The 65,408-nt window shown below is 36.9% G+C and overlaps 13 protein-coding genes across 24 annotated transcripts in view; 9 read left to right on the top strand and 4 right to left on the bottom strand.

Moving 5' to 3' along the window:
* The window catches only part of LOC117636369 (cyclin-dependent kinase inhibitor 3-like), a 3,490-nt gene extending 3,001 nt beyond the window's left edge, over positions 1-489 (top strand). Inside the window, exon 3 of the mRNA XM_034370840.1 lies at positions 1-489. This exon is cut by the window's left edge and continues 128 nt beyond it. The gene's annotated coding sequence lies outside the window, so the exon portion shown is untranslated.
* Positions 490-1,149: 660 nt separating this feature from the next.
* LOC117637436 lies at positions 1,150-3,628 on the bottom strand. Its single transcript, XM_034372321.1, has 4 exons — positions 3,390-3,628; positions 3,060-3,163; positions 2,589-2,686; positions 1,150-1,634 (listed from the first exon to the last, which is right to left on the bottom strand). Exons 1-4 carry the CDS (start codon positions 3,574-3,576, stop codon positions 1,496-1,498), a joined length of 528 nt encoding a protein of 175 aa, XP_034228212.1. The 5' UTR covers positions 3,577-3,628; the 3' UTR covers positions 1,150-1,495.
* Positions 3,629-7,078: 3,450 nt separating this feature from the next.
* LOC117636393 (BTB/POZ domain-containing protein At5g48800) lies at positions 7,079-11,422 on the top strand. 2 transcript variants are annotated; one of them, XR_004587065.1, is made up of 7 exons: positions 7,079-7,336; positions 7,438-7,500; positions 7,771-7,837; positions 8,013-9,185; positions 9,460-9,990; positions 10,453-10,521; positions 10,649-11,422. XR_004587065.1 is itself a non-coding variant. In XM_034370869.1 (6 exons), exons 1-5 carry the CDS (start codon positions 7,278-7,280, stop codon positions 9,988-9,990), a joined length of 1,893 nt encoding a protein of 630 aa, XP_034226760.1. In that variant the 5' UTR covers positions 7,079-7,277; the 3' UTR covers positions 10,649-11,421. The 2 variants fall into 2 exon arrangements, 1 of the variants encoding a protein (XP_034226760.1); XM_034370869.1 differs by lacking the exon at positions 10,453-10,521 and having other exon boundaries at positions 10,649-11,421.
* Positions 11,423-12,627: 1,205 nt separating this feature from the next.
* LOC117638137 (cytochrome b5-like) lies at positions 12,628-14,469 on the bottom strand. 2 transcript variants are annotated; one of them, XR_004587273.1, is made up of 4 exons: positions 14,193-14,463; positions 13,409-13,475; positions 12,978-13,307; positions 12,628-12,879 (listed from the first exon to the last, which is right to left on the bottom strand). XR_004587273.1 is itself a non-coding variant. In XM_034373244.1 (3 exons), exons 1-3 carry the CDS (start codon positions 14,277-14,279, stop codon positions 13,051-13,053), a joined length of 411 nt encoding a protein of 136 aa, XP_034229135.1. In that variant the 5' UTR covers positions 14,280-14,469; the 3' UTR covers positions 12,735-13,050. The 2 variants fall into 2 exon arrangements, 1 of the variants encoding a protein (XP_034229135.1); XM_034373244.1 differs by having other exon boundaries at positions 12,735-13,307; positions 14,193-14,469.
* Positions 14,470-15,299: 830 nt separating this feature from the next.
* LOC117637233 (60S ribosomal protein L13a-1-like) lies at positions 15,300-16,757 on the top strand. Its single transcript, XM_034372073.1, has 4 exons — positions 15,300-15,735; positions 15,825-15,941; positions 16,039-16,126; positions 16,423-16,757. Exons 1-4 carry the CDS (start codon positions 15,464-15,466, stop codon positions 16,564-16,566), a joined length of 621 nt encoding a protein of 206 aa, XP_034227964.1. The 5' UTR covers positions 15,300-15,463; the 3' UTR covers positions 16,567-16,757.
* A 1,171-nt stretch (positions 16,758-17,928) lies between these two features.
* Positions 17,929-21,789, top strand: LOC117638058. The gene is made up of 4 exons (XM_034373142.1): positions 17,929-18,355; positions 20,126-20,227; positions 21,224-21,320; positions 21,441-21,789. Exons 1-4 carry the CDS (start codon positions 18,272-18,274, stop codon positions 21,548-21,550), a joined length of 393 nt encoding a protein of 130 aa, XP_034229033.1. The 5' UTR covers positions 17,929-18,271; the 3' UTR covers positions 21,551-21,789.
* Positions 21,790-22,408: 619 nt separating this feature from the next.
* LOC117637862 lies at positions 22,409-26,418 on the top strand. 2 transcript variants are annotated; one of them, XM_034372902.1, is made up of 4 exons: positions 22,409-22,855; positions 24,717-24,818; positions 25,882-25,969; positions 26,093-26,418. In XM_034372902.1, the coding sequence occupies exons 1-4, from the start codon at positions 22,778-22,780 to the stop codon at positions 26,212-26,214; spliced, it is 390 nt and encodes a 129-aa protein (XP_034228793.1). In that variant the 5' UTR covers positions 22,409-22,777; the 3' UTR covers positions 26,215-26,418. The 2 variants fall into 2 exon arrangements, with proteins under 2 accessions (XP_034228793.1, XP_034228792.1); XM_034372901.1 differs by having other exon boundaries at positions 22,409-22,861.
* A 3,039-nt stretch (positions 26,419-29,457) lies between these two features.
* Positions 29,458-33,260, top strand: LOC117638849 (BUD13 homolog). The gene is made up of 8 exons (XM_034374005.1): positions 29,458-29,667; positions 29,992-30,787; positions 31,616-31,683; positions 31,767-31,828; positions 32,025-32,128; positions 32,466-32,538; positions 32,626-32,806; positions 32,914-33,260. The coding sequence occupies exons 2-8, from the start codon at positions 30,030-30,032 to the stop codon at positions 32,997-32,999; spliced, it is 1,332 nt and encodes a 443-aa protein (XP_034229896.1). The 5' UTR covers positions 29,458-29,667; positions 29,992-30,029; the 3' UTR covers positions 33,000-33,260.
* Positions 33,261-34,256: 996 nt separating this feature from the next.
* LOC117638766 (probable LRR receptor-like serine/threonine-protein kinase At5g48740) lies at positions 34,257-39,781 on the top strand. Of its 3 annotated transcripts, XM_034373876.1 has the most exons (17): positions 34,258-34,657; positions 34,830-35,370; positions 35,452-35,903; positions 35,999-36,116; positions 36,201-36,269; positions 36,367-36,435; positions 36,514-36,582; positions 36,697-36,768; positions 36,888-36,956; positions 37,038-37,276; positions 37,360-37,565; positions 37,678-37,804; positions 37,892-37,960; positions 38,054-38,243; positions 38,334-38,466; positions 38,572-38,805; positions 39,152-39,781. In XM_034373876.1, exons 1-16 carry the CDS (start codon positions 34,582-34,584, stop codon positions 38,782-38,784), a joined length of 2,712 nt encoding a protein of 903 aa, XP_034229767.1. In that variant the 5' UTR covers positions 34,258-34,581; the 3' UTR covers positions 38,785-38,805; positions 39,152-39,781. The 3 variants fall into 3 exon arrangements, with proteins under 3 accessions (XP_034229768.1, XP_034229767.1, XP_034229766.1); XM_034373877.1 differs by lacking the exon at positions 39,152-39,781 and having other exon boundaries at positions 34,257-34,657; positions 37,366-37,565; positions 38,572-39,060; XM_034373875.1 differs by lacking the exon at positions 39,152-39,781 and having other exon boundaries at positions 38,572-39,060.
* LOC117638767 lies at positions 38,980-42,552 on the bottom strand. Of its 2 annotated transcripts, none has more exons than XM_034373878.1 (10): positions 42,281-42,552; positions 41,572-41,922; positions 41,180-41,252; positions 40,938-41,050; positions 40,645-40,729; positions 40,409-40,481; positions 39,919-39,974; positions 39,768-39,833; positions 39,302-39,367; positions 38,980-39,208 (listed from the first exon to the last, which is right to left on the bottom strand). In XM_034373878.1, exons 1-10 carry the CDS (start codon positions 42,457-42,459, stop codon positions 39,128-39,130), a joined length of 1,143 nt encoding a protein of 380 aa, XP_034229769.1. In that variant the 5' UTR covers positions 42,460-42,552; the 3' UTR covers positions 38,980-39,127. The 2 variants fall into 2 exon arrangements, with proteins under 2 accessions (XP_034229769.1, XP_034229770.1); XM_034373879.1 differs by having other exon boundaries at positions 39,179-39,208; positions 39,302-39,357.
* Positions 42,553-45,724: 3,172 nt separating this feature from the next.
* LOC117637161 lies at positions 45,725-49,370 on the top strand. Of its 2 annotated transcripts, none has more exons than XM_034371983.1 (3): positions 45,725-46,939; positions 47,171-48,473; positions 48,951-49,370. In XM_034371983.1, the coding sequence occupies exons 1-2, from the start codon at positions 46,285-46,287 to the stop codon at positions 48,385-48,387; spliced, it is 1,872 nt and encodes a 623-aa protein (XP_034227874.1). In that variant the 5' UTR covers positions 45,725-46,284; the 3' UTR covers positions 48,388-48,473; positions 48,951-49,370. The 2 variants fall into 2 exon arrangements, with proteins under 2 accessions (XP_034227874.1, XP_034227875.1); XM_034371984.1 differs by lacking the exon at positions 48,951-49,370 and having other exon boundaries at positions 47,171-48,174; positions 48,296-48,412.
* A 1,556-nt stretch (positions 49,371-50,926) lies between these two features.
* LOC117636505 (phosphatidylinositol/phosphatidylcholine transfer protein SFH9) lies at positions 50,927-56,153 on the top strand. The gene is made up of 16 exons (XM_034371041.1): positions 50,927-51,240; positions 51,479-51,535; positions 51,630-51,939; positions 52,441-52,540; positions 52,738-53,004; positions 53,112-53,189; positions 53,275-53,376; positions 53,460-53,509; positions 53,623-53,722; positions 53,845-53,940; positions 54,029-54,127; positions 54,397-54,487; positions 54,912-55,303; positions 55,402-55,476; positions 55,627-55,806; positions 55,917-56,153. Exons 2-15 carry the CDS (start codon positions 51,529-51,531, stop codon positions 55,681-55,683), a joined length of 1,824 nt encoding a protein of 607 aa, XP_034226932.1. The 5' UTR covers positions 50,927-51,240; positions 51,479-51,528; the 3' UTR covers positions 55,684-55,806; positions 55,917-56,153.
* Positions 56,154-56,212: 59 nt separating this feature from the next.
* LOC117636504 (endoribonuclease Dicer homolog 3a-like) lies at positions 56,213-64,886 on the bottom strand. 5 transcript variants are annotated; one of them, XM_034371040.1, is made up of 26 exons: positions 64,668-64,886; positions 64,385-64,568; positions 64,166-64,279; positions 63,714-63,848; positions 63,555-63,624; positions 63,175-63,239; positions 62,949-63,083; positions 62,657-62,815; positions 61,832-61,973; positions 61,630-61,735; positions 61,358-61,550; positions 61,106-61,266; positions 60,803-61,021; positions 60,449-60,714; positions 60,044-60,312; positions 59,404-59,936; positions 59,222-59,307; positions 58,887-59,107; positions 58,589-58,798; positions 57,960-58,433; positions 57,586-57,858; positions 57,141-57,476; positions 56,998-57,055; positions 56,788-56,868; positions 56,582-56,693; positions 56,213-56,448 (listed from the first exon to the last, which is right to left on the bottom strand). In XM_034371040.1, the coding sequence occupies exons 1-26, from the start codon at positions 64,763-64,765 to the stop codon at positions 56,241-56,243; spliced, it is 4,908 nt and encodes a 1,635-aa protein (XP_034226931.1). In that variant the 5' UTR covers positions 64,766-64,886; the 3' UTR covers positions 56,213-56,240. The 5 variants fall into 5 exon arrangements, with proteins under 5 accessions (XP_034226931.1, XP_034226928.1, XP_034226930.1 ...); XM_034371037.1 differs by having other exon boundaries at positions 56,788-57,055; positions 57,960-58,267; positions 58,358-58,433; XM_034371039.1 differs by having other exon boundaries at positions 56,788-57,055; positions 60,044-60,120; positions 60,235-60,312.
* Positions 64,887-65,408: the final 522 nt, after the last annotated feature.

Here is a 65,408-nt window from a genome sequence, read left to right as displayed (position 1 = left end):
CATTCGAAGGAAGCACTGGGAATGAACGGGTGCAGCATCCTAAATAACCTTTTAAGCCCATATCAAGGGAACTGATATGACCGTCATTTGATGATTAATAACAGAGCTATGAAAGTAGCCCGTAGAGTATAAAACCACATTCGTAGATCAAGAATGAAGGGATCGTTTGAGAACAGATTGGGGAAAAGAGTGGATGGTCTTTCGCATGAATGGTTTATGTGACTTCTGACTCTGTCGGTGTCATTTTTAATGTTGGGGGGGGGGTATATCAAATTGCTAGATTTTCACCTTTTCTTCTCTGAAATTAACCTTTGTCTATATTTAGGTAGGGATGACCCAATGAGCGCATGTGCTCTTTGGAAATAAATGTAACTCATTTCTTTCTGGCATTCTATTGATGACTAAATTAAATTGATCATAACCCTGCACTTTTGGTATGGCCCTTGATGTTGATGTTTCCATCCAAGTATGTGAATGAATCTTATGTGACATAGCTTTCTGATTTGGTTGTTTCCTTGTTAGATATGTAAGATTGCTTTCTGCTTTTGCTTATTTTAACTTCTTGTATGGAGTGATACATGGAGCCAATTGGATTGGTTGGTTAAATTCAAACTAAGAATTTTTAATTGGTTCTCTTCTTTCTCTAATCTACAGAAAACAAATCATACATCCCTTGGTATTCAGTTTGTTAAATCAACAATTTTTTCTCCCTTCTAAATTTGTGGTGCCAAAACTGACCCAGCTAAACAGTATGTCAATCAAGTGGGCATTCACTGAACTGAGCATGCATGAAACCATGAATGTGTATTACTATAGAGAGTTGTGGGGATTGAGTTTTATTGAATTTTATTTATTTCTTCTTAAGTTCACATGGGGACATGGTACGGTTCTGCAGTGAATTCATCACAAGTAGAAGATTTTGTGATTTTGTGATTTTGTGAGGTTTTTGGCTGTTGCTATCGAGTCCAAATGGATGTGTGGTTTTTCGATTTTGCACCACTTTTTTTCGTACTTGAAAGAATATATGCCTCGGAGAGCGAGAAGGTGTTGCCACTTGCCAGTGAATTTGGCTGTATAGTAAAAGCTTGAAATCCACTTGCAAGGGTGGCCAAGTAGTGAAAGAGAAAAAGGAGAACTCAAGAACAATAATGCGGAGTCCTTAATAGGCTCTGATGATTTTGCATGTAGTACATAAAACTATGTTGAGGATTAGTTCCTAAACTCAGCCATTGGATCACTTGTATGTGAATTATGTAACCCATTACTAATGGATGACTGAGATTAGAAATCTTTAACCAATCTCAACATAAAATCCTTACTGGAGAAGCTCTAATATGAAAGCCGTTAAGAAACTACTATTTCGTCTGCACAATTAAAAAAAGAAAAAGAAAATGAATGCATAAACGATTCTACATTTTTCCAATACGTTTCTGTTCAGTGGATCAGTCAGTCGACTAGCCAATACATTCCTACTCCTAAAAAGAAATGCATAAAGCTATGGAGTTGGAAGGGCTAAGCTTGCTCCCTGCTTTGCCTCTGACATTTCAACTTCATGTGCAATGGAATTTGTAGACTTCTCATTCTCCACTGCCATTTCTTTCGGCCTCGCTAGTTGTATGGCACGCAGCTCGTATCTGATAATCGAATCAGGAAACCACGTTTAATGAGTGTGCGCATATTAAAATGATAACCAAGTTGCTAACAACGATAATTAAAAGAAAAGAAAAAAGTCCATACCAAAGATAGTTGTATGAGTAAGCAACTTTCATTATTCCAAAGCAGTCTTCTTATCACGTTAATTCTTGAATGAATTTTTTGTTAAGGAACAAACTCAGTCATGAATGTTTGTTGGGATAACTCATTATCATGCTGGCCAATATGAAGATACTAAACATTATCTAAAGGAACTTGTTCAAAAGAAGAACGACACATGTTTGGAGAAATTTAGTCATGGACTCTTATGCATCTCCATTTCTAGCTTGCATCCGTAAATTGATGTTCTCTATCTTTCAAAAAGAAGACAGGAACATATTATGCTGCTTTTTAAATTACCCTTTACACACACATCATCCTGTTGTCAACAAAAAACTTCCAAGATAGTCAAGATCCATTATAAGCCTTACGATGTCAGACTAAATCATGAGCTTGGTGCTATCTGATTCCCAACAAAGCAAATTTTGATACGTCAACTCAGTTTGCTTTCCTTTAGAAGATTCAAATGGTGGAGGTGCACAGCCTATGTGATTGACTAAGCCAATGCCAACTGGATGTAGAGTTTTCAATAGTGTTGAGATTAGTGGATAACATATGCTTGATTAATTTTCTGGCCTTATGATAGGAAGAGGATAAGAGTCTAGAGCTCCATCAGGAGCAATCTGTAGGTGACCAAACACTCGTGTAAAAATCAGATAGAAATTCATCACCTAGCCTCCTGCCCTGTCACTCATACAGAATACTATCTGACAGTAAACCATTTAGAAGAATACTCCTAAATCCTCTCAACAACTAATCAATCATTCAGAACCATGCTTTTATTAAATAACGCTGATGCAAAATACTTGAAAATCCGAAACGTATAAAATACTTACTCAGCCACTTGTTTCTTTACAAGCAGAAAGTATATTCTCCAAAATTGATGCTCCTTCAAGTATCCCGGGCATAGTTTATATCTCAGATGGGAAAGTTCCTGAAAAACAAGAAAGATCCGCAATTATGCTCGTAAGGGTTGTATGATGCATCTCCAAGTTATATAACTTATAAGCAATCTAGCTGTGGTGCCTGGAAAATCCCATTTTTAGTGTCTAATTCAATTTCCTGAGCTCCTGAGACTAAAACCAGTCCTTTTCGTACTAAAAACTTAATAAAATCAAAGGCACCAACCAATTAGAAAGTAATTTCAAATTGCTAGTTGCTAGAGAAAATTCCTCTAAGGCCAGGGAGCAGGATTCTATAAGGGTAATTGTTGATATACAAAGTTACATGTTAAACCAACTTTAGAGCTATGAAATTGACATCAAATACAAGAATCTATAAAGACAAACAAGAAGCTAGAATTCAACCTTCACTTTTGAGAGCACAAGAGTGGCATGTTTTTCCTGCCATTCAGATAGATCTTTTTGAGTCTTGCTCGAAGTTGTCGGAGAATTTTCAGCTCCCTCATCATCTGCACAGTAATCAATTCAATGTACAACATTTAATTCCATCAACAAGAAAAGAAAGAACCCATTACAGTTCATATATGCACACTGATGAACAGATTAAAATGTATGCAGAGAAACCCAGCTTAAGATTTTTATTATTTACCCAAAACCAAATGAACCCAAAAAAACCCAATATCAAATTTAACCGAAACAAGCAAAAAATTCATAAAGCTCTTCCCCTTCACATACCTGGGAGAGCGAAATTCTTGAAAGTGTCTAAAGTGAAAGACTTGACATGGTCGATCAGTTCCTCTGTGACTCCCAGTTGCTCTTCTTCTTCACTTCGGGGCAGGAGAGTTTGCTCAGAGGGATCTGGATTTTTGGTTTTTTCACTCTTCCTTAAGAGGCTGCGTCGGAACCACGAAGACAAATCCATTGGCGACTGAGTGCATGGTGAAAACAGAGATATGAACAACTGAGCATTGTTGTTTCGGTTCGTCCGATCTGCTGCTTTCTGCCTTATCGTAACAAGTTACAACTTGCTGCGGGCTGGCCAATGGTCATATGGGCTTGAATTGATTGGGACTATTAACGGGCTCTTAAAATAGAGATAAACAAGGATGGGCTTCTTCTTTGCATTTTAGGCCCTTTTCAAAATAAACTCTATCGTGCATATTTTTTGGATCAACTACATAAAACCCTGGGTCGTTACAAATTCATACATGAATTTTGAAGATCCTACAATCTGATACTCAAACTTACGAAAACTCAACAAATGAGATCCTCCGTACACAAACCGTTAATAGGTATACTAAATTCTAACGTGGCAAACATGGGCCCTATTTTTTGCGTTGTGTGATAAACGCAAGTTACATTTCGTCAATTTTCTTTAATGGTTTCTAAATATAACCGTTCAACAAGTGCTCGAACTCTAACGGGTCGATAAAATTCTAACAATGTAAATAAATAAGCTTTAAAAGGTAAACAAAATTTGGCTACTTTTCATAATTTTCCTCTAAATTATGGTGATGATGAGTTATGATTGATTTCGGGGTTGAGTTTGGATGGATCTACTCAAACAATGAACAACAGTTGTGATTATTAGGTCAATCAAATTGAGATTTGAATCGAAAGGTTGGTATGAACTCCCAATCTAAACTTATCTTGATGTCGATTGAAAATTGTTGAGACTCAAGCTCAAGATGAACTCTATTTTATCAAAAGGTGTAGCCCCGTCCAAGTCTCAACCCGCCCAAGGTGCACGACTAGTTAAAAAACGTGGTCCCCAATAATTGAGAGATGGTGGGAAGCATCGAAAATTGATAGAGCTTGGGATGCAACATTTGAATTATTTTTTTATGATCAAACAAAAAATCAATAATTCAGAGAGGTTAGTGTCATGTCTCAGTGGTGTCCAATTCAGTGAAAGGTGCATGTCCTTTATAAGTATCTACACTGTTGTTTAAGAGAAGAGACTTTGCTAACTTTCGTTCACAATACTTATTTATGGTTATTTATACCAGCATTGCTTTTGATAAAAGAAAAAGAAAGACGTCTAAGGGGTCTAATTCAGTGGCGAATTCAGGATTGTTAACTTATAGGGTCACAGTGTAAAGGTTACAAACCTTTTTTAAAAATGAAAATAACACTGAAAAAAACAAAAATAGTATTTCATTCATAATTCATTGAAAAAAAAAAAAGGTTTGATAGCTATTCGATAAATTGTACATAGATAAGGTTCTCAAAGTTAAAAATTACTAAATAAATTAAATAAATAAAAAACTGAAAAGAAAAAGAAAAACAACCCACCCCACGCAAATCCACTCCTCCCCAACCATCCCCAGAACGCAGCCCCTCCCTTTTCCTCACGCAGCATAGATCCTCAATGATGGCCTCACAAAGAGGCTGAATTCTAAAAGATTTTGGTCCATTAGATCCCAACAAAAACCCTTATCTTTTTATGAACTTTCGTCGAGCAGTTGGTGGGCAACTCTAAGGGGTCGCACCACCAGCAAACGACGACTTTGAAGCCCATTTCCCATAGGGTAGTTTGACCCCATTGACCTCATGGTGACTCCGCCATTGGTCTAGCTTTGTGGAAAAAAGATATTGATTTGCAAATCAGTGATTTTAAGTTCAAACCCCCTTAACGCATTGATAGTGTGTATGTGAGAAACTCGTTCTTCTCCAATAGTAACTGTCATGCTCACGTGTATAGATAAAATGGGTGAGGATTTAAAGTATTATATAGTGAGATGATGCATTATGCATAGTCAGAACACGAAAATTGTAACTAGCTGATTAATATAGGAGGATGCCTTTATTATATGTTTATGTCGCATATCACTAATTACTTGGTAAAAAAGACTTCGCGTGCAAAAGTACTAATGATGCAACTGTCTTTTCCTCACCATCACAACAACAGATGCACGCCTTCAGTCCTCAATATTCTTCACCCTTTTAATCCATGGACTGTATCCCAGTATGGCACAAATTATTGAGGGAATACTTCTGCAAAACATAAGCATCTGCACACACACACATATATATATATATATATATGCATAATCAGAATCAAAGTATTTTAAACCGACTAAACTAAATCAAGTAAAACAGCTTAGCTCAATTTTAATACTAACAAAGCATAATCTTGAATCGAACTCGATATTTTCGGAGTTGATTAAGAAAATAAGAGTTGTCATTTGACACAACATAAGATTTTTGTTTCTATGTCAGAAAAGCATTCAAACCTTAGAATGCACTCATAAAAAATCGACCACGAATCCTTAACTTTAGGATCCTGCTCTCCATGGTCATGCAGCTTATTTATGCTTGTGACAAACAATGCATGTCACGCATGGTTTAACGACTTTGACTAAAACCAAAGTTTTTATTTTAATTTTTGTTCGCATCTACAACAAAGGGATGGTGGTGGTAGTGGAAGATATGATATCAAATCAAAGGATATATATCATACCAAATGTAATAATCTGTGGTCGGGAGCCACTTGCCATGCATTGAAAACCCCTAACATATTTGGCCCACCGCAGGTGGTGGGTAATTATCATAAATCATAGAATTATCAAAAGTGGCCACACCACACCACACCTCACTCTCCCCCTATCCAAATTTTGATCATTGTTTGTTCCTTTTCTCTTTTTGACCTTTTCTTTGTTTGCTCTTCCTCACGTGGACGGTGCAAAAATTTTCCAAAAGGTGAATGCCTCATTTTACTTTCCACCGTTAATTGGCTCGTTTTAGTCGTTTTAGTTTCTCTTTATTAACAGTTCAAGCCAAGTCATCAAATCAGACCTAAATGCTTTTAATCTAATTGTATTTGTCTAACAGAACGGAAAATTAAGCTTGTGTATGTATTTAGCCTTTCAAGGTAGTCTTTATTGATTCACACGGGGTTTCACGATCACAGAGTGAAATCAACTTTATGCATGAGTTTTTATTATTGAAGCGAGGATAATTTTCCATTTGATAAGAAAAGAACAATGCTGTATAGAAGAAAATATTCATAACATAGTGGTTAATTGTAACAAAATTATAAGTAGTAAAAGGGTATGCAAATATTCGTAAGTCACATGTATTTAGTAAATTTAAGTGTTTTTGCATGATTTAGAATTGAAATATATGATGTTTAAGTCCATAACTCATCTTTCTATAATTCACCATTTTACCACTACTGGCAGAGGAGGAGGAATCTTTCACTTTTTATTTTATTTATTTTTATAATCGTTTTTACAGACTTTTTCAGGGGACAAAAAGTAAAGTAAAATATGTCAAAGTTGTCAAACTAAACTGCTTTTTTTCTTTCCCGCTTTTTTGCCTGTTCGTGATGAGAGGTTTTGACTCTATTTGTGAACAAAGTTACAAACCCCTGCTTTCTGTGCTCCTCTCCCCTGCTACACTACAATATTTATACCAGAGGAAAACAGCATCACCTTTAATTTAAAAAACAAATTAAATCCAACAGAGATCAGCAAAAACAGGAAGAGATTATGCAAGATTTTGAGTGTGCTACTAAAACCCAAAAAAAAGCAGAAAAGCATGACCCACCAAAGAGGCCCATTGCTTTGGACAATTGCAATCTGTGTTTGAACACCACCTGTTTGACAAAAGAAAAAAAAAATGGCCAAAGAAGTTCACCAACAGCAACATCTCCAACTGGGTTCCTGTCTCTCTTCCCAGTTCTCTCCCTCAACCCCACTAATACCATTTTTTTTTCTTTGCCTTGACATTCCATTAATTTTCTCTCTTGGGTTGCCTTCTTTCTCTCCATGGACCGCAGTGACAAGCAGCAACAGCAGCTCTCCTTGGCTAAGAGGTCGCGGCAGCAGCGAAACAATGAATGGTTTGTTTGTTTCTTTTTGTTTTTGATGTGTTTTGATGTTGTAATTCACTTGAATACTTGTAATCTTGGTTCTTACTGTATTGCCTGAGTGATACTTTCAGTTTTGTGTTTGATATCTTTTTTGTGCTTTGTTGTGTTAATTATCGAAAAATAAAAGATGGAAGCTTTGGTGATTGTTTTGTTGATATGTATTCTATAAAGAGAATTTTTTTGTTTTCAAATAGCTGCAATGGTTTGTTGTATGAGTGTGTGGCTGTTTATATTTTGTAGGATTTTCCGGGATGTTCCCAGTGATATTACGATACAAATGAATGGAGGGGATTTCTCACTACACAAGGTAACTATTTGTGTTGTTCTATTTACATTTACTTTCGATTCTTCAAAAATGGCTCTTCCAACAGATCTCTCTGACTCTCTCTACAAATTTTTAATGCAGTGATCAAAGCATGCTATACATGACTTGTATTTTGACTGTCTTGATGGAGTTTTGACAATGTTGTTTTTTAATGCAGTTTCCTCTTGTTTCTCGAAGTGGACGAATCCGAAAGTTAGTCGCTGAACATAGGGACTCTGATATCTCAAGAGTGGAGCTTCTTAATCTACCAGGAGGTGCTGAGTCATTTGAGTTGGCAGCAAAGTTCTGTTATGGTATCAACTTTGAAATCACTTCTGGAAATGTTGCTCAGCTTTGCTGTGCTTCTGATTACCTAGAAATGACTGAAGAGTTCTCAAAAGACAATCTTGGTTCACGTGCTGAAGAATATCTTGAATGCATTGTCTGCAAGAACCTTGAAATGTGTGTTGAAGTTTTGCTCCAATGTGAGAGTTTACTCCCTCTGGCTGATGAGCTGAAGATAGTTAGCCGCTGCATCGATGCAATAGCCTCAAAGGCTTGTGTAGAGCAAATTGCTTCAAGCTTCTCGCGGTTGGAGTATAGCAGCTCAGGGAGGCTTCACATGAACAGGCAAGCCAAGTGTGATGGGGACTGGTGGATAGAAGATCTTTCTGTTCTTCGAGTCGACTTGTACCAAAGAGTCATAACAGCCATGAAGTGTCGTGGAGTTCGCCCTGAGAGTATCGGTGCATCTCTTGTGAACTATGCCCAGAAGGAGTTGACAAAGAAGTCCAGCTTATGGAACCCATCCGGCCAGACAAAAGTTGATGTAATTCCAGCTTCAACTGGACACGAAAAACTTGTGGTTGAGACAATTGTCGGCCTTCTGCCCGTTGAGAAACTTGTTGTTCCGATTACTTTCCTATTCGGGCTTTTGCGAAGTGCTGTAATGCTTGATTGCACAATTGCTTGCAGACTTGATCTGGAGAGGAGGATTGGCTCCCAGTTGGATATTGCCACTCTTGATGATCTTCTGATCCCTTCTTTCAAGCACGCAGGTGATACTTTATTTGATGTGGATACAGTGCATAGGATTTTAGTTAACTTTTCTCAGCAAGACGACAGTGAAGAAGATATGGAAGATGGCTCTGTCTTTGAATCAGACAGTCCTCATTCGCCGTCCCAAACCGCTTTGTTTAAAGTTTCAAAGTTGTTGGACAATTACCTTGCTGAAATAGCCCCAGATGCAAACCTCAAGCTTGCTAAATTCCTAGTCATTGCTGATGCTTTACCCGAGCATGCACGAACGGTTCATGATGGGTTATATCGAGCCATTGATATTTACTTAAAAGTATGTCTTTCTTATCTTTTCTGTTGGAATGGTGTGAATCTAATTTACTTGTTAATGAAGACATTTTCTGTTGCATAGAGTAGATAATTGTTGGTTCCCTTCGGGAAAAACAAAGCCTTGCTTGACCACTCTCTTGCTAGAATGAACATGAAAAGTAAAATCTGAACAATTTCCAAGAAAAAAACAATCTTGATTTTCTTGTTTTTCTAGTTTATAACTCAGTTCATTAAGAAGACAATTTTAGTTCCCTTGTCATAACATTGGCTTGTGACAGGCCCATCAAGGCTTATCAGATACAGACAAGAAGAAGCTGTGCAAAATGATTGATTTCCAAAAGCTCTCACAAGAAGCTGGTGCACACGCTGCACAGAATGAGCGCCTCCCTCTGCAGTCAATAGTACAAGTGCTTTATTTTGAGCAAATAAGGCTCAGAAATTCCTTGGGCTGCTCGGGTGAAGATGAACCCAAGCCAATGCACCAGTCATGGCGGATCAGCAGTGGTGCACTCAGTGCAGCAATGTCTCCGCGAGACAACTATGCATCATTGAGGAGAGAAAACCGTGAGCTAAAACTTGAGCTAGCTCGGTTACGGATGAGACTAAATGATCTTGAGAGAGAACATGTCTGTATGAAGAGGGACATGGAGAAGTCCAATTCTCGTAAATTTATGAGTTCTTTCTCTAAGAAACTTGGCAAGCTGAGCTTCTTTGGACATAGTTCTTCAAGGGCATCCACTTCTCCATCGAGGCAGTCGTATAGAACTGATTCTAAAGTGATTGAGAGAACGTGTGCAAGCACAGATTAGGTAATTCACATTACCAGGGAAACTAAACTTTTATGCTTTGTTGAGTAAGTGCAAGCCATGCTCAATTGTTATGACATTTTTTACTTCAATATGCCTCTTTTGGCCACCTTGTAAATAAGATTTGGTGCTTTGAGTTAGCAATAGTAGCAGGGAAAGCTTCTTGATTGTAATTTGGGTGAGTACAGTTTTGACATTTGTTTAAACTTTAAATCATTATATTGGTTTCTGATTGACATGAAGTTCATAGACTCTATACTGGATATTTAGAACAAACAAAAATCAAATTATAATTTATATATGTGATCTAGTAAGGTAACAAAACATTGGTGCACAGTCAACCTACAAAAACACAGTTTAAAGAATGCCTGTCAGAGTAATCAACTTGAGTAGTCTGGATATTGCATCCAAGAATGAGTGATCATGCTCTGTTGCTTGACTCGCTCCTTGTCCTTGTTTGGCAAGGTAAAAGCTACCTTAAGACGAAGAGACTTACGAGCACTATCGGGTTTTCTTAAACAGGATTTCAACAAGGTGACCTGTTTACTATCTGTAATCTCAAGACCAGCAAGTTTGGCAGTAATGTTATTCTTCTTGCTGTAGTCATATACTCTACCATGTCTAGTTTTAATTTTTGAATTTATCTGTGGCTTCTGTTTAGATTTTCCGTGAGTTTTCTTGTTTGTGGAAGACAACCCTGGCCAAGCTCCAACCTGGGAATCTGTTTGGAGCCCTTTGTCCGAGTCAACTTCTTCATCACTAGGGCTTACAGTAGCACAAGAAAAGAACTGATGCTTAAGCCTTCGTCTCTGCTCTTGATGCTTCAGTGTCACGCCAGCATATGCCTTTGGTGGGGAAGTTAGTTGTTCTGATGCTGGATGGAGACCATGATCTTTAGCAGATTGTCTCTGCTGTGAGGAAGAAGAAAAAGAAGATTGGCAACCGCGCTCTCGGGCTTTAAGCAGCTGATAAATCGTGCGGTTAGGAACTATAAAAAACAATTTTCCAGGAGTCAAAACTGCTTCAGCCTTAACCACAATCCATGGGAACTCAAAGATGTCTGGCCTAGTTATGGAGTGCCTGGGGTACTTTCTCATCACCTCTTGAGCTGTTATTGGTTCCTTGTGAACCTCCACACGCCTCCCCGGACGCACCAACTTGAGCACACCTTCCTCCCTTGTTATGCTTCCCATTGCCACTATTTGATTTCAATGCTCTCTTAGCAAACAGGGCTAAGAGAAAAACTCAAGCAAGAGAAGCTACCAGGCTGCTCAAGTTGTCTTCTTATAGGTCTCAACTCACTAAATGATAAAATTTGGTGGCAAAACTTATGAAGAATCTTCGGATGGCATGAAAGATTGGCTGGAGAATGTGAATTCCTTTGTCCAGATAGACTCTGTAATCACAATTTAGTAGATTTTTTGTTTGTTTTGTCACACTGTATTTTGCTTGGTGGTAGGCTCCTATCTAATAACAACACTACATGTTGGCACTCAATATACTCGTTGTTATGCAATATGACAATGTGGCCGTCTATATGGTGGTGCTCGAAAGAGTAGTTCTAGAGGCGTGACTTATTATACTAACTTTTTAGATCTCAACTGATGAGATAGTGTTTCATTTATTCATGCCCGAATTTATTTTAGATTTATCCACGTCAAATAAGAAATTGGCACAGTAGTTACAAAAATCGGGATAAATAGTTAGCGAATCTAACATTGTTGTGCTAAAAAAAATTAATCTAAGCATGAGTGGTGCTTAATAAGTAAAGCAGCCTCAATGGCATTGGATTGGACGAATTTGAGAGTGTGTGGCAACATTATCACCTGTGTTACATAAAACATAATTAATTAACAAAAATATTAGCTGTAATGAGCCAACGGAGGGCCTTGGGATTTCCGCCGGCCGTTGACACTGAGGAAAATGTGATTCACGCACATCGTAATCTCTATTATTTTAGTTTAAATATTTTTGTGAAGTTTATGAGCAATTCTCATCTCCCACAGTTCCATTTGATCAAAGTTGTCTGTCCTCTTTCTTCTTTTTCGTGCTGGCTTTTGCTGCTTATTTTATCAATGGATTATCCAAAATTGGCCCCTAAACCCAACAGAAATCAACCAAGTCCAAGAGTTTCTATATGCATCCAAAAGTTTGAGCATGACACTCAAGCACCAAAAATTTGCTCTATTTTCAATTTGATACTCACCCATTGTTCAAGAAAAAGAGAGAGATAGAGAGAGAAGTCATGGTTGGCTTCAAAGCTCACAATGGAAATGGAAGGCTAGTTGTTATCAAGATGGATGCCAACACTAGCCTCCGTTTTGGAGATGGAGCCATGGTCGACCTTGGGCTACCATGATTTCTTTTCTTTTTAAAATTTAATTTAATTTTTTTTTTGGTTCTGATAAAAGTAGAAATATGTGGCAAGAGGTTAGCTCAAGTAATGAAGAGCAGTTACTCTTGCACTGAGATTTTGTGTTCGAATCCCCCTCCCGATATCAACCCTATTTTTTTAAAAAACAAAAAAGTAGAAATATGCGAGAGCAAAACAAGTTTGGGTGTAGTGATAAAATCCTGTGTAAATAGCAGCTCTGAAACAAGCCATCCTCTCAGCCCAACGACATGTCGTATAAATGAGTGTCGTATAAATGAGTTTGGACCCAAGGCCACATTATTGTTGTTGTATTTATACCACCAACAAAATAGGCATACTGCAACTGCTCCAAGGTATGGAACCCGACGCAAGCTTCTCAGTGACAAATGAACATAAAAATGGTGAAAAAGAGTGGTGATCTTACAAGCTGAACCCTAAGCCAAGGGACCATACAATGTAAGGGCAAATCAGCTCATGAAGTCCAAGTTTGTGAAATCACCAAAGTATACGGATGCTAACTGCAAACCAGAAAGAAGCAGACATAAACTCAAAACCAGAAACAACTCAAATATCCTAACATCCCATTATCATGAACAGTTCCAAACACAAAAATTACCAAAGGGTCTTCCAATTTCAACGCTAACATAAATTTATTGGGAAGATTTCTCACTTCTCTTTCCGCTTCAACTTTACGCTGTTGAAGTTTTGGTATAGAAGCGGACACCAAAAGCCAAACCCAAAATTAGCAGGGGAACGAGGAACTGGAGGATTTTGATGATGAAATCGGTTGTCTTGTCCTGGTTGTAGTAAGGCTGCTTGGGAGGAGTGTACGCCCTCTTTGTGGGGATGGATGATGAATCAATGTCTCCGACATAAAATTCATCCATCATTGCTCTAGCAGTGGAGCTGTGGCCAACATCCTCAAAATCATTACTTGCATCCTTTCCTGCAAATCATGGATCATATTAGGACCATAAATCACATCAGGGGCAACAACAGGTTTCTGCAAATATTTTGTGTTTGAAAGAGATTGCCATTGTGTCAAACCTGTGGCTGCCAATAAGACCTCATCACCGCCAGGATGGTCCTCCAAGAACTTCGTTACATCATATACCTGTTCCAATACATTTTCTCACATTACAATTTACAATTATTCGGACTGGTCCAAAGGATTGGTCAGTAAGCACAAAGTGACACATGATTTACATAAACTATCTTTAAAATCATAACCTAAGAGGTATATTAGATATAGGAACTATCTTTACAACCTCACAAACTATCACCTATATTAGAAAGACACCAATGTGTAGTATAAGCACAAGCTATCACATTTTCAACCAAGAAATTCAATCAAAACCAGCTGCTGAAGCTTCTATAAGTTCCATGACATGTATCATCAACTGATTCATACCAATCTGATTCATATCAATCTGATCAAACACCCATACTTTTTTTCCCTCTGTTTCTAAAGCAATCTCACGTATACATTGTTAGGTCCCATCTCATATCTTCCTGATCTAATTATCTAATGAAATTTGACAACAGAAATCACAACTTGCTGAATATGTACAAGGATAAACAAGCATAACTTATCTCAAAACCAGTACATGCAATCAAATTATAAACCAATAGGATAGCAGTAAAATCCACAATCAAACAATTTATAATCTACCCAGATCCAATCAGAGCAATCCCAATAAACCTTAACCTTGCATGACACCAATCACATGTTCAATCACAGAAAATAAAGCAATTTATACACAACCCATGATTGGATATGATGACATGACCAAATTAAACTGAGATTTTGAACATAAAAAGTATAACAGACCTTGCCATCAATGAGGAGCCAGCAGTCTTTGCGGTCACTGTGAGCAGAGACCTCAGCTAAAGTGTAGACCTTGCTGCCTCCGGCCATTGTTAGAGGATGGTCTGTTTCTCTCTTCAAAGACTTTGAAACTGATCAAAGCTTGTGCAGCTTGGATTCACAGAGACTTCGGGGATTTGATTTGAATCAGAAAAGTAGGGAGAGTGGTGGGTTGGTGAGGCGCTGCGGAAAAATTTGATTGTAAATATGGGGTAAGTAAGGGTGAGATGGCAGAGTCGTCACCAACCACAATATCCCAAAGTGTTTGGTGGTTTTTCAATTATGGCATAATTGCTTTGTGGAAATTCCAATTACACCCTTGTATTAACAAATAAGATCATATCAAATCGAGGTGCATTCTCTGATAAGTATTTAAGGTAAGGATTAGTTATATACTTTTAATTTCGCCTATTGGATTGCACCTAAGAGACTACCAACACATTCAATGAATACAATCCAACGCCCAAGATTAAAGAATGAAATGGGCAACTACTCTAATATAGGAAGAGGCAGATTATACTTGGGTGTAAAGAGATGGACACACTTCCTTAATCAACTGGCCTAACTCAAAAGTACAAAAAGATACTCGCAAGACACAAAAATTATTCAAATGTCCACTTTTTAGTAGATGATTTTCAATAATGTATAAATTTACAATACAAATGGTTAACAATTGAATTTCTAAATAATAATTTTATTTTGTTTTCTTTAGTAATTTGATCAAATATAATATGTGAACAATGGTTTTATAGTTATATTGGTAAAATATTTGTCGTCAAACTCATGAATAAGAATTCAACTATCGTCCTTCTATTTTAGTAGACAAGGAACATCAATTATACACAATGGAAACACATGTTTTGATTAATTTATAAGCAAACAATCCCTTTTCATATCTAAACTACTCCGAAAGAAATTATTGTGAGGAAATATGGTTAGCTCTACCATCCAATTCAACAACCTCAATTCAGTAGTATTGAGAGAAAATATTTGACTTGGTAGGTGACACATAAAAGAACGTTCAGATGGGAAATTGGGTCTTCAAAATCTTCAACTGGAAGATACAAATACGAGCCCATTTAAAAACAATCAGGCATGCCCGATACCTAGCCCAAACTCGGATGCTGGTCCGGGCTCACACACACCACTCCCAGAAACCCTAGCTCTGAAACTCCTGTCCTATATAGAGACTGTCGTCGGAGTGGGAGAGAGAGAGAGAGGGCGTGCGAGCGAAAATGGTGTCCGGCTCAGGGATCTGCGCGAAGCGAGTGGTGGTCGACGGACGACACCACATGCTTGGTCGTCTGGCGTCGGTCGTAGCCAAGGACCTCCTGAACGGCCAGCGAATAGCCGTCGTACGCTGCGATGAGATCGCCATATCGGGAGGCCTCGTCAGGCAGAAGATGAAGTACATGAGGTTCCGGCGAAAGCGCATGAACACCCAGCCCTCTCACGGCCCCATCCACTTCCGTTCTCCCGCCAAAATATTCTGGCGCACTGTCCGAGGGTAATTCAGTAATTACACAATGCACGCTTCCCTCTCTGTTTCTTTGCTCGCTCGCCGTTTTTTAATGGCGATTGCTTTGGGTTTTGCAGGATGATCCCGCACAAGACGAAGCGTGGAGCTGAGGCTCTGGCGCGGTTGAAGGCTTACGAGGGCATCCCTTCGCCGTATGACAAGACGAAGAGGATGGTTGTTCCTGACGCTCTCAAGTGAGTGTGGTTTTGGGGTGGGAAGTTTTGTTTTTGTCTTCCAAGTGTTTGTTGATTTGTCTCTCTAAAATGGGTTTTGGATGAAAATTGAAATCAGGGTCTTGAGGCTTCAGAAGGGCCACAAGTACTGCTTGTTGGGTCAGCTTTCGTCTGAGGTTGGATGGAACCATTTTGACACCATCAAGGTAAGATGAAGCTCAACTAAAATTTTTATGCTTCTATAATTCTCGTAATTTGTTAGTCAAAATCTCTTTCATTTCAAGTTTTTAGTGAAACTAACTTAGTGGGTTTTATGATCTTGATGTATTTATTCATACATTGCTCCATGTGTTCTTAAACTCAATCTTGACAATTGATTTGCTTTGTAAAGACATATTTCTATGACATAATGTTCTTGGATTTACCATGAAGCAAAATGACATTCGTTGGTAAAATGCTACGCATTGTATTCTGAACACACTTTTTTATTTCTTGTTCACAGGCGCTAGAAGAGAAGAGAAAAGAAAGGGCTCAGTTGGCATATGAGAGGAAGAAGCAGCTAACCAAACTTAGGTTGAAGGCTGAAAAATCTGCAGAGGAGAAGCTTGGTTCCCAGCTCGAAATCCTGGCTTCGGTTACCTATTAAAATCTAGGGACTGCAAGTGTCATACATTCTTTTTGTTGAGGAGTACATCTTAGTGAAATTTCTTGTCAGGGTTCTCGTTTTTGGATCCTCAATTCTGATAATTTTCGATGGGAATTTTTTTTACTTGTTTTGAGCTTTTGAGTCATATGAGTATGAAAATCAATTTTGTATGAGAAGATAAAATTATTCTTCATCGTTTTTGCATTCCTCGCTCTGGTCCCGCAATTCCCAATTTAGTTTTCCACCATACAAAATTTTATGTGGCTCCATTTGGATGGAGAAAATTTGAAAGAAGATTTGGATTTGATAACAAGTACATTTGGTTGAATTTGAAATGACTATAATCAAGAAATCATTTGAAATGCATTTGTTCTTTAAAAAAAATCCAATATACATACACGAATTAAAATATTTACACAAATAACTTAATTTTGCAATGTTAAATAAATTCCTAAATTTGGAATTACTCTATCCGAAATGAATATAGTTGGCAAAAAAAATAAAAAGGGCTTAGGTATGTGAGCGGTTTTACCCCAATAAAAACCATAATATGAAGTAGACTAGTTTAGAACCCGTTGGCTAGAGTATAGAGGAAAATGTTTATGTGTATATATATATATATATATATATATATATATATCCACGCGGTTATACTCTATGATTTGGTTTTAAAAATCGTATAGCCGCGCTGCTATACTAGATTTTTTCTGTGAGAATAAAAATAATATATATATTAAAAAATTATATAGTGGCCGAACTTTTGAGTTGTAAGGAGTTGCTGTCTCTTTTAAAAATAGTACAGCCGCACGCCTATACTGGGTTTTTCAAAAGTTTTTAGAAATCGTACAGCTACGGGTCCTCTTTTTTTAAAATATAAATAGTATAGCCCGACAGCTATACTAGTTCCTAGTTGCAATGAGGGTCATTTTTTAAATATATATAAATAGTACAGCCGCTCGGCATACCCTTTTTTTTTTTTTTATTTATGTTTATTAAAAAAGTATAGTCGAGCGGCGATACTTATTTTGACACGTAAGGAGGGTCATCTTTTTTATATATATAAATAACATAGCCGCGCGGCAATACTTGGTTTTGTCTGATTTTTGGCTATATTTTGACACGTGACGCCAAATCGCAAAGAGAGTCATCTTTGTTTTAAATATAAATAGTATAGCGCCCGGCTATACTCGATTTGTTCTGATTTAATTTTTGAAAATAGTATAACCGTCCGGCTATACTGGTTTTGACAAGTGGTGCCCAAGGAACTCGGTCGATGAGCGTCGCAATTCAAAACCAGTAACGGCTGATTCCCAATTTCTGAACCCGGCAAACCTAATTTTGGCTCGCTCTCTCTCTCTCTCTCTCTCTCTCTCTCTCTCTCTCTCTCTCTCTCTATATATGCAAATATACAAAATCCAACCCAGAACCCGTAATTCTTGTTTGTCCCATGAACACTCAAGAACCAGCTGAGCCAGCAAGGATTCTTCTTAATCTTCTTTATTACCATACCATCTTACACGTTCCTCCTCCTCTCCAAAAATGGAACCACTTGGTTTCCAACCCAGTTCTCTCTTATTCTCACCTTGCCTACCATGTTTGGCTTTGCTGCCTCATTTATATCGCACCATCACTGATCAAAAGCCTCTCATTTGGTTCTTGAGCTGCACAGAGAGTACAGTTTGTTGGGTTGGCATTTTTCTCAGCAATGGCGCCTAAGTATAACCCCTTTGAGATTCCTGAGGGTTGGGTGTTGGATACAAGGGTCAAGAGGGATGGGACTGAGATCAAGGTACTCTTAAATCTATACCCTTTAATTTGTATGAATGTTTGGTAAGTTGGTAACGCTTGAGTCTGATATAAGTCTGTCATCTTTGAAAATTTGGAAGCTTTAACTTCAGTTTTGATTATGGTGTGATGGTTCTTTTTTGAATGTGTTGTGCTGTGATTGTGATTATATATGTGTTCATTGAGTAATATAGGTGAACATTTGAGATACGTGCCCTGCTGCTCCATCAAAATGGGAACTGTGTGCTGTCAATTGCGTACAAGAAGAATATTTTAGGAATAAAAACATTTACTTGATTATATGAGCAGTAGAACCATTGTTTTGATCATTCAAGGTGCAGATTTGAAGGTTTCAGTGAATTTTTTTTTCTTGAAACAAAATGGTTTTCTAGTGTTGTAAATTGTCTAATTGGCTTAGATCTTAGATCCTAAATGTTTTTACTGTTCATGTAATTGTGTAGATCTTATATTGTCAAGGCATAAGTACCATGCTCTGTTTAGGAAACTTGTCAATGTAGAATGTTAGATACACAACATGAAATCTCCTTACTCATTTATATGGATTAGATGATACAAGTTGAAATTGGTTTGCATATGATTGCAGTGTTCATAAGTTAGAACACGTGGGTTTGCAGAGATACTAGTGATCTGTGAGATATGTGCTCAGATACTTTTGAAAAGATAGATTTGGCAGTACGTAGTACAAGATAGTACAAGATTGTTGAACATTCAGTTCTGGTTCATCATCATGTTTTAGATGAATCTAAATAAAATTGTTTTCCAAATAGCTGCACGTGTTGAATTGCATGCAGCTATTATATATTAGTAAGTGGTACATGATCCATTCAATTCAGCTTTGTCATAACATGTTTAAGATGAATCTACATAATGTCGTTTTCCAAATAGCTGCACGTGTTGAATTGCTTTGACCATCACATTAGAGCAGCCTAATTAATGTTGGATGCATACTGCCAATAAGCGCCACAAGATTTTTGGTGGTTATAGTGAATGCGATGGTTGTTAATTAAAAAGAATGTCTTCGTAGCATTAAATAGCTCGTTATATATGGAAACTTGTTTTTCCATATGCTCTTTAATTTTACCAATTATGTGTATTTAAAGATGATCTTTGTTTACCATATTTCTGAACATATCTCAATTATCGACACGTGCGCTGCTACCATGAAGCATTGAATCATGCACTCTTCTTCTTCTTCTTTTTCTCACCCTGTGAAATTCAACAAAAAATGCTATCAAACTCTAAACCCTAATGGCGGGTTTGCTTTACGTAAAAGACTTGAACTGCTACAAAGAGAAACAAGGTGGCACCCTTTTACTCTTATTTGAATAACCTTTGTTAAATTTAGCAGTTCAAATATACTTTTGAAAACCAATGGTAGTTATTTTTAAGCTGTGAACAAAACCGCTAGCAGGGCAGTAGATGATACTTTACTTTCCCATTTTTCAAAATCTTAATCCTTATTTATTGGATCAACTTCCTTGGCTAGAGATTTTTACTCCTCTTGTTTTTTCTTTTTTGATCTGAATAATTGGTTCACTTGTTAGTTGTAATCAAATTTATTAGATTGTCTGGCTTTTAGCTTGCTCAAAGACTTACTACTAAAATATAGTACTAAATTTACTTAAAATTAAATGGTGAAAATAGTACTATACTACTAAATATAGTACTAATTATGATAAAGAGAAAATAGTTGAAACATAAAAAAGTTTCAGAGTTGCAAGGACTGATACTTTTCAATGCATGGCTATTGTAGGGATTCTTCTGTCCTGCAACAGGTCAAGAATTTTACACATATGATGCCCTGATGCACTATATCAGCTATGCAATTCGTGCACAAGTTTCTATCTATTCACCGGTGAGTTTAAGCTTCCCCTCCTAGCTTCTTAATGTTTTTAGTTTATGTTTTTTCTGTTCATTGTCATGTATATATCTAGACGAACTTTGGATTTCAAATTATTTCAACATGAGAAAATGATAAAAAGGAACTTCATGAGTTTATCTAGTTATTTTTTTTCTGTTTACGATTGCCGTTAGATACAAATACATGAATATTGTGTACCTTTTTTGTGTGCTACAATTGTTTCCAATTCCCTAAATTAGGTTAGGTCACTTATAAGGAATCTTGTGATGTATTAGAGAGCAGTTTTGATTATATTTTACAAAAAAATTTAAGAGCCTTTACCAATAAGTTCTGAGTTTCCTGTGTATCATTTGCACTCATATATTATAAAAATGTTGTAAATCTAATAATCAGCCTTCCTAATCCGGAACAAATTGGTCATATTTAAGCACTTTTGCGTTGAAAAGGATTGTAAGGAAATTGATCCTGTCCAAAACTGAGATTGGAAACTTGTTTCAATCATATACTTGCATTAAAGTAGGGGTATCTCCTTTGATTTTGTACTTTCCACCTTTTCCTCCCTTGGCCATTGCAACTTAACTACAGAATTCTTTCTGGCCTCATCTTATTGACGATCATATTCAGTTGCCTCCATATTTTTCTAGGTTTTGGTGCCTGGCTGCCAACAAGGTCTAGTTGGGGGCTTTGTGAGTAATTTGAAATGCCAAAAATAGAAATTTGATTGTCATTTTAGTGGTAGGATATTACATCAGTTAATTCCTTAAGGGGGAGAGGGGTTTTATCCTACTCTACTGTTGTCTCTTGGGTTTCCAGAGTAGGCTATTCAAGCTACTTTCATATTAGATTCAAAAGGAATGCATGATGGAAAAATCTTTTCTCTTTTCTCTTTTTCTTCATACAAGAAAGAGCCTCTTCTCCATGCACTGCCACATTGATTTGAATGATTATTTCTTATACATAGTTTAATATGCATTTACCCATCATGTGTAGGATTTCCAAGCCAACAAGCCACAGAAAGAAGCTAGCTCAAAGGCCGGGACGAATTCCTCATCAGGCCAGAGCTCAAATTCACTTGTGACTGAACAGGGTAAAGTCGTGAACTTCTTTATTTTAATGGGGAGAGGAAGGAAGGGATCAATTGTTCTGTTGTAAATGATGATACTTGATTTTAAGTAATGGTGTGAGTTCCCTAATTATTCTGTTATAGGCGAGAAAAGCATTGATCCTGCATGCTCAATTCAAAAGCCAGATCCAAAACGAAATGGCAAGTCCAGCAATTCAAAGGCCAAGAAGAAGCAGCAGCGAAAACGAAAGTGAGGAATCCAAGCTTCCAGTATAAACAAAGATTGAACAATCTTGACATGAATCTTCGCTTGTAGTAAGAAGCCAGAAGTGTGGGCAATTTTGTAAAGCTATTGGTTGCCCTTTTTTAATACTTTGAACATGGGTATGTCCCTTGTTTCTTGGGATCTACCTTCATTCTGTGATGCTTAAACCTCGAAATCCTTTTATCATAGTGGGTGCCATACTTGGTTCACCTTTACATTTTTGTTGCATGAGAGTAGTCCTAGTTGTGGGTGGATTAACATGCTGCCACTTAGAGATCGATAACTTCCATCTCTCTCTCCCCTCACTTGACCAAGATGATTAACACCATCTTGATCATCAAAACTCGACAATAATTTTACCTTCAAATGTTTATGCACGTAAGTTGTCAATATCAACACATCCAAAAGACCATTATACAACGTAGGAAGATATTCATGTTCCTCTTAATACACTCCATGTTAGGCAATCATATCCCAGCTCCTAACATGATTTATAATAGCAAATGTGGGTTAGGTAGTTAGTGAAGGCAGTGCACCCATCCTTTTGCACCTGAGTTCGATCTCCCTTCTAGTACATTATTAGAGTAGTTTAGAATATCGCTTCTTAAAAAAACTGATTTATAAGATGTTAAACTGTAACCAGAGAAAATTAATATAATTATGTTACCGATAAAAGTTCACTTATTGTCCGCATGGCCCAACCTTAAAGACCCAGCCCGTTTGATACTATTGTCACCATGGCCCAAACAACGAAACGCCGTCGTTTAAGAGAGTATTCGGTGAACGAGCGAATTCAAAACCAGTAACGGCTGCTTTCCCAATCTCTCAACCCAGAAACCTAATTTTGGCTCGCTCGCTCGCTCTCTCTCTCGCTCTCTATCTCCACACTCACACAAAACATGCAGATGTGCAAAGTCCAACCCAGAAAATCATAACTCTCGTTTGTCCATTTGCACTAACACTCCAGAACCAACTAAGCCAGCAAAGATTCTTCTTCATCCTCTTAATTACCATACCATTTTTACACGTTCTTCATCCTCTGCAGAAATGGAACCACGTGGTTTCCAACCCAGCTCTCTCTTCTTCTCACCTTGCCTACCATGTTTGCCTTTGCTGCCTCGTTCATATCGCCCCCTCCTCACTGATAAAAACCCACTTACTTTGTTCTTCAGCTGGGCTGAGAGTGCAGTTTGTTGGGTTGGTCTTTTTCTGAGCAATGGCGTCGAAGAATGACTCGCTTGAGATTCCTGATGGTTGGGTGTTGAATACAAGGATTGAGGAGGATGGGACTGAGGTAAAGGTACTCTAAAATCTATACCCTTTTCGTTTGTATAGATGTTTAGTAAAGCTTCAGTGCGGTAGAAGTCTCATCTTTGTACATTTGAAAGCTTTATGTTCAGTTTTGATCATGGCGAGACGGGTCTTTTTTAAGTTTTTTGTGCTGTGATTGTGATCGTCCTTTTGTTCATTGAGTGATGTGATATAGGCGAGCATTTGAGATACGTGACCTGTTGTTTGAGCAAAACGGCAACTCTGTGCTCTCAATTGCGTACAATGAAGAATTCTGAAAATAAAATCTTTTACTCTGGTCATTGGATTTGGAGGTGCAGATTTAAGGTTTTCAGTGATTTTTTTTTTCTTCTTAAAAAATGGTTTTAAGTGCTGTTACATTGTTTAATTGGCATTGATCAAAATCTTTTTTCTGTTCATGCTCAACTTAGTGTGGAAAATTTTGATTATTAGGACTGCATAGAGCGCATACTCCATTTAGGAATCTTGTCCATGTAGAATGATCGATACCACAACAAGAGAACTCCTTACTCATTGATCTGGATTAGATGATATAAGTTGAAATTGGTTTGCTTATGATTGCAGTGTTCATAAGTTTGAACATGTTGATTTGCACAGATGCTAGTGATCTATTAGATATGTGCTCAGATACTAGATCTTGAGAGATCAGTTAATATTGAAAAGATGCATTTGACATTAAGTGACAAAATTATTGAACATTCAGTTGAGCTTCATCATGATTCATGACATGTTTGAGATGAATCTAAGTAAATTTTTTTTGAAAATAGTTGCACGTGTTGAATTGTATGCAGCTATTACATATTTAGAGCGTGGTATGCGATCGTTGAACATTCTGTTCAGCTTTGTCGTAATGTGTTTAAGGTGAATCTAGGTGATGTCGTTTTCCAAATAGCTGCACGTGTTGAATCGCACGCAGCTATTACATATTTAGTGCGTGGTACACAATTGTTGAACATTCTGTTCAGCTTTGTCGTAACGTGTTTAAGGTGAATCTAGGTAATGTCGTTTTTCAAACAGCTGCACGTGTTGAATTACATGCAGCTATTACATATTTAATGTGTGGTACGCGATTGTTGAACATTCTGTTCAGCTTTGTCATAACGTGTTTAAGATGAATCTAGGTAATGTCGTTTTCCAATAGCTGCATGTGTTGAATTGCTTTGACCATATAGAGGAGCTTAATTAATGTTGGATGCATGCTGCCAATAAGCGACGTGAGATTTTTGGCAGTTATTGTGAATGTGGTGGTTCTTACTTAAAAAGAATGTCTTTCATAGCATTAAATAGCGCATCATATGTGGAAACTTGTTTTTCCCTTAGCTTATATAACATATAAGTAATTTTTGTGATTTTACCAAGTATGTGCATTTAATCTTGATATCTGTTTTTCGATTTCAGATTGCCTTGTTCATTAGTATTCATGAACTTAATGGTTCTGGATTGAGCAAAATCCTAGATCTGTCTACTCTATACTGTATTCTGAGCATATCTCAATTAAAGAAACATGTGCTGCTTTCTGAATATAAGAAAGTTAATTGAAAAAGTTGTAAGCATTCATGAACTTGAGTCCTGTCTAGATTTTGACTTTATTCTTTCCCTTTTTTCAAAATCTTAAGCCTTTATATTAGAACAACTTCCTTGGCTAGTGATATTTGCTCCACTTTTTTCTTTTTGGATATGTACCATACTTATCAGATTGTTTGGCTTTTAGCGTGCTAAAAAATATGCAACTAATAATATAGTGCTGATTATGATAGAATTAAGAGAAATAAAGCTAAAAGTCTTGACAATGAAGAAAAAATAGTTGAAAGGGCTGATATGTTTTTTATGCATGGCTATTGTAGGGCTTCCTATGTCCGGAGACAGGCCAGGAGTTTTCGACTTATCAGGACCTTATGCGCTATGTGCGTTACGCGAAAGCAGCTCAGCTTTCGATATATTCACCAGTGAGTTTGAGCTTCTCCTAGCTTCTTTATTTTTTGATTTTTTTTTTCTATTATTTATCATGCATATATCCAGATGATCTGTGGATTTCAAAGTCTATAATATTTTTTCAACATGAGAAAACAATGAAAAGGAAATTTATGGTTTTATCTAGTCGTTTGTTTCTATTTATGATTGCCTTTAGATACATATACATTATCATTGTCTACCTTTCTTTTGTGCTGATCGTTTCCAATTCATTAGAGTAGGTTACTTAGAAGAAATCTTTTGATGTAATAGAGAGTGGTTCTGATCATTATTGAACTAAGAATCGTAAGTGCCTTCAAACAATAAGGTCTGAGTTTACTGTGTATCATTTACACATAGCATTCATTAAAAGTACGGTTAAGGCGTCCTTCATTGGTAAGTGTCTTTTAGGTGTATTATTTTCATTTTGTGAATTTTGTTTCAGAGAAAACAATCTACTACTCGACGAAACATGTACATTTTGTAGATTTTTGAAAATCTAATAATCAGCCTTCCTAATCTGGAACAAATCGGTAATACTTTTAGGTTTAACAGGATGGCTAAGGAAATTGATCCTATATGAAAATCGCTTCAATTATGTTTTTCCATTAGAGTAGGGTAACTCCTTTGGTATTTTGTTTTCCACCTTTCCCAGCACTGTGTGGCAGCTTAATCATAGAGTTCCTTCTGGCCTCATCTTAGAGACAATCCTATTCAGTTGCCTTCTTATTTTTCTGTTTTTTGGTGCCCGGTTGCCAACAAGGTATACGTATTCTGTGAGCAATTTGAAGTGCCGTAGTAAGAAACTTAATTGTTGTTTTAGTGGGAGGATATTACATTAGTTAACATGGGAGAAGGGTTTTATCCTACTATAAATGGTCATGTCAACCAGTCTCTTGGGATTACTTCATTATATATTTGAAAGCAATTTATGATGGAAAATCTTCTATCTTTTTTCATTCTCATTATACATAAAGGGCCCTAATCCATTTCACGGTCCAAATTGAATATAATTTTTTTCTTTACATAATTGTATATGAATTTACCGATCATGTTTAGGATTCCAATTTCATGAAGGCGAAGAGAGCAAAAGCTGCGAAAGAATCTTCATCAGGTCTGAGCTCAAATTCAGCGATGACTGAACATGGTAAAGTTGTCAACTTTTTTATTATAATGAGGAGAGGAATGGAGGGTTCAATTAATTATTCTGTTATAATGATGATACTTGATGATAATTATTGATATGAGTTCCCTAATTATTCTGTTATAGGTGAGAAAAACAATGATCCTACTGAGCGCCCTTGCTCAACTCAAAACCCGGGTGCAAAACGAAAAGGCAACGCCAGCACTTCAAAGGGCAAGAAGAAGAAGCAGCAGCCAAAACGAAAGTGAAGTGCTCCAACGCTTCCAGCAGTACAAAGAATGAATAAGCTTGGCATGAGCCTTGAAATTGTACTGTCAAGCCAGAAATGGCCAATTTAGTTGTGCTTTCTGTAAGTGAAAACTTTTGGTTGTGCTTTTATGTTACTTTTGAACTTGGTTGCCCTTGTGATGGTTAAACCTTGAAATCCTTTTATCATAGCGGGCTTTCCTTCATATGGCGCTACACCTGGTTGCATTTTTGCTTACCACCTCATAACTGCTTGTGTAAAAAAATATATATAATAGAAAAATACCTTATCTGCTACACAAATCTCAAACGTCATCTACTGGCAGTTGATGTGATGGTAATGCTCACCACCTTGGTGAGCATAAATGCTCTCAATTTTTTTATTGAAAAAACTAGAACTCGAGCTGCCCGCAGTTACGGGACCGGACGTAGCAACTACAATTACTCTTGCTTCGGAGCTTACCAATCCTTGCTTCAGTGGATTAAGGTAACTTTAGCTACTTACTTGTACTTTTCTCCTTACTATGTAAGTAGCAACTCCTACATTTCAAGGAGGAATATCTACTTAGGAAAGGAGGCAAATAATATCCTTTATTATTCATGCGTGCTAGGGATGGGCATTTGAAACCTGTGAATCGTTGAACTAGGCCAAAAATGGAAAACCGAATTGACAAAATAAAATGAAGTTAACTAAGCTCAAAAGTCGAACTAGTAGTACGGTGTAGGCATTTGAATCGGCCGCCCGTTGAATTGGGCCAAAAAGAAAACATAAGAAAATTGTGTTGACCAAATAAGTGAATGTGGAGTCATAAATTGGACTGGTTTGATCTGGTTTGATCTGGTTCACAATTTTTGCTTAATAAATATGCACCCATTTGAATCAAACTGGTTAATTATATAATGACATGTTAAGTAATCCGTAATTTGAATCAAAATAAGGAGTTGAATTCCTATTACGGATATTCCTGTGTTTACTTCATATAGAGGAATAAAAATGCGAGTGAGACCCACACCAATTCAGGAATTCAACTCCTTATTTTGGAGGAATTGGAATCTTGGGTGGGAGGGTAGTATTCTAATTCCTGAAAAACTAACACATTAGAAATCCATTTTTTACCCACTATATCCATACAATTTTTAAAATTCCAAATTTGTCATATACTTTAACGCAACAATGAGGACATTTTAGTAATCAATTTGGTTTCAATTCCAATTCACGGGAATTTAGTAAACAAATCATAAGAAATTAGTACCACTCCTACCATAATTCCATATGGTTTAGTAAACAACTTCAATAGGAATCTGAATTATAACTCTCCTCAATCCAACTCCTCCACAATTCCATTCATCCTCGATTCAATTCCTCTTAATCTGATTACAGATTAGTAAATACGTTGTAAATAGAGATGTCATTAAGGAATTGTTTGGTATTATACTGATCCAAAATTTTAAATTTAATAACATAATTTGAGCCCAAAGGCCAAAAAGTATATCTGGTAGTCCCAATTTTGAAAACCAAACTAAAAACTCCCAAATACTATAAAACATAAAAGGAAAAAAAAAAATTTGTTTTGTAAAGAATTTTTTTTCTAGCAAGCATGCCATGCGGCTATACTATTTGTTTTTAAAAAATTAGGAAAAAAATCCGCTTATAGCCGCGTGGCTATATTATTTATTTTTTAAAAATTTAAGAAAAAAAGATCCTTTTCATTGCATTAGTTTATACTATTTCTTTTCACCAAAAAAAAAAAAAAACTCAAAAATTACGAGTATAGGGTTTAGGGTTTGCTATTTCTTTCCAAAAACTTAGGAAGAACAGAGTATAGCCATGCGGCTAAACTAATTCCTTTGCAAAAATTAGGTCAAAGAGCGTATAGCCGTGCGGCTAATATATTTCCTTTTAAAAAAAATAGGAAAAGTTCCGAGTATAGCCGGGCGGCTATACTCAATTATTTTTTTAAAAGGAAAAATTACTAGGATAGACAGCGGCTAACTATTTCTTTTAAAAAAAAAAAAATTTAAAACCGCGTATAGCCATGCGGCTAACTATTTCTTTTTAAATAATTCAAAAAAATAGAGTATAGTCTTTCAGTGATACTATTTCTTTTCAAAAAATTAGGGAAAAAAAAGGAAAAAAAATATGCGTACGTATAGCCACTTGGCAATACCATTTCTTTTTAAAAAAAATTAAGAAAAAAGACCTTTCTAGTTGCATTAGTTGATACTTTATAGATATTATTTTGGTATATCCGCGCATTTATACCAATAAAATACATACTTAATTTATTCGGCAAATTTTTGGCAAATTATAACTTAAAAGGTTAGCCAATATATAATATTTTAATATATATTATTTCTCTTCGATAATATATGAGAATTATGTGTATAATACGTGAATTTTGTGTGTATTATTTAGAAGTTTGTAAAAAATAATTATTATACATGAAAAATACATGCTATACCATTTCTTTTCAAAAGATTAGGAAAAACCGAGTATAGCCGAGCGGCTATACTATTTCTTTTAAGAAATTATGAAAAATTCCGAGTGTAGCCAAGCGGCTATACTATTTCTTTTAAAAATTTAGGAAAATTTCCCCATATATCCGTGTGGCTATACTATTTCTTTTTTTAAAAAAATAAAGAAAAAAAGAACCTCCTCGTTGCATTAGTTTATACTTTATACATATTAATTGGTATAGCTGCGCGGCTATACGAATAAAATATGTACTTGTTTTATTAGACAAAATTTTGGCAACTTACAATTTAAAAGTTCGGCCACCATATAATATTTAAATATAATTTATTTAAATATTTAAATATGTATTATTCAATAATGTGTAAGAATTATGTATGTAACACGTTAATTTTGTGTCTATTATTGAAAAGTTTGTAAAATACTTGTATTATACATGAAAAATACGTGCTATACTATTTCTTTTCAAAAAATTAGGAAAAACCAAGTATAGCGGGTTGGCTATACTGTTTCTTTTAGAAAATTAGGGAGAAAAACACATTTAAAAAAAAATCATCATGCATTTTTTTGTTGTTGTAATTTATCTCTAATGTTTTCATGAGAAATCAATGCATGATAATTTTGTTGGTGTGTCAATAACATAATCCTAAAATTTCAAAATTTTAAAGTAACAATATATATTATTTCTTTCAAAAAATTCAGGACAAAGAGTATAGCCATGCGGCTATACTATTTCTTTTTAACTCTCTTCTCTTCCAGAGGCTCCGCCAAACTCACGGTCACCCACCGTCTCTCTCTCAACTCTTCTACACAAAGCCTCTGTCTCAGCCTCTCTTTTCTTCAACGCTTCGCCCCTCTCTCTGGGTCTCAAATTTTCAGCGGACGAATTTCAACCCATCCGGTCTTAGCTCAAACTAACGGAGCGGGAACGCAATCCATCTGCTATTTCTTTCTTCTTCTTGTCTTCGTCGACCTGGTAGTGGTATGTACTTTCAGATTTTTCTTTTTCTGTGTCGAATTCGCCTTTCTTTCTGTTTTGCCTGTTTTCTTGGGAACCAAGCAGAATTTAAGGGTGCAAAGTTTATTTTATTAGTGTTACGATTTTGTGCATTGTTAGGGTTCTGATTTGGGTAATGCACGGCGTCTAGAGCTAGGCATATTAATCACCTCATTTTGTTTTCGAAATTTATTTTATTGGTGTTACAATTTCGTGCATAGTTAGGGTTCTGATTTTGTTTCTTGCTTTCAGTCAATTAAGCACCTCGAATTTTTATTAAGCTCATGCTTTATTGTTTGCAAATTACAGTTATTTGGAAGGGCAAGGTAACGACTGTTGAATGAGCTATGGCGTCTTCGAGTAAATCACTGAAAGAGTATTTGAAACGATATGAAGGGATTAATGAAGAAGAGAAGAAGAAAAAGAAGAAGAAGAAGCAGAAAAGCAAGGCAGAAGCAATGGGGGTTTTAGTGGTGGATGAAGACCCTGCGTGGCAGAAACCGGTGAATCTTGAGGAAGATAATGACAACAATTCAACAGATGAAGACAAACCTTTTGTTGATGAGGACATTGAGATTAAGAGGATGAGGAGACTTGAAGCATTGAGGGCCAAGCGTCCATTTAATGCCATATCTGAAGATGGAAGTGGTTGGGTTCCAGTTGGACAATCATCACCTCCTAAGATTTCAAGTTCCGATATATCTCCACCTCGTAGACACGGGATTAATTCGGAACCTGGATCAGTGTCTCCGGGAGATAGGGGAGAAGATGTTGACTTGTCACCTCCACGGCAGAGACGGAAGCGCCACCACACTCCGACCCCTGAACCGGCAACAAATCAAGATCAGTTGCCTACAGACCTTTCACCCACAAGGAAAAGTAGGAATGTTGATTCAGATCTTTCTCCACCAAGGAAGAGTAGGAAGGATGTCGATAGAGATCTTTCTCCACCAAGGAAGAGTAGGAAGGATGTTGATCTTTCTCCACCAAGGAAAAAGAAGCAAGTTCCTCCGGATTCTTTGAAAGAGCAACCGAAAGTTGGTTTGATCTCTGGCCGAGAAATGAGGGACGAGATCACTAGAACTAAGAAGGATGAGCGGTTAAGGTATGCGCCTGTTTTAACCAACATATAAATGCCAATGCTTCAAGATGAATAAGTAATATGCGTAGTGTTTCATTCAGCTAAGGTTTCAGATCAAGTTGAGGGTCCTCTGTTTACATTTTTTTTCTTCCTATTAGTTGTTTGTCCCTTTCAATGAAAACTCAACTAATCGTTTTGCCCTTTGTGGTCTGATGGTGTCATTTATGCATTCATTATCTGTTTTCCATGTTGGCCATGAATATAGAGACCTGTGAATTAGTGTTGTCTTGCCACATGGATGCTCTGTTAGCTGCTAACCAACCATGAGGCATATGTGGCCTTGTACTGAAAACTCGACAGTTGACATGGTCTATAAATCTTACTATCTTAGTTATGTAGACTTGTAGAAGTTTTAAAATTGTTGTAATGGAGAAAAAGGATGCCTTTGTTTACTTTAGTCACCTAAGATGACACTTTTTTGTGTATGTATGCGTTTTGTGTGACAAGTAGAAGTACTGAAATGGTCATTGTTCAGCACTTTTTCCAATTTGCACAAAATGCAATTTCATCTCATTGTGATCTGATTAGAAGTTTTTATAACTTTTGCTCACCGATGATTTATTTATGTACTTCAAAATATTACCTAGATTTGTTTTGGATATTGTTCAGTTTCTTCAGCCTTTGATTTCATTTATATAAAAAAACATGTCACTTTATTTCTTTCTATTTATTTTAAGAAACATTGAAGAAAGAAGTGTAAAGGGGTTATGCCTCAAATAATATTGCTGCCTTTTATTGTGTTTCGCAGATAGATGTTGCATATTCTGACTTGAAAAATATTGATGGTTGTAGATTTCAACAGATGGATCCTTCTATAAGTGGGAGGGAGGCAGTGCCTATATACCGTGATAAGAAAACAGGTCAGCTGAAGTTGTATGTTCACCTTTTATTAGTTATATTTGTATTTTGTGCTTTTATCCGTATCTCACAACCAATGCTGTAGGGGAACGCATTTCAAAGGAAGAGCTTTTGAAATCACAAAGGAAAGTAGAAGAAAAACCTAAGGTATGTTGGAACATAGTGAACAGGTCATGCTTGAGTGGTGCAATATCTAGCTAATCATCTATTAGTTTTACACACTGGGTGTTTGAGTTGTGTTCTATTATAAGTTTCATCACGTGAAAAATGGATTTTATATTTTGTTATTTATTCAGCTGTTTGAATAGATTACTTATGGTCATTTTGTCTGTAATTTCATCAGGAGATAAAGTTGGAATGGGGTAAAGGCTTGGCCCAAAAGCGGGAAGCTGAAACTAAGCTGGAGGAGTTAGAACTTGAGAAGGAGAAACCATTTGCACGGACTAGGTAAATGCTACAAAAGTCCAAGCTATGTTTCCATCTGTTTCCTTGGTATTGCGTAGTTTAATACTATTCCCTTTATCCCTTTATATAGTTCAGTTAAAGAAATACAAGAGAAATACAAGTTTTGGGATTCTGATGTGAAGCCCCTGGAGTGATTCCAGACTTATCTTTATTCATCCAATTTTCTGTTTTCATTGTTTTTGCTTCCGCTAATCTGCCTAAATATGCAATTCACCTATATCCTACATCACTGTCATTTGATACGTTTGGGAACTGTGTAGAGCCTTTATCCCTTCTTCCTATATGTATAGCATTTTCAAATTTTATCTTATGTTTACAGAGATGATCCAGACCTCGACAAAATGTTGAAGGAGAGAGTAAGATGGGGCGATCCTATGGCACATTTGGTAAAGGTAATAAGTGAAGTTCAGTATGTGGTGTCTAGAATTACATAAAGTAGTAACTGATTTTGACATATGATTTGTTGTCATGCTCTGCAGAAGAAGTATCCCGAGCCAGTTCTTCCTGACTTGGGGGATAGTGAGAAAATGAAGGAATCTGGATTTATTATTCCTCAGGAGATTCCTAATCATAGCTGGTTAAAAAGAGGACTAGATGCTGCACCAAATCGATATGGTATAAGACCAGGAAGACATTGGGATGGAATTGATCGCAGTAATGGTAGGTTCTCTTTCCTCATTTTACATTTGGATCTTTTTCTTACTTTTCGTGCAATAACATGCACAATTAAGTCAGAATTTACTAATTTTTTCTGTTGTGTCTTGCAGGATTTGAGAAGGGAATGTTTAAAAGGAAGAATGATAAACAAGCTACGGAGGCGGAAGCTTATCTCTGGTCTGTGGCAGATATGTGAATTGTGCTGAGTAAGGAACCCGTGTACTTGTATCTCTATGGAAAGAGGCATATGGAGTATTTGCTTTTATACTAATTGTTGATGAATATAATACAAGTCTTGAGTTTCCTATTGCTTTTTAGCCACTGTAAGCAATTTTATGTGTATGTTTTTCGCTTTCTTGCTAGTCGTTACATTGTTGGAATAATGGAAGCCCTATTTGGTTTACTTTAGATTGAATGTTGGGCCTTCCAAATAAATGGGCTTAAAATTCTTAAAGAATCAAATGGGCCAAAAATGATATAAATTTGATAATGGGCATGCCCAGCTGCTTAAAACCGAACCGGAGAATTTTGGTTTGGTTGGACTGAGCCATTTTAGCAATAACCGATCCCAACCGAAATCTATATAAGACCCGGTTCAGTTGGTGATTTTGTGGTTGAACCAGGTCGATTTGAACTGTACTCACCTCTATTGAGTAGATATATATGGATACAGCTCATTTGTTTGAGAAACCTAAAAGGAGCCAAACTGGAGCTCTTTATGATTCTCATGACTTGTGAAGAAACATATGTTGAAGTCGTCAACATCAACGCCCCAAAAAGATACATGAAAGAAGAAATTGAAATAGTAAGCAAGCATAGCATATATGAACAAAGACACGGAAAAAAAAAACATTATTGATGCATGAGAGATATATAGCATTGGTTCAGTTTTTAGATTTTGTCCCTCTCTCTAGGCCTTGAAATGATTGAGTTGGTTCGCACAAAATGCCTTTTTCTTGCTTTCCTTATCCATAAAAAGATAGTGAGAATGGAATTACAAGCAAAGCTATACAAAAAGAGAGCAACAAAAGATCATTGCTTTGATGCACCCCGTACTAAGCAAAGCAAGCATCCTATGAATGAATCATCTTCCTTCCACTAACCCACGTTAAAGAGTAGTGGAACTTGCATTTCAAGCCTTTGACTTTTTTGTTTTTTGTTTGACAAAAACAATACTTTAAACTACTCTGGTTTATGGGGAAGAGAATTTGAACTCGGGTGCAAGATTGATGTAATCCAAGCAAGTTCTTGCTTGTTTTCAAGAGAAGCAAGAAGACCATTTCTTTTTGCTTGTATTTGAAAACGCAAAAAAGAGTTAAACCATTGTAATTTGCATGCATGCAAAAACCAATCAGTAATAGTCCAAATTAGCACTCTGTTTATACATATACGAACTTCCTTATAATCTCAACCGAAAGCTAGCTTACCTCTTCAAGAGCTGCTTTTTTACAACCACCATAATAATTATAATTATTTGCCACTCCTTCATCATCACCTTGGTGCCCCATTTCCTCAATCACAAACTTCTTTTCCTCTTTACAGCTTCTAATTTCAAAACAATCAGAGTACCAATTTGTTAACCCACCAGAGAAACAATCATTTTGTTGGTATCCCGATATCTCTTTCGCTTCTTTTGAAATCTTCACTCTTCAATATCTTTTTTACCTGCTGGCCCTTTCTTATGATGAACCACTTGGGTTCATAACGTTAAGTACTTTGTTCTGTTTCTTGGAAATATATTACAAGTATTTTTGGGTAACTTTCTTGGTTCTGAAATTATGGACCTCCATTGTTTCTGGGTTGGCTTCTTTCTGTTTTCTGGCTTTTGGGCAGTTGCTTTCTGTGATCAAGATGGTATGTGTTTTTTCTTTTTCATCATTAGTTTTGTTGTATGTCACTAAAACTTTTGGTGGAAGAATAACAGTAGGCACATCACAGCAGAGCCTTCATTCTGTTCAAAAGTTAATTTTAACTCAAGTTTAAGACTTTTGCTCAAATGTTGCTTTTATTCATGTATATGGGACAGGTTTCTTGAGCTTAACTTGTGGTGGAACTACCAATTACACCGATTCATCCAGTATCTCATGGATTCCAGACAGTGCATACATAAGCATAGGCAACACCACCACCGTTGTCTACATTGATGGAACCTCCTCATCTGGCGCCCCGGTTCGATACTTCCCAGTTTCCCAAGATCGCAAATGTTATGGACTACCAGTAACCAATGTGTCATCTTTGGTTCTTTTTAGAGCTCAATTTGTGTACAAAAACTATGACGGCCTTGGGAAACCCCCATCATTCTCTGTGTCTCTTGGGACAGCCATTGTTAGCACCATAGACCTCAGAAAAAACGATCCATGGACAGAAGAATTTTTATGGCCAACTGGTAAGGACACAGTCTCCTTCTGTTTGCATGCTATTGCAGATAGAGGGACTCCTGTAATTTCTACAATTGAAGTTAGGCCACTTCCTCAAGGAGCTTACACAAGTGGCATGGAAGATTTCCCAAATAAGTCACTTAGGAAAAGCTACCGAATAAATTGTGGTTACACAAATGGATCCTTGAGGTATGAACTTTTTGAGCTCCTTATATGTATGTGGCTTTGATGGTTTGTTGGATTTTTAGTCATTGGTTTGTCTAACAACAGGTACCCTTTGGACCCGTATGATCGTATTTGGGATGTTGATCAAAGCTTTGCACCATTTCATGTGTCAGCTGGGTTTAAGACTCAGCTTAGCTTCAATTTCTCTGCTTTAAAGGAGGCTCCCCCTGCTGCTATTCTTCAAACTGCTAGAGTTTTGGCACGAAGGGATGTGTTGACATATAACTTTCCTCTTGATACCTTGGCAGACTACTACATTGTCCTCTACTTTGCCGGTATTCTTCCTGTGTTTCCTTCATTCGACGTCTTAATTAACGGTGATGTTGTTCAATCAAACTATACTGTGAGAAGCTCACAAGTTGGAACACTATATTTTACACTGAGAGGAACGAAGAGCCTGAACATCACGTTGAAGAGCACCAGCTTCTATCCTCAAGTCAACGCAATCGAGGTGTATGAAATTCTTGATATTCCAGAGGAAGCCTCCTCCACCACAGGTACCACTTTTGATTTGCATACTTGTTAATTAATTTAAGGTCACTCTACTTGCTAGTTGCTGCTACAACTGATGATGACTTTATTTTGCTTGCAGTTTCAGCTCTTCAGGTTATTCAACAATCTACTGGTCTAGATCTGGGATGGCAAGATGACCCTTGCTCTCCTGTTTCATGGGATCAAATTGGATGTGAAGGGAACATAGTTACATCATTGTATGTTCATTTTTATCTGTTAAAGTTGAATTGGTGCCTTGCATTTCCCTAGAGATGTGGACTTACTGTGTATGTTTTTCTTAGGGAGCTTCCAGACATCTATTTGAGGTCAGTTAGTGCAGCCATCGGCGACTTGCTGGATCTTAAAACACTGTAAACTCTTGAGGCTGCTTAAGACTGGTTAGATAACTGATGCTACGTTTTCGTTGGTCCATTTTCTTATGTTTATGTTGGTGGTCTTATGCTCCAGGGATTTGCATAACACATCGCTTGCTGGTGAGATACAGAATTTGGGTAGCTTGACACGTCTTGAGAAATTGTAATGTCTCTTCATTCATGAACTGAATTTCTGTTTCCTTAGACATCATGACGATTATTGCGTGACTGAAACTTTCAGGAATCTGAGTTTCAATCGGTTAACATCCTTTGGTACTGATTTGGAGAACTTGGTTAGCCTTCAAATTCTGTAAGTTGAATTTTCTACATTTTTAAACCATACGTGTAAGATGTTGTCTATGGACCCAAAAACTGATACTAACATATTGCATTGTCCTATTTCTTCTCCTTATTCTATATGGAGGGACTTGCAAAATAATACATTACAGGGAATTGTTCCAGAGAGCTTAGGAGAGTTAGAAGACCTCCACTTATTGTAAGTGAAACATTTTAAAAAATAATACAAAAGAACTTGTTGTTTTCTGAATCTTCTGATTCTTATATGAGCAAGATCATTTGTTTCACTCAAGTATATACATCCTCTGCATTCATCAGGAACCTGGAAAATAACAAACTACAAGGCGCTCTTCCGCTGTCCTTGAACAGAGAAAGTTTGGAAATCCGGTATGGAATTAGTATTGTCATCTTGTCGTCTCTCATCGTCTCTGCATTTGTTCTGCTTGCTGATGCACCAATTTTGTGCAGAGCATCAGGAAATTTGTGCCTCTCTTTCTCAACATTGAGATGCAATGATTTTTCAGCCAACTCTTCAATTGAGATACCACAAGTTACTATCTTCACCGGAAAGAAACACACTGGACACAATCAGTTAGCAATTATACTTGGTGCAATTGGAGGAGCTTTACTTGCACTTGTGATATTTTTCTCTGTTTTAGTATTCTTGTACATGAGGAAAAAGAGAACTGAAATCACATCCACAGAAAGTAAGTAAACATCCAAGATAATGATTATGTGCATGGAAGCCTTTTACTTCGGTCTTTCATGAGAACTTCTTTTTAATGTTTAGGGGCAGTGTCAGATATGCGTAACTGGAATGCAGCAAGAGTTTTTACCCACAAAGAAATCAAAGCAGCCACCAACAATTTCAAGGAGGTCATAGGCCGTGGTAGTTTTGGTTCTGTTTACTTTGGAAGGCTTTCAGATGGAAAAATGGTGGCTGTGAAAGTGCGGTTTGATAGAAGCCAACTTGGGGCTGATTCTTTTATCAATGAGGTTCACCATCTGAACTCCTTTAGCATTTTATTGCCTGCTTATAAAGCAGAGAAATTAAATTCTCAATCTTATATTGCAAAAGGTGACTTGTACCTTCCTTGGATTGTTTTAGGTGAATCTATTGTCTCGAATTCGGCATCAAAATCTTGTGTGCTTGGAAGGGTTCTGTCATGAAGCAAAGCAGCAAATACTTGTTTATGAGTATCTTCCTGGTGGATCATTGGCTGACCACCTTTATGGTTTGTCAAACATTATGCCTAAATAGAAGCATTACAGTTCCTTGTTGCAAAGTTGCATTCCCAACTTATAACTTAGGTCACTTTCAGGTCCAAACAGTAAAAAAGTTTCACTGAGCTGGGTTCGCAGACTGAAAATTGCTGTTGATGCTGCAAAAGGTATGCTTGTGTTTCTGCTTCTGATCCATCTTAATGTTCTCATATTCTGTTTTCAAAGCTCTATCGGAATTATGAACCTCATTTCTTTTGAAGGATTGGACTATCTGCACAATGGGAACGAACCTCGAATCATACATCGAGATGTGAAATGCAGTAACATCCTTTTAGACAAGGAAATGAATGCTAAGGTTTGTGATTTTGGCCTGTCCAAGCAAGTAATGCAGGCAGACGCAACTCATGTGACCACTGTTGTCAAGGGCACCGCCGGCTATCTTGATCCCGAGTAGGTCTTTGAAAACACTGTTGTCAATGTTGTTAATTCTTGACCGATGCTTTTCTTCACCTGTTGATGGATTCAAACTGAACTGCACAGATATTACTCAACCCAACAGCTTACTGAAAAAAGCGACGTCTATAGCTTCGGAGTTGTTCTTCTGGAGCTCATTTGTGGGAGAGAGCCATTGAGCCACTCTGGAACTCCAGACTCCTTTAATTTGGTGTTATGGGTAAACCAAACATCTAACTTCCTTTCTACCTTGTTCTTTGTCTGTCAATGTTCTTCTTTGGGCCAAATATCAGTCTTCTTTGTTTGTTGTTTTTGACAAGTGCAGGCCAAGCCTTACTTACAGGCAGGTGCATATGAGATAGTGGATGAGAGCCTAGAGGAGAGATTTGATGTCCAAAGCATGAGAAAGGCAGCCTTAGTTGCTATAAGGTCTGTAGAGAGAGATGCATCACAGAGGCCAACCATAGCAGAGGTGTTGGCTGAGCTCAAAGAAGCTTACAGCATTCAACTATCGTATCTCGCATCACATGAAATGTGAACTCGAATTTTACTTCTACAGGTCTGTTCTGTGAATCATGTGAGAACTGAGGAGAGAGCTGAGATTAAATTATTTCATAAAGAGCACCTTTTTTGGTTTTTTTTTTGTTGGGTTCAATTTCAAACACATGCCGTAGGGACCATGGGATTTGTAAGTTTGAGCTTGTAATTAGAAAAAACTAGCTTCATGTAAAAGTCTATTATGACAACTTATATCTACAATGCGTCCAATAGCAAATTTTATGTTGGAGCTTTCTCCAAAAAATAATCAGAGTAATTTTTCTGTATATATAGTTATATACATAGAGTAGCTTCTATCCTTTATTTCTGGGAACCCATTCTGACTACGGAGAGTAACGGCGTCTCAGGTAAAGGAACAATGCTGTTGATGCAGCCACAAGATAAGGGAAGACTGTCCAAATGCCCTGGATGATTTTCAAGTCAGATATGTAGTTACAATAGTGATAATTTGATAAATGAAATGAATAATTTGATATATGAAATGAAGAGTTGCATACCACTGCTGTTGCAACAGTAGCAAGGGCAAAGACAGGGCGCTCCCTCAAGAAGAATCCTATCAACAACTGAGGTCAGAAAGCAAAGAGAATAAGTTGAGTTAGTAGTTGAACTAGAAGGTTGTATATCAATTTCTTGTCTTCCTATAAAGCCAACTTTAGTCATTGCCAAGAAAGCAAAGTTCCATACTAAAGAATCAAATAGGCCCTAAATACAGAATCTTGAAAACGCTGTTGATTATTGTATAGGTTTCTCCAGCATATTTTCATACATAAACCCTTCAAAAAGGGCGAAAATTTGTAACTTGCAAATTTTAACTCATTTCTAAGTATTGCAAGTTCAGTAATGGATTACACCCAGACTCGCCGCACGACATATCTTCTCCCTAGTTTTCAGAGAATGCTAGAGTTTCACAACTAGCTATGCATGCATACAGGGCAGCAGAATCTCTAACAGAGCTGAACTGACCTGGATGGGAAGGGTGATCAAACCACCAAAACAAACACCAGCAAAGAAACACTCTGAAGAGATACCCTGCACTCAGATAAAAGCATGTCATTCCCAAGACAGTTGAAGCAATTATCAATCAACTGTAAGAGGTGAATTATATTTGACTAACCAAGGCCCCTGCTACAAAAGCTGTTGGATTTCTGACTCCAAGGGAAAATCGTTCAACTGAAAGTCAAAATGCACTAAAATGTTACTATCGAATAGCAGAATCAAGCAATTATGGATTGCTCAAGCTGCTGCACATGTAATCGACTGAAAAATAATATTGAACATGTTTACAATCAGAAATGGTTGAGTATACTTGCGTGCAAAGACTATTAAAGTGCATAATTTTTACACATACTAGATAGCAACTAAACTCTGTTATAGCTTGCAAAAACATATATGAGCTATTAGATATACCAAGCACAACTACAGCTGTGAATCCCCCGAATTGTTACCTGTCAAATTATTCAATGCCACCTGAAATTTGAATGTATATTTCCTATAGGAGTATGTTTAGTCATTGACTCATGACTGAAACTATGAATCATTCATGAACTTTTGGACATTCAAAATAGAATCATATGCAACTAAAATAAATAAGCTCTAGAGCTCACCAAACCCAATGAGGTTGCCATATCTTTGCACTTCAGAGGTAATGCTTAAAGCTTTCTCTTTTCCAATCCCTAACTGCATCCATCATCAGGTTAAAATTCATTAAAAATTAAAATACACAAATATGTGATTCATGGGAACTAACACTCAAAATGTCTGTACTGTTCATGAATGGGTTTTGCCCTAACTCCTCAGAATGTATAAGAAACAGAAGCAAAAGGGTAGGAGTAGGACTAACCTTTGACAAAATATCATCAGAGGCCCTGGATTTCCTAAATAGCTTCCCAAGATAAAATGGTATCAGATCACTAATGCATACTCCCCTGAAATATGAAAACATCCAGTTGTATTAGCCTAGTCATATTAAGTGTAGCAATAGACAGATAGCCTGCACATAAACCAGTATTTGTAAAAAGTATGCCTACAATCCTATAGAGAAGCTCTACCAACCACAGTTGATTTTTCTTTTAGGATAATAAAGGTAACCATGGCATGTACAGTTCTAAAAATTTAAATGGCATCGCCAATTACCAATACACCCAAAGAGCTGTGGATATAATGTATGGAGCATTTCTTGAGAAAGATTCAGCAAACGACTGCCATGTTCCATCCAAAGACACCATTCGAGCCAAAGATATGCCAACCTAGATGGTTTTGTAAAGATTATTCACAAGTTCAAACTAGCACTGAAACCATGGAGATCAAAACAGTAATAAACCCAACAAGTTAAATATAAGAGCTTGTGAAACAGAATACCAGAACAGAGGACAGACCCAAATATTTAGAGCCTCTTCACTAATGAAAAGTCCACAGCCTGCAGCCATAAGCAACCAAAAGTAGATCCACCTGCAACATGATATATCCATGCATGATTCAGAAACAAATCAAGAATTAAATTACTGAATGAGGTAAAGCAAACTTGACTTGGCAGTCCTATCCTTGAACCTCTAATTCATCTTTCTATTTTGTCCCAGCTCATCAAGAATCACAACTTGCATTGTGAAGAACAGGAAGTAACAAAGTAATATTCTACATGTACTTATAAATGGGAATATAAATAACACGGCTGTGTCTTTCAAATGGCTATAACCAAAAAGGTTAAGACAGTTGCCATCAGGCTAGTTTAAGAAAAGACTCCTAGCAAGAAGTGAAGTTGAGCATATACCCTGGTGCATATGCTGGTAGAACAATGCTATACCCAAAAGCTTTGACAGAGAAACCGACCGGGGCTGCAGCCATTACTGAAGAGGTTGCACTTTCTGGGAGGAACTGAAATCCATTTGATGACCCAATAGTGGGGGGACCCTTGATGCCTACAGATATTAGAGTGATTGTTGCTGCTATGCCTAGTGCAATTGCTATTTTAGCGAGAAATGAACTCTCTGTGTCTGTACTAATTTGAATATTTTTAACATTTCCAAGCAGCTCATCAGCAGTCACATTTTGCCCATCCAGATTGTCGTTAGACATTGCAACCTCATTATTTTCTGCATCTTCCTGTGAAAAGCTTCTAATCCTGCTTGTACAAAAATTAAAGTCATAATGAACAAACCCAGAAAATAGGTGAAACTTTCAACCAACTAATACCACCAAATGTGATTTTCTCTGAACTTCTTAGATTAAGTTATGAGAATGCAATGCTGAACTATCTTGAACTTCATATGTTAAATTATGCGCACGAAGCTTACAGAAATCACCATTTAACGACAGAAAAAAGTACTTGTGACAGGAAAAAAAGCTTATTCATAAGTTGGGTTTTCATTTTCAATACCCTTTAAGCATGTCTTCATGACATAGTTTCCCTCTTCTTTCCCTCTGTTTCTCAGAAACCAAGCCTCAGAATAACCAAAAATTACCAAATAAAGCTAAGTTACCTGAACGTTTGGGGTCTGGAGAGGTGGGAAACTAACACATATTTGTTCCCATTCGTCAACAATTTGCCTCCGCCACTGACACAGCTTGAAAGCATACCAAGTTGTCGATTTGACAAGTTGGGTGTCCAAATGGGTGGGCGTATCGAATACCCTTGTGCTAAAACTGACATTGGAGACATCTGCTTTCTCCTCCTGGATTTGTGGAGCTGTCTGTGTGACCACTGTCAGAGCCAGCAAAGTGGGTCAGCTGTTGACTAGAGTGGCATTTGTAAAGAAAGATGGACGCGGCGCCATGTGTTTGAATGTGAGTGGTTTGTGAGGAGGAGGGGACGGGAGGGAGAGGTATATGCTCTACTTAGAAAGACTGAGATACTCACAAATTTGTATTTTTTGGTCGTGTGGTGGGTAGGGCTCTAGCCTGGCCCAAATTTAATGGGTTTGGGTTGGGCCGGGCCAATATTCAAAGAGGAGAGAGAAAATAACGAGTCGGGCCGGGTTGGAATTTTTTAGAAAATTTAAAGTTCAAGTCTGGCTCATGGGTCGGGCTTGAGAAAGCCCATCGAGCCGAGCTAGGCCCAACGGACTGGGCCAGGCTAAGCTTACAACCCACCAAAATGGGCATACTTCATTCGAAAAGAATAAGAAGAAGAGGAGAAAGAAACAATGTGCCATTCAAAAAGAGGTACTCAGTCGCATCATAATTAGACCGTAACACGTTTTAAGAAATAATTTTAAAGAATAATAAGTATCAAAAAAATATTTTAAAAAAATGATGGTGTGAACAAATATGCAAATGCTTAGTGATGGGTTCAAGAAAAGCATGATTATATTTGGTGGTATGATTATGTTTGGTGATATGATATGTTGTTCGTCTCATTCTTAATTTATATAATTATTGTATTAGTAATTGACACAAATTAATGTGCTAATCATCCAAATATAAACTAGGAATGAGTAAAGGAAAGTAAATGAAATGAAACAAAACAAGAAATCCAAAATAAACACAAACAACAATTTCTATCACCCCTTTATCACCACTGTATTGCCACTGTATTACCATAGTAGCACCAGTTTATCACATTTTAGGTAGAGACGAATTATGAACTTCCTCTATTTTTCAGGTTTGACATCTGTCCATTTTTTACCAATAACTTTTCAACCGTTTATGCAAATTTTGTGTTCTTTATATGGTTGGATTCAACACAGAAAAATGAATAACACAACACGAACAAAATGTAAAAAGTGGATTAAAAAAATGAGCATAATTCAGTGGGAACAAACACAACGTTTCAAACAAGTAACACCAAAAAAAAAAAAATTGAAGAGAAGGGGGGGAGATTCAAGTGATATAATCGTAATCCTAAACCCTTATTTATACATAATTATATATGTATGCGGGCCTAACGGGGGGGCTTTTGTGGGCGGGCTGGGTCGGGTTTTCTTGGGCTTAATCGGGTCGGGCCTCTGGGCCAGGCTGGGATTCAGACATCCAAGCCCAAGCCAGCCCAATGCGGGCCGTACTATCCCAAAGCCCATAACGGGTTAGGCCGAGCTATTTCTCGATGGGCTGGGGAGGGGGGGCATCGGCCCATGAGCCCGCGGGCCAAATTGGATATATACAAGATATATAGGTAAATTTGTAGGTACATTATATTATATTAGACCAATTTAATATAATAGTAAATTGAGCTTAACCCATTCAAAGTCATTTTCATCTACAACCCATCTCTTTATTTTTGTTTGGATAAAATCCTATTTTTCTAAATGAAACCCATTGACTAGGATCCAACTCGGCAAGTTACGTAATCAAGCGCAAAATTGAATTTATTGTACTTTTTTGATTCCTAAAATACCCCCAACTAAGCCATTATTACATTTTATATATTAATGTAGGAACTAATATAGAAACAAATTTTAATTGGATTGTAACTAATAACACATGTTGAATTTGGAAAGATCTTCAAATAGGTGTATGAATTAATTTGAAAACTTTTTTAAAATTTAACAATAAATTCATATTTAATATACCTAATCAATTTATTTAATAAAAAAATATAATTTTTTTACTTATGAAGTATACGTGATTAATTATCTATTATATTATTATTTTATAAATATAATAGCATACACATAATTTTATGTTGAAAAAATAACGTACCTATTACTTCTTTTACGAAAAATAATGTACCTATTATGGGTATATTGCAGGTATATTAAAGCCAACACTATATTGTGAAAATAATGTATCTACCTGTATTAGATATATACAAGATATATAAGTAAATTTGTAGGTATATTATGTTGTATTGATAATAATTTACTATTATATTTTATTGGGACAAAATTTGAGGGATTTTTTATTTGTTGAAAATTTAAGAATGTTTTTATTGGTCAAAAATTTAAGAATTTTTTTATTTGGACAAAATTTTAGGATTTATAGGGAATGCCAACAAAAAAAAAAAAAACTAGTAGTTGATATGCTATAAATGAGAAAGTATTAATTAGAAATGAAGGACTTAATGACATGTTTGAAAACAGTCAGGTTGACTTATTTGGGGTATGGTGGCAAACAATATAGATATGTAGGAGCACTATGACCTTTTATATATTTTAGTTTGAATTTGGGTTTTATACATATATTTCAAAAATAATAAGTTGATGTCTAGGAATAGAAATTGTAGGGGCCTATATTAGAAGAGCCCCTATATATAGCAAAGCACCATAGCCCCATGAATGAAGTGTGAGCCAACCATCATAGTTGGAACATGATATATTTTACGGGTGATGATTTCGATACTCCAAAATTATTTTGAAATTACCTCATGCACTATTCGTGTGTAGGAGGAACATAATTATATAAAGTTCTCATCTAATATAGGCCCCTACAATTTAAGAAATTGTCAACTTAAGCAAAAAAACAACTCAAACTATGGAGTGATTTGGTGCACAAATGAAAATTTGAAAAGTCAATAATACTTTTTATCTTTTTTTGGTCATTCGTTAGGGAGAAGGAGGAGTACTATATTGGGTTGTCTAAAAATTATCTTTTACTTGAATCGAACTTGGGTGCACTTGGAAAAGAGGTAAGAATTTGACTCACTTTTCCACCGTGATGCCACCTCGTGTAAAGAACATTATCCATTTTATCTTACTTTCGGCCCAAGGTGCTCCTCCTCGTAAGGGGCTCACGAAGCGGCCCAACATGATCCACAAGCGACACCGTAAAAACATGTCGTAATCCGTCCACCATACGACGTCGCACCCTCACCTAAGAGATGGCTCTTTGGCGCGCAGATATTACAGTTACCAAAACGCGTTAGAATTTTGGCGAATAGCAAAAAAGTGGGTGGCTTTATTTGTACTTTTTTTGGGTCGAAAGTTGGCTTTATTTGTACAAACAACTTAATAGATGATGCTGTTGACCCAAAAAAAAAAAAAAACTTAATAGATGACGCCTGAAATGTCAACAGTCAGACTTTCTTTCCCAATTCAAAACCCGTCTCTTTCCGGAGCTCTGCGAAGTTTCTCAGACCTCGCGGCTCCAAACCCATCACGATCTTCATAAATCCTTAGTGGGTTTTCCATTTCAGCTCTCCAAGTTGCTAATTATCTGTTAAAGTTAAGGCCTTTAATTTTTTTAAATTTAATTCTGCTTCCTTATTGGCTAAGTTTTTTGTATGGTTCATTTTCTTTGACTTGTATTCTAGGTGGAGTGATTAATTTACTTGAAGTTGAAGATGCGTGCTTGTGTAGGCCATGATTATCAGCTCACAATTTCTAGAGAATCTTTGATTATTTTTTTCTTCGAAGGATTTTTTAAATAATCATTATGCACTATTTTCAATTAGAAGTATAGGGTTGTTTTATAGCTTTTCTTTTTTAATATTTTAATATTGACCAATTGGGTTGGTGAACTCTTTGCACCCAAACTTCTGATTCTGAGTTGCTTGCCACACTTCAGTGGAATCCTTGAAGTTTGATCTTTTATTTTTATTTTTAAAAGGATGGCTTTGGCTTGCCAGGAAGTTCCGCCGTGGACCTTAGGTGTTATTGTAGGAGCCTTTCTCGACCTTGCTCTGGCTTATTTCCTGCTATGTGTATCTGCTTTTGTGTTTTTTGCATCGAAGTTTTTGAAGATTTTTTGGGTTTATTTGCCATGTCCTTGTAATGGGTTCTTGGGGTATAGAAACCGTGATCTTTGCTTGCATAAGTTACTTATTGATGGGCCAGTTGCAAGGATCCGTGTTGTTCAGGAGTTGGTGAAGAGCAAGTTCCCTTTTGATGTTGTTTGGTCTAAGGATCAAAGGTCCAACTTGAATTTGAAATTGATTAGAGATGTGAATTGTGAGATTGGAGTTCATGAGTTTGAAAGTGAAGCATATTCTAGTGCGTATTCAAGTCCAAAATTGCAAAATCTGGTTGATAGGGAAAGTGGGTATGATGCCAAGGGGAAGAGGATTATGGTTCTAAAGAAAAGGCCTGGCATTCGACGCTCTAGGAGGGCTGCTCCTGAATATGGAAAGCTTCCTTCGCCATTGTCAAATGATAGTTTGAAGTCAGCTGCTCGTATATTCCCCTTTCCATGTGATGACAGATATACAAGAGAGACATCTGGTGAAAGCTCAGTTGCCGTAGCTGGGAGAGAAGACGGTTCTCAGGGTGAGTGACTTGTTTAGTAGTTGCTTTCATTACTTAAGTTCATGTTTTTCGATATGGACTAACCATTTATTTAAAGTGTGGATTCATATGTCTATTAGAATGTAGTGTTTAACAACTTTGTTGCGATTCTGGTTCTTAGAATATTTAAAACTGGAATTGGTTGCATATGAACTCTTAGCTTTGGAATATTGGCAATGGTGTTTGCTCACTTGTGTGGTTCTTTCATTTTAGATGATGCGAAAGCACCAACTGGAGATAATATGGAGGAATGCCAAACTTCTAAGTTGAGTGGACCAGCCGGTGAGAGTAAGGGTGTGGACATAAAAGAAAAGGCTCCTATTGTTGGAAACGAAATGGATACAATCAGGATATTGCAAGAAGCACTGCAAAAAGAGAAAGCTTCTTGTGCTGCTCTTTATCTGGAGCTAGAGAAAGAGCGAGGTGCTGCTGCCACTGCTGCTGATGAAGCGATGGCCATGATATCTCGTCTGCAAAAGGATAAAGCATCAATAGAAATGGAAGTGAGACAGTACCAAAGGATGATAGAAGAAAAGTTTGTTTATGATGAAGAGGAGATGGATGTTCTGAAAGAGATTCTTCTTAGTAGGGAGAAGGAGAACCATTTCTTGGAGAAGGAAGTTGAAGCATATAGGCAGATGAGCTTTTCAGGAAAAGAACAATGTAATGGTGATTTGAGTGGTATGTTGCATGAATTGGGACAAAAGCCTTCCCCTTCATTTAGTACAGATCCTCTAATGATGCTGCAGCAGACTGATGATACTAAATATAACTGTAAGAAATTCGGAGATCTTGCAGATAGTACTTCTGAATATGAGGCTTCATTTGTTGAAAAACAAATCCATCATAATGGGCATGGTTCAATTGAGAAATGTGTTATTTCAGCCGGGGAAGAAAAAGTACACACGGATGATGTAATGTACCAAGGAATGACCACTCAACCATCCCAGGAGAATATTGATATTGAGAAAACCTTATATTCTGATGATGAAGAGCAGCAGCAACGTGGGAATCTTGAGAACAGTTTGCATAGTTCAATGCTTGATACAGAGCCAGCTGTTTATGATGTTCATGTCATTGATGGTAAAACTGAACTTTGGAAAGAAGAAAGTAAATCATCAATTTATACTGCATTGGATGGATCCCAGGATTTGACTCCTACATTTGGAGCTTCTGCAAGCAGTGAGTTAGTACAAGCTTTTCCAAGCACAAGCCGGGTGGATACTGAACCTAAAATTAATACAAGTTCTTTGGAAATGCGTTGTGGGTTACCAATGTTGGATAACTCCCAATGCAAAACCTTGGTCATTGACTCAACGAAGAATTGTTCGCCTGCAGTAAATAGTGAAAGGTGGAAGATTGACACTGAGGTTGAACTTACAAATGCTAGAAGAGATAAAAGAGAAGTTAGCTTCCTCTTCCTCTTCTGAGCATGGAGAAAGTAAAAAATCCCCATCAAAGCTTTTGGAGGAGATCAGGACTCCACCAGGCTTCTTTACGTCCTTTATCTTCTAAGGTGAATCACAGAGTTCCCGGATTGCATCTTTCATTTTTACAAGTTCTTATAACATGTGTTTTTGTTAAAACCCTCCATGCTTTCTGCTGTTACAATCAAAGTTTGTGCTGTAATTTTTTGTCTTCCTCACTCACGAAGCAACACGGTTTGCTTCTACCGTTTGTAACACACAAAAATATAGGAACGTGCACAGAGGGATGAGTATTAACATTTGATACAACCTATCCAAAATCAAAAAATGAAACAGTGTGGACAATGTTTAGGCTTCAGACAAAACCAATGAAGTGTTCGTTGTGGTCATAAAACACGCACATGCCTGTGGAAAGGTCCATGTTATAAGCTCATAGCCATGGCTCAAGCAGTTTGCCATTGAATTTGACATTGACATTCATGTTATATTTCCCTTTAATGCTTCCCTTGTGCATTATTATATGTTCTCCAAATGATACATGCTGATCATAATGTCCTCATTTTTAGGTGCATTTGAAGAAAAGACGCTGCCAAACTACGTCCTTGTAAGCACTTTAATCTGCAAGTTCCTAAAATGTGTACAGTAATTCCCAGATTTGTGAACAATGTGAGGGCTGATGCTTCAAGTCTACTATATCTGATTGATGGTTGAAAAGGAAACTGTAATTCCACTATATTTGTATATTTCCACTGCAGAGGTTTGTAGTTAGATTTTAGCTGTCTGTCGGTTGCTTGCTGTAAATAACTTTTGTGTATCAAATTTTGAATTTAGGGAAAATGGATCACAGCCATGTTCTCAAGTGATCTGTCCCACCTTGTCTTGTTGGCAAAATGGGTAGGAAAAGAAAATGTCCCCCAAATCATAGCCACACCATAACTTATGGGTCCGAAGGCTACAGATGAGTATAATTATTGTCCTTTAACTTCTCATGTTCTTCACATAGTTTCCTCACATTTTCATATATATTTTTTGGTCCGATCACATTTTCATCTTGTTAAGAAAGATTTAGCCAAATTTTCCAACCGATTGTTAGTCTTTCTTTGCATGTGGAGGCTTATAACTCTAGTGGTTGGGACCCACTTATCCCAAGAGCATAATCAGAGTTCGACTCTTGTCTTTCTCAAAAGAAGCTTTCAAATTAAAATAATTGAAATTTTTTATTTTTCGGTTCTCTTTCTTTGAAGAGGGAATCTGTGATAAATGGAACTATTTATAGATAAACTTCCTAAGCAAAGTTTGACAATCCAAAAGGACAACTCTTCTGTGAAGGTAAGGGATTAAGAAGGAAGATCAAGTCCCATGTTTTGCCACCCTTGACTTGACCTAACAAGGTTTCAAGTGGACACTTGAGACCGAAAAAAATTAAAATTCAGTCTTTGGAGCAAAGATCCCTGTCAAGGAATATGCTTGTTTTATGGCTAATGAAGAGTAAAATACTTAACAATTTACTGCCACCTAATTAGCAGACAATTTGGGATTGGATGAGATAATAATATAACCAACTACAAGCAGATGTTGACAATATAATTTAATTTAATTTAGTAACCAACGAAGAAAAAGGTATATAAATTAGAATTTTTGTCACCAATGAGATTGGTTTTTCTTGTTCCTATGTAGCCTTGGGAGCATTTCATGTCACATGCATGTAAAGAGCCTTCTTTGGCCCTTTATCGTCTTTTCTCCATGTGACATCAATCCCTGTCAAACTGGTTAGGTGTTGTCTATGATATAATAATCAGTTGATCGATGTTAAACAAGTTAAAAGAGCGTTTCTAGATCTTCTCTTTCCTTTTTTTTTTCCTTCCTTCAAAGATTCAATCTTTGTATTATACAATAAGATGGGCAATCTTTCATTGTTGCTAAGATCATGATAATTCCACAAATCATTCAGTTAGGCACAAAATTCATTTAATGAGCCGAAATAGGAACAATTTATTCTAAAAGACTTTCATATACAAGAGAAGAAATCAAAATCGAACATGTTGAACTTAAGCTTAGCTTAGTGCTTTAGAACCCAATAAAAGGTGAGTAAAGGTGTATTATGATAGGCGCACGAGGCCGCCTTCGGGTTTTGTTCCTTGTTCAAAGTGTGGCATCTTATTCTTATTCTCGAATCGGCATCCAATTGAGGAGGAATTGAGAGCAACCTCACATCACATCACATCACCGACGCGCATTCCACGTGTCACCGCCGAGTGGACTATGACGTGGCACCAACAAAAAATGAAAATTTACACCCCAAAAATTCCGTTCATGCGTAGCGTAAACTCTACAGCACCTAATCAACTCCAACACCTCCTCCGTCTCCCGTTAACAAACGGCGCCAAGAAAATAAATATATTAATTAATTAATTAAAGGAAGGACAAAAAATAAACTGAAAATTGGAAAAAATGTAAACGAAGCAGGTGACGGAGACAAAGCGGCCGTTGCACGCTACGTCTTCTTCTACTAACGCTTTTGACAACGACATGCCTCTCTCTCTCTTCCTCTCCGCTGCCTCTACGTTCCTTCTGTCTTAGCTCTCTTTCTCTCTCTTCTTCTTCTTCTTCAGACACACAGTTTAGAGAGAGAAACAAATAAGAAAATGCCATTTTAATCCGAAAGCAACCACCATTTCGCTTTCTCTTCCTCTCTCTCTCGTCTCTCCTCAGGTGCTGTAAATTCAGAGAGAGCGAGAGAGAAAGAGAAGCAGCAAATTCAATTCTGAACCACGCGCGCTCGATTCCGCGAATGCGCTTCATTGCAAATTGAAAGTCTTGTGCTTCCGATTTGTCATCTATAGCTGATTGCTTATGGTAATATTAATGCAAAATTGAATTCGTATTTTCTTCTGTTTTTCAGTGGCTTTGAATTTTCATTTCTGGATTCTGTTTCGATCCATTTTGTCGGTGTTATCGGAGCTTTTGAAAAATTCTTGGTAGATTTCGTCGTTTTCTTTAACTATGAGTATTTTCTGAGATAATTCTCATTCGAATACCACATTTTATTTGTTTATTTGATTTTCACTGTTTTTGTTGCTCTGATTTGATGCAGATGTATCATGTAATCTGAGCTCAAGCTGTAGACCGATTTGTTTAGCAACAATGCCAGGTACATTAATTCAATGCCTCTGTACTATTCTCAACCAAATCTGATCTTTTTTGTTGTTGTCTGGTTTCAGTTCTCATTTTCTGCGTTTGATAAGTAATTGTAGGAGAAGTAGTTGCGTTTCAAGAAGATGAAAAATCTAGAACTTTTGATTTTGAAACCTCCGAGGACGAGAGGCGGTGGTCTCGCGGCAGATCTCTGAAGAAAAAGACCACGAACGCTTCCTTGAGATTAACAAATAGTCTTAGAAAGCGCCGAAAACGTGTAGCCAATTGCCGGTACACGTTGATTTCAATCGAAGATGTTCGGGATGCTGAGGAGGAAGAAGCTGTAATTACGTTTCGTGAGGCATTGGTTGCTAGAGATATGCTCCCGGCTCAGTACGATGATTATCATACAATGCTGAGGTAACTGGATCACTGTAATGATAGTATGTATATCACACAGTGCATATTAATTGGCTAGTTAGATGGATGTTAGAGGAGGCTTCAATACAGCAGCTGTTTTAGTAGCATTATATGCATGTAGTTTGTGATATACAGTATTTTTTGTTGTTGACAGCACTGTAATATCCTATTTAGCTTTAACTTGACCTAATTTGGGTTGATTATGTGAGTCCTACTCTGCCTCTCAACCCTATCTGAAGGTGATAACTTCTGTGGTTTGACATTGATGCACCAATGTAGAAGACCGATTTTATGGTGGATCTATCCAGGAAGAGGGAAACCAATTAAATTCAAAATATCAATGTCCATGAGTTTTTATTGTTTGTTGAAAATGGTGCTTGCATCCAAAAGTATTAATTTACTGATCTTCCCCAGAGGAAATTAAACACAGTACTCTTTTTAATTCTCCTTTTAGCTCTTGCATTTAATCACAAATAAAATAACTAATCCTTGTCTATGCAGATTTTTAAAGGCAAGGAAGTTTGACATTGATAAAGCTGTCCACATGTGGGCAGAAATGCTCAACTGGAGGCAAGAGTTTGGAGTAGAATCTATTGTGAAGGTATAATGTTATAAGAGTCTAGTGATGAACAACAGATGCATGTATTGTTTTTTAATAACCAAAGAAGCTTTTATTGTTAATCCTTATAGACTACAGCGTTCTGAACAAGATTAACCATTTTAATGTCCGTATTAGCTGAGATTTAATTTCATTTTCAGAATTCTAATGGAGGTGTTGATACAATGATAAATTTTTAGGATTTCGTATACAGTGAGTATGAAGAGGTTCAGCGTTTTTACCCTCATGGTTATCATGGTGTAGACAAGGAGGGACGGCCTGTTTATATTGAAAGAGTTGGCAAACTTGAACTTAGCAAGCTTATGAATGTCACCACAGTGGACCGGTTTCTAAAATATCATGTCCAAGGTTTTGAGAAAGCCTTTGCTGAGAAGTTTCCTGCATGTTCTATTGCAGCCAAAAGGCATATAGATTCTACAACTACTATACTAGACGTCCAGGGGCTGGTAATTTCTTAACTTACAAATGCACTTATTCAGCTCTGTGCATCATATGTATTTTGTACCATAACTCTACTTATGTCTTTTTGTTAATTTTCTTTATTCTTATGCAGAATTGGGTGAGCTTTGGTAAGGTTGCACATGACATTGTTATGCGCATGCAGAAAATTGATGGTGATAACTATCCTGAGGTAGGTTTATTGTTACATGATGAAACCAACTAATACCATTTAACGAAAATCTATGTATTTATTCTGATGTTAGCTCATTCTCCAGACATTACATCAGATGTTTGTGGTAAATGCTGGTAATGGGTTCAAGCTACTTTGGAACACAGCAAAAGGCTTTCTTGACCCAAGGACTACTGGAAAGATACATGTACGAGAATATATTTGTGGGTTTTACTTTCATTTTGAAGGTTTTATGAACTATTCATAAGTGCCTCTGCATTGATTCTGCAGGTATTAGGCAACAAATTCAGAAGCAAGTTGTTGGAAGTTATAGACTCAAGGTTAGGACGTCTTACTATCTGTTAAAATGGTTTGTTTTTTGAGTATATAATGACTGTTGGAAATTTTTGGTTCGAGCTACAAAACTTATTTCAGCAACTTTCTCTTTAAACAGTCAACTTCCAGATTTCCTTGGGGGAACTTGCTCATGTCCAAATGAAGGCGGGTGCCTTAGGTCTGGCAAGGGGCCCTGGAATGATCCAGAGATAGTAAAAGTATGATTCTAGTCGAGTAATTTATGCTTGCTATATCAATACTTTGAACTAATAGGCCGATATTTAATGGGTTTTTCTTGCCAAAAAACTTACATCATTACTCATATGACCTGTATTTGCAGCTGATACACATTGGAGAAACAATGGACTTGAGGAAAATCAATGGTTCTTCTGATGGCAATGATTTAGGAGTCAAACTGATTGCCTCTAAGTCTAAGGTGACTTGAAGACAAATATACCATAGATTATTTCCTTTATTACCTTCTACTCGTGCCATATTTCATGTTACTTGAGTTTACTGTTCAGGTTACAGAAAATGAAATAATATCTGCGCCTGAGTCAGGATCAGAAATGATGACAAGTGTTTCTGGCTTCTTGCAAATGCCGACCTCTCATTCTGACAAGGTAAACTTCTGAAGTTCTTTGCTTGGGTGCCTTATCCTTTAACTTCACTAGTGACCGCATCTTTAATAGCTATTTCATTAATAGCATCTATCTATCTACTGAGAAATCACTTGTGATTATGACTAACGATATAATCACAAGTTTTATGCTACTTTCCTTGTAATCTTCGCCCCTCTGTAATATTTGAATTCTTCATAGACCAAAATCTATAAAATGTCAGTCGATTTTTAACTCTTGCTTCCCACCATATTTTGTCTGATTTGTCTCAGAGGAGGGCAAGTGACTCTGCATCTATCTGCAGCCCAGTTGAACTTGGCAGTGCTGCTGGAAGAACGGAAGTTGTTAATTCAAGTTCAACAAGTAGGTGATCATCAGTCATTATCATATTGCCTAGATTTACTCATATAGTGATTGACCAATTTTCTAATCATGCCTCTGACCTGGTTTACAGCCCTTTTTTTTGTGTGGGAAATAACGATTATTATATTATTTGGTGAAAACAACAAGAATAACATTGAAAAAAAGTAGAGGTAAACCAGTAGGGCTGGCCAGGCTGGTTTTGAATTCCCAAGCCAGTCCAAATTTTAGGCAGGGACTGCAGCTGAATTTCCCTTTAAATAGGAAAAGATAATAAGGTTCACTGCTGTATTGTAGTTAGTTTCTCATTAGAGTTGCCTAAGTTTTAATTTTCAGTGCAGATTCTTTCATTCACTGGAATCGTAAATACTGGGACGGTGTGGTTATGCAAGGATGCTTTTACATGTTCTTAACTTGTTCTTGACAGGTAATTCACTTGTGAATTTCACTCCGGGAAGGCCGCTGAAGTCATTCATTCCACGTGGAGCGAGTTTAATTATTCAATTCACACTAAAAATATTAGCATGTATATTTCTTGTATTCCGAAGGTTGTGGAGAATATTTGCCGCACGTCATGAAGAGAACCGCTTAAAAAGTTCATGCGAACCACTGCTGCTTGCAAATTCAAGTTCTCAGGAACAGCACATTTCACAGGGAATAGAAGTAGACCCTCTCTGGCAGAGGCTGCAGCAATTAGAAGGGTTGGTTACCGAGTTGATTAACAAACCTACAAAAATTCCTCCAGAGAAAGAAGACATTCTTCATGAATCTTTGAGTCGTATTAAATCTATAGAATATGACTTACAGAAGACAAAGAAAGTAAGACAACCTTTTTTGTTGTAACCATGGTTTACACCAAACTACTTCTACCAATCAGGTATGGAGTTGACTACTAAAACCAAGAGCTTTTCTTGCAGGCATTGCTTGCAACTGCATCAAAACAAGTGGAGCTTGCTGAGTCACTGGAAAGTTTAAAGGAAGACAACTCCACTGTAAGTTCCTATTAACCATGGGGATAAGTTGAATTTTGTTTATAAACATGGATAAATTTTGAATCTCTAATTCCTTGTATGCAGTTGGCTTGTATTCTTATGACCAATTCTTATCACTTGACAACTTGAATATGCTATTAAACATTGCAGGGATCCAACTCTTGTTGGCCAAGAAGTTGCAGTTATAATCACAACCCGGGAAGATGAGCACTAGTTTCTTGGAACAAAAGGCTACTGAATTGCCGGCCAACAATGCCTGTTGACTCAACCAATGCAATCATTACCACATCTGAGTTCACGGATCCAGTTCTAATGGGATTGTCATTTAAGGTGACTTATCTCTTCCATCTTATGTTGATACAAGATTATCGACTCTCTCTCTGTCTCTCTCTGTCTCTCTCTCTGTGTTCATCTTCTTGTTTCTATCTTTTTTTTCACAGGTTTTTTGTAGTTGGCGGTTGAAAGTAGTTATGAGTGAAGAGTAAAGAGAATAAAGTTGTTGATTGGGGTCATGGAACTCCTATTTTCAGAGAAAAAAACCGTGTTCATAACCTTCTTGCTGTTTGTGTACATAGTACGACCAATTTTCTCTTTTTCACCCTTTGTGACTGATACTGTAATACTTGACCTTTTTGCATTTCATACGAATAGCAAAATTCACAAAAGCAGATTTTACATCTACAGTGTATGAGAGCCAAGTCAATATTAGAAGCTCAGGCTGTATTAAGATAAAGTTTTTGCTCACAATTTGATATTTTAGCATATTAAGAGCATCCAATGGTAAGTCTTCCCCGTCGTTCAAGCTCGTAAAGCATGGCAACTACTGCGGAGTCAAATGAACTATTCTTATCAGCTCTAGGCTCTCCTCTGCATACAATAGTGCCAAAGTTGGGTATCTGCAAGCTGATGTCTGAAACAAAACTGCTGAAACCTTTTCTCTTTTCAGAGCCCTCACCAAATTCTATTGGGGTTCTGCATGAGGAAGACACTAGTTAGTTAAACCCATAGGAAAATAGTACTAACTGAGAAAGTAAGAGAAGTAAAGTTTCTTCTATTTTTCTCGGTCAAAAGAGAGTAGAAGTGTCGTTTGAAGGATTTTAACCACCTTGATTTATCCTCTGTTGGTGTAAACTCAGGCCTTCGCCACTGCAATTTCTGGCATAGTTCGTAGAGCATTTTTCGAGGTTCACCTTTTCTTGTATCGATCGAATCAATAACTGCAAACAAGAACCAATAGCAAATAAATCAGAATAACTATGTATCTTGTTTCTTTATTGAAAAACTAAAATGAAATGCATTTGTGGCACTAACCAGGTAAGCCTGAGTTTTCAATGTTGTCACCGAAGACTTTGTTGGAACAGTCATTGGCTGGTGTAGAGTCAACTCTTGACTCTGCAGATGATAACATTTGAGTCATGTTTTCGTTTGTATGCATGATTGGCTTTGAAGAACCATCATCAGTTAATTTGCTGCAGGTATCAATATTCATGTCTTTGGATGATAAATCATCCAAATGCTCACGTTCAAGTTTTCTCCTTTTAGAATCAAACTGGACATAAGATATGTCTCTGCTCCTCTGCTGCATTGAAAGTAACATACTAGGTGGTGAGAAGCCAACACTAATCCGAGACATAAGGCAAATGTTATAATGAACAACATCTTACCAAGTAACCCTCAAACTTCTTCAACAATTGACGAGCTGCTCTCTGTTTTGCAGCTTTCGCTTTCCGTTCGTATCCTTTTCCAACCAAAATAACATCTTCCAGCTGCAAACTCAGCTCTGCATTGACAATTGCATCCTCTTTAGTAAGTGTTTCTTTCACGAAGTACCCAAGAGAATCACATCGTTCCTTCAATTTACGTAGGGGGTCTAATTGAAGACTTGAAGGGGTCGCGATCGGAGATAATAGTGGTTTAAAAACCCTCCAAACTTCATCAAGATCAAGCTTGCTATCAATTAGTATAGCCCCTGCTATGCTCTCCACCATGTCACCAAGAGCCTGTATCAGACAAGAGCATTACCATTAAACAATACATAATTAGAGGCATAACATCACACTAACGCAAAGCAGCAAACTGTTTAAAACTTTGAAAGCCAAATAGTCTTACCTTTGGACCTTTTATCTCTTCCAGTAAGCTGGTGTTGTTAAGAGCTTCTGTACACAACTTCTCATACTCTGTGATATGACTCAGAAGTAACCCAGAGCAATGTTGAAGATGTGGGTGAAGGTTTCTTCTTACAGCAGCTCGAGCAAAGCTTTCATTGCTAACAGCAGCTGAACGCAAGTCAGTCAGCTCTCCTGGATCGACATCTGTGTGGCTATGATAGAGATGCTGTGTGATTAGAACATCCAACACCGCATCGCCAAGAAATTCAAGCCTCTGTCAATAATTCAAGAAGCAAAAGTGAGCTTTTATGTGGATCCCTTTATTTGAAAAGAGAATAGAACAAACTACTATGTCCAGAAAGAATCAGTGGCAACCTGGTAACAGTAGCTGGCACCTAGTTTTTGCTGAGAGGCATGTGTTATAGCCTCCTGTAACAGACCCTTGACAGAAAATTTGTAGCCAAGCTTCGACTCCAAGGCAGCAATTTGATCATTTTTCGGAATGTAGGATCGCAGGGATGCCCTCGTAATGGCTTCAATGGTTAATGAGAATTCCAATTCAGAATCAATACCAAGCCACTTCATCACATGAAGTGCAGCAAACAATCCTTCACCCACATAGTAGGCGCCAATGAGGGCCTCAACACAATCAGCTATGGTTTTTGAGTTCATCCATCTGTGACCTCTATCACAGAACTTTCCAACCTTAACAGGAGCTTTAGTTTGAAATCTACTGTCCAAAGGTACTTCTAAAGTATCCACTCCACACTTACATGGATCAGGAAATCTAGAATGCTGCCCTGGAGCAGCCCAACGGCGTGGTTCAAATGCACCGTCTCGTATGTATCCCTGCCAAATAAGAAATAAATTCTTTGTTCATAAAATTATCCAGAAAAGATAAACACAGAAAAATGACTGTATTTATGTTCATGAATTCAGCAATGTGAAAATAAATTATAGCTTGAAATATCTAAGGCATAAAGAAAGGAGAGAAGATCCAAAACCTGTATGTTGCGTTCTGTTCCTAGTTTATGCAGGCTTGCATTACAAATAGCCCATGTGCGTCGAGCAGTTAATTGCCCTTCATGTTTCTCGGGATATTTAAGAAAAAGGTGGGAGCTCACAACATACTTGAGAACTGAATCTCCAAGAAACTCCAGACGTTCCAATGAGAAATTTTCACAACACCTAAGTGTTGTGAGTGCTTCTAGAATCTAATCGCAAAACATTTCGTATTAGATTGCTTATAGTACCGAATGATAGCAAATTACGTTGATATTGGAATCAAATAATAGAACTAACCAATGAACTTGATATTTTAATGTTTCCCGATTTGCCATTGATCTCCTCTCTAAGCTGGCTAGCTAACATTAGTGACTCCAAACGGTACATTAATGATGGTAGCAAGTAAAATGATCTGAGAACATCTACTCGAAAATCAATACTAACTAAGACCTCAGGTGGCATGTGAACATGAGCTTGTGGCTTTATCTCAGCAGAACGACCATCTTTTGATGCAGCACCTGCTCAATTTGGATTCATCAAAGAAAGAAAAGAAATATTTCGAGAAAAGATCACATACCGCATTGGATGAGGAAATATGTAAAACAAAGCTCCAAGTGTACAACTTAACAAACCTTCAGCACCAAGCAGGTTATGGGGATTATGACTTTGCTTTAAACGTAACAGCGGCTGTCCAGGATACATAAGGACAATCCCATACCTGAACATGTTCGTGTTAACAGCAAGTTATATATGGTAAATCAGGGAGAAAATTTTAATAAGCAAGACAGATTGTAGAGGATCACATATCACCTACTTTGTTTTGAAGTACTCAGCATAGCTGTATTCTAATGAGGCAGCATCAACAGTTTCCTCAAAGGGACTTTCAGCAGATTCGCTACTAATGACTTCAACGATTGAATAGATTCTTCCCGTGTGAGTAGCCAATACTAACAAATCTTGGAGATTATGAAAATCAATTGAAGTATTAGCAAAGTGGATTAGATCTGAAGCCATGCACTCTGTCATGGATGAACCAGTCATAGAAAGTGATAAGTTTCCTTGATCACCGTTCAAATGCTCTGGACCCACGGAATAGTTTTTCTTCAAAAACTCTACCACATTAGCACAAGAACTGATTCCTATCCAATTCACTCTCCAAGGATTCGTATTAGAAGTGTCCAATGTCTCAATTGGTAAAAGCAAATACATATATGATGAGCTCCATAGTGATTTTGTTTCTGTCTGAAGTAAAAACTCTCTCTTTGTCCCTTCTGATTCGGATCCCGAAAACAATCTCCCAAACAAGCCATTAAAGAAAAATTCTTGAAAGCACTTAGCTTGCATTACCTGGTTAGAAAATAGGCAGCATAGAATTACAGAAAGTGCTTTCTAAAACTATATTCAAATTTTAAATAACGGAAGAAGAAACTGGGGAGTTAATATAACAAGCTTACCTCTTTTGCACTCAGGTGCATTTTTCCACAAGAAGAAACAGAAGATTTAACCATCCTTGAAATCAGTTGAAGATCCACTTCAATATTTTGCACATCATTATCAAGCTTTGACTCAATCAGTAAAACAAATCCCGAGTATGTCTCATTAATATTACAGAAGTAGTCAAATTTATAGGCCTCAAAAATTTCACCATCAAGTTTTTCTCCCCAAGTTCCACATAACGCACGAATGCAAGTTGTCCCATGCAGTTCTTTCCTTTTGGTTGTTCCTTACATGAAATAAAATAAAATAAAAATCCTTGGATAATGATAATGACCAATAACATATTTATAATAGTACAAAACTATAAGTTGTAGATAGTCTTCTCTTGAAAGCCAAAAAATTAGGTTCATGCATACACATACCTGCACCTGCAGATGATTCTTTGCTTTTTGTAATGAGATCATTTTCTAAAGGCTCTTTGATAAGTGGGAGAAGATGATCATCCAAGGCTCCCATTTCATGGAGCATTTTACAAGCTTCCAAGCATACGAGCTGCTTTGATAAATGAGTGTTGCTGCTCAGAGGACCAACTGTTGTTTGAAAAACTGCATTAGGAGGTAATGTTATTTTGCACTGGTACAACCCTTCAGACATTTCAAAGTCGAAAGTTGGCTTTGGAATAAAGTACCTACATTTTGCAATAACCATGTAGAAAATGTAGAAGAACAATTACTCAAATGAATAATAGAACTTGTGACAAGGGAAAATATCCGTACTTATCGCCAGGAAGCTTTTCGCAGTATCGATGTATGAGACTGACACTAGAATCGGCTGTAACTGATGCTCCAGTAGCATTTACATAATATACTTTTGTTTCCTCAAAATTACAATTTCTTAAAATGCATACTTCAGGGTCTCTGTTTCTTGACGTCTCTGTCATTGAATACTCGCTCCTGATGATGTCAAATACTTGATCTATTTGTTTCTTGTTGCCCCTGTAAATATATGCCAAAAACAATCTTAGTAGACTTAAAATGACTTTTATATAAAACAAAAAAAACAAAAAAAGTAGCCTTCACCTTTCAAGCATTAAGATGAACTGAGAATCGCTTGTTCGACATCGTCCTCGGGACTGGACATAACTACGGACTGTCTTGGGCAGGTCGAAACGGATTACACAGGAACAGCTTGGGACATGAATTCCCTCCTCAACTACATCAGTGGCAAATAATAGGTTGACCTGATAGAAGGGTTTCCTCACTGATTATATGGTTTTTAAACACACAAAAGCTTCATATAAATTGATATCTGTCATGTTAAAGATTAGGTACCTTCCCAGAGCGAAATGATTCCAAAGTTTCCTTTTGCAACTTTGGTGCAACTGCACCAACTGATTTGTTACTTCCGGTCAAATATGAAACCGTGAAATGAGATAAGCATGGTACTTTCTTAACATATCTTTCAATTACATTGGCTGTAATAATTCTCTCTACAAAGATGAGGCATGGAACTTGGCTACCGCTTCTGCAATGGCAAAGCAGGCTGATCAATTGACTTTATAAGAAAATTAAAAGGACTTTACCAGTGGAGTAGTTCTATTTACCCAAATGATTGGAAAATTTGTAAAAGTTCATGTAGCTTGGGAGATATGTAGCCCAAATCGTGTGCCTTTATATAGTCAAACTCAAAATCTGTACAAATGTTATTGCCTGAGCAGTGTGAAGGAAGTATATCAGTAAAGAACTATTATAATTTATATCATAAGAAGAACTAAATATCAATCCAAAATTACGATACAAACTCACCGAGCTGCATACTAGGTCGAAGAAATCCTTCAATTATATGTAAGACTTCATCGAGAAAATATTTCAACTTCAAAGAACTTCCTCTATAAAATTGGGACTCTTCTTCGACATCGAAGGCATTCTCTAGACAGACTTTAACAGCCTACAAAAAAGGTATAATCGTGTAAAAGTATGAAATCAGAACAAAAAAATGAAGATCTGAAAAAAAAGATTGAAAATAGGAAGCACCACTAGTGACTCGTCCTTGAGTTATAATTATAGGAAGCTCCACTAGTGACTTGTCTTTGAGTCAAGTACATGATTATTGGAAGCTCCATCAGTGACATATCTTTCTAGAAAAACCTTTCTTAGAATTGCTTATATGGTTTGAATCCACTCAGAACATTAAGAAAACCCAGGAACGAACAGAGCTTCGGTTTTAAACCTTACTCAAATAGTGGCTGTTAAAGTCTGTCTAGAGAATGCCTCTGACGTCGAAGAAGAGCCATTCTCTTCTACTGTAAAATCTTCTTCGACATCGGAGTCATTCTTTAGACAGACTTAAGTTTAAGCAAGGTAAGAACGTCACGATGTGAGTAAAGTTTAAAACTGAAGCTCTGTTCGTTCATGGTTTTCTTAATGTTCTGAGTGGATTCAAACCATATAAGTAATTCTAAGAAAGAGTTTTCTACCAAGGGAAAAAATCTTAAATGAGAGAAGAGAAAAAAAAAAAAAGAAAAAAAAAAGAAAAAAAAAAAGGAACACACCGAACAGATCACATTCCTCCTTTTATTTTTCTTTATTTTTTTGCTTTTCAGTTTGTACTTAGCTAGAGAACAACCATACCTCATATGTGCATATGAGCCCAAGGTCATTAAGGCAATATAAAATCTTCATGTAGTCATTGGACATCCGCTTTCTCAGCATCTTTATTTTATCATCAATGTCCTGGTAGTACTGGTACTGACTTGGCACTTCCCTTTGCAACTCTAACATAGAAGCATACTGTCCATGCAGTTAAATACCTCTTAGCATTCCCATAAGTACATAAGTGAAAGACTGAATAACATTTTTTTTATAGCAAAAACATATACTGTATATCCTTTGGCATGAAATATTTGATATGATGCAGGACTACCTTAGACCACAAAGCTTCCATCTCGCCTTTCAGACCCAAATTCATGAGTAACCATGTTTTCTCATAAAATCTACAAGTTTGGACTGTTGAGGGAATATATGCTTCAATTTCTGCCCTGTCTTCTATAGCATAAACCTTTACCAGCACATATCAAGATACATAGACATTTAGAGGCTAATTTTCATAATAAGTAGGGAATAATCATGACATGAAAAACTCAAAATACCTGAGAATCCAAGATGCTTTCCAGTGCTGATATTTGATTCTCACAGTCCATGGTGGATGAGACACCTGATATGTAGAGAAGGTTGTCTTCATAATTTTGCATAGCATATTGTAAAATAGCACTAGCTTGATAATGAACATGCAGCAAATTGTAATAATGTATAAGATTGTAGAGAGCATAAGAAAAAATCTCATCCCCTCATTATGGGATGATTTTTGGTGATAATAAGTGAGAATCTTTGAGTGAGGTTCAAGATTTCTCAAATTGTGGTGAATGCAATGTTTTGTATTAACCACATTGAAGGCATGCAGAGAATTGAGTTCACCTATCTGTGCCAACAAAACATCAGATAATCGTATGCAGAAACACAAATATCTTACCTTTTCTTATAACAGGGGATGCTGTCATTCCAAAAATCTTTGGCCTGTTGCCGGATGTATGATAAAATTCCTTCTCCAAAAGAAGATTCTAATCATTTTAAGTGTATTCACATTATTTGAATAAAATAAAATTAAAAGTGGGAGACGTTTAGCAACTACCTTCATTATTTTTGTATAGGGATGATTGCCAGTAGCACGATGGGATTCATCAAAGATCAATAAGCAAAACATTTCTAAGCTCAAGAATGCATTCCTCAAGGCATCCAAGAGAATTTGCGGTGTCATCACCAGTATCTACAAGATAAGAAGAAGAAGAAAAATCAGTAGTTCTAAATCTCAGAAATACCATCATATGTACTTGAAAAACTGATTAAGCATCACTTGGATAATACTGAATAAATTTTTTAATCTAACTAAAAAAGAATATCAAAATACTGACATAAAATGCACAAACAAAGAATAGTCTAAGAAATGGTAACTAACATTGAGATCCATAACAATTCCATGCTACACTGAAATGGAGAGTTTTCTTGTCCCTTTATGTTATTTCTTTTAAAAAAACACCCAAAACTTTATTTCATTATTTGAGTTATAGAGGAAGAGAAACCTACATCATGTGTTTGAACTTCCATTTCCCAACAGCTCCTACTCCATTCATCCACTCCCTTGGCTCCATAGTAATTTCCCACTTCAAGAGTTGTAGAATCTTTGATAACCTTGAATTGCTGTTAACAAAAAGGCACTAATTCAGCATTTCAATGATAAAAGCCCCCTAAACACTACATGTATGTATATACATAGAATATTGCAACAGTAGAAGTGATAATTGCCTGAGTGACAAGATTAACGGTTGGAGCCAAGAAAATTATCAGCTTTCTTTTGCCGTTGGACTTGATCATATCTTTAGAAATGTGTTTGATTAGCATCACAGCTATCATGGTCTTCCCAGCACCGGTTTCCAACACCGCAATCGTGTTCTTTCGCTTTGCAACTTCAAACACTTTCACTTGGTAGCTGTACACAGACACACACACACATACAAAAACCTTTCAGAGTTTCTACCTTTGAAAAAACAAACATGTTAACAAAGGGTAAAAGGAGAAGAGGGAAAACCTTCTGGGGATGAAATGGTTGGGATTTGGAGGAGATTGTGTTTTCTCAGGTGAATGATCAAGAGCAGTGATGCCCATTTCAGGATGAGAGTGCTCCATGTTAGGGAAGCTTGAAGCTTTGAAGAATGTATAGTTTGAGTTTTTGTGTAGCAAAGTAAAAATGATTCCCTCTTTTATTTTTTGGTGAAATTTTAAACGAAAAACTGGTTCCCTTGCATTGCCATCAATAACCCATGATTCTCTATCTGTTCTGTATCTTCCTGTCCCAACTTTATCTGATATCTTTGACTCTCTCTGTGTCAACGTAGTAATTACATGAAAGGAAGAACAAAAGCTTGCACTTTTCTTATGTCCAAAACAAGCAACAGAAGCATTTTTAAATGCAACAAACGTGTGTGGTCCCCGTCCCCCCCATCACCCAAAAAAGGAAACCAAAATGCGTGAATTGGGATTATTTAACTGTTGGGGGATAAAAGGCCATGTATTCTTTTTAAAGAAACAGATGAAAGTAATTTCTTCATAAATTTTTTCTCAGTTGCAATTTATTCATATTTTTTATAATAAAAAAATTATTTTATTGCGTTACAATGTGTTGAAAAAGGATCACATCCATGTGGACGAAAGATGATCACTTTTCATATGTTCCTTTGGTTTCCTGTTTCTTAAGATATATCTATCCTTTGTACCCTTTTCTAATCTACCTAATGGAAATGTTCTAATATGCCCTTTGCTCTCTTTCGAC

The sequence above is a fragment of the Prunus dulcis genome, chromosome 8 (genome assembly GCF_902201215.1).
Source record: "Prunus dulcis chromosome 8, ALMONDv2, whole genome shotgun sequence".
Lineage (NCBI taxonomy): Eukaryota > Viridiplantae > Streptophyta > Magnoliopsida > Rosales > Rosaceae > Prunus > Prunus dulcis.
This window is presented reverse-complemented; position numbering and strand designations above follow the sequence as displayed.

Bases quoted from the DNA above. Each gene is read 5' to 3' on its own strand.
- LOC117638137 (XM_034373244.1), bottom strand. From the start codon at position 14,279: ATGGCCGGAGGCAGCAAGGTCTACACTTTAGCTGAGGTCTCTGCTCAC. The intron at 13,476-14,192 runs GTCTGTTATACT...GTATTGGAACAG, and splicing joins GGCTCCTCATTGATGGCAAG to GTATATGATGTAACGAAGTT. The intron at 13,308-13,408 runs GTTTGACACAAT...CATGATTTGCAG, and splicing joins GGTCTTATTGGCAGCCACAG to GAAAGGATGCAAGTAATGAT.
- LOC117637436 (XM_034372321.1), bottom strand. From the start codon at position 3,576: ATGGATTTGTCTTCGTGGTTCCGACGCAGCCTCTTAAGGAAGAGTGAA. The intron at 3,164-3,389 runs GTATGTGAAGGG...ATTACTGTGCAG, and splicing joins CAAGAATTTCGCTCTCCCAG to ATGATGAGGGAGCTGAAAAT. The intron at 2,687-3,059 runs GTTGAATTCTAG...CTTGTTTTTCAG, and splicing joins TTGTGCTCTCAAAAGTGAAG to GAACTTTCCCATCTGAGATA.
- LOC117638058 (XM_034373142.1), top strand. From the start codon at position 18,272: ATGGCGCCTAAGTATAACCCCTTTGAGATTCCTGAGGGTTGGGTGTTG. The intron at 18,356-20,125 runs GTACTCTTAAAT...TGGCTATTGTAG, and splicing joins GGGATGGGACTGAGATCAAG to GGATTCTTCTGTCCTGCAAC. The intron at 21,321-21,440 runs GTAAAGTCGTGA...ATTCTGTTATAG, and splicing joins TTCACTTGTGACTGAACAGG to GCGAGAAAAGCATTGATCCT.
- LOC117636504 (XM_034371035.1), bottom strand. From the start codon at position 64,765: ATGGAGCACTCTCATCCTGAAATGGGCATCACTGCTCTTGATCATTCA. The intron at 56,694-56,787 runs GTTAGTGCCACA...TCTTGTTTGCAG, and splicing joins TGAAAACTCAGGCTTACCTG to TTATTGATTCGATCGATACA. The intron at 56,449-56,581 runs GTGGTTAAAATC...TTCCTCATGCAG, and splicing joins CCAACAGAGGATAAATCAAG to AACCCCAATAGAATTTGGTG.
- LOC117636505 (XM_034371041.1), top strand. The intron at 53,723-53,844 runs GTATGATTCTAG...CTGTATTTGCAG, and splicing joins ATGATCCAGAGATAGTAAAA to CTGATACACATTGGAGAAAC. The intron at 54,128-54,396 runs GTAAACTTCTGA...GATTTGTCTCAG, and splicing joins CGACCTCTCATTCTGACAAG to AGGAGGGCAAGTGACTCTGC.
- LOC117638849 (XM_034374005.1), top strand. From the start codon at position 30,030: ATGGCGTCTTCGAGTAAATCACTGAAAGAGTATTTGAAACGATATGAA. The intron at 31,829-32,024 runs GTATGTTGGAAC...TAATTTCATCAG, and splicing joins AAGTAGAAGAAAAACCTAAG to GAGATAAAGTTGGAATGGGG. The intron at 32,129-32,465 runs GTAAATGCTACA...TTATGTTTACAG, and splicing joins AAACCATTTGCACGGACTAG to AGATGATCCAGACCTCGACA.
- LOC117637233 (XM_034372073.1), top strand. From the start codon at position 15,464: ATGGTGTCCGGCTCAGGGATCTGCGCGAAGCGAGTGGTGGTCGACGGA. The intron at 15,942-16,038 runs GTGAGTGTGGTT...AATTGAAATCAG, and splicing joins GTTGTTCCTGACGCTCTCAA to GGTCTTGAGGCTTCAGAAGG. The intron at 16,127-16,422 runs GTAAGATGAAGC...TCTTGTTCACAG, and splicing joins ACCATTTTGACACCATCAAG to GCGCTAGAAGAGAAGAGAAA.
- LOC117638767 (XM_034373878.1), bottom strand. From the start codon at position 42,459: ATGTCTCCAATGTCAGTTTTAGCACAAGGGTATTCGATACGCCCACCC. The intron at 40,482-40,644 runs GTTAGTCCTACT...TGATGGATGCAG, and splicing joins CTGATGATATTTTGTCAAAG to TTAGGGATTGGAAAAGAGAA. The intron at 39,209-39,301 runs GTATGCAACTCT...AAAATCATCCAG, and splicing joins CTACTGTTGCAACAGCAGTG to GGCATTTGGACAGTCTTCCC.
- LOC117637862 (XM_034372901.1), top strand. From the start codon at position 22,778: ATGGCGTCGAAGAATGACTCGCTTGAGATTCCTGATGGTTGGGTGTTG. The intron at 22,862-24,716 runs GTACTCTAAAAT...TGGCTATTGTAG, and splicing joins AGGATGGGACTGAGGTAAAG to GGCTTCCTATGTCCGGAGAC. The intron at 25,970-26,092 runs GTAAAGTTGTCA...ATTCTGTTATAG, and splicing joins TTCAGCGATGACTGAACATG to GTGAGAAAAACAATGATCCT.
- LOC117636393 (XM_034370869.1), top strand. From the start codon at position 7,278: ATGGCCAAAGAAGTTCACCAACAGCAACATCTCCAACTGGGTTCCTGT. The intron at 7,337-7,437 runs GTTCTCTCCCTC...CATGGACCGCAG, and splicing joins GGTTCCTGTCTCTCTTCCCA to TGACAAGCAGCAACAGCAGC. The intron at 9,186-9,459 runs GTATGTCTTTCT...GGCTTGTGACAG, and splicing joins CCATTGATATTTACTTAAAA to GCCCATCAAGGCTTATCAGA.
- LOC117637161 (XM_034371983.1), top strand. From the start codon at position 46,285: ATGGCTTTGGCTTGCCAGGAAGTTCCGCCGTGGACCTTAGGTGTTATT. The intron at 46,940-47,170 runs GTGAGTGACTTG...CTTTCATTTTAG, and splicing joins GAGAGAAGACGGTTCTCAGG to ATGATGCGAAAGCACCAACT.
- LOC117638766 (XM_034373876.1), top strand. From the start codon at position 34,582: ATGGACCTCCATTGTTTCTGGGTTGGCTTCTTTCTGTTTTCTGGCTTT. The intron at 37,566-37,677 runs GTTCACCATCTG...GGATTGTTTTAG, and splicing joins CTGATTCTTTTATCAATGAG to GTGAATCTATTGTCTCGAAT. The intron at 37,961-38,053 runs GTATGCTTGTGT...TTTCTTTTGAAG, and splicing joins TGCTGTTGATGCTGCAAAAG to GATTGGACTATCTGCACAAT.